At 41.4% G+C, this 72089-nt stretch overlaps 1 protein-coding gene across 1 annotated transcript; it reads right to left on the bottom strand.

Moving 5' to 3' along the window:
* Window positions 1-17045: 17045 nt before the first annotated feature.
* On the bottom strand, window positions 17046-65139 carry LOC126195727 (facilitated trehalose transporter Tret1-2 homolog). Its single transcript, XM_049934355.1, has 4 exons — window positions 64871-65139; window positions 46513-46792; window positions 26871-27164; window positions 17046-17549 (listed from the first exon to the last, which is right to left on the bottom strand). Exons 1-4 carry the CDS (start codon window positions 65137-65139, stop codon window positions 17046-17048), a joined length of 1347 nt encoding a protein of 448 aa, XP_049790312.1.
* Between the last annotated feature and the right edge of the window lie 6950 nt (window positions 65140-72089).

Here is a 72089-nt window from a genome sequence, read left to right as displayed (position 1 = left end):
CCGGCCGGGGTGGCCGAGCGGTTGTAGGCGCTACAGTCTGGAACCGCGCTTCCGCTACGGTCGCAGGTTCGAAGCCTGCCTCGGGCATGGATGTGTGTGATGTCCTTAGGTTAGTTAGGTTTAAGTAGTTCTAAATTCTAGGGGACTGATGACCGCAGATGTTAAGTCCCATAGTGCTCAGAGCCATTTGAACCATTTCTTCCGTTAACTTATTCCTCATGCAATCCAGTGACTCGTAACATAAAGCACTGTGTTATCCTGAACTGAATGATCCAGGTATTCCATCATTAAATGTTTTTCTATGTTAGCAACTGAAGTTAACTGTTGCTTTGGACGCGCATGGTGCCACGGTAAGCTCTGTAGACGAAAAGCGCAGCATGGTGTAAATATGGTTGGCAGGTCAAAAAATAGAAAAGCCCAACATGGCTTTATATTTAGCCGGAATTTTGCCCTAAGCCCTGCCTACATAGTTTAAATAGAAGTAGTCAGTTGCTTATTTTCAATCGATTATTAATAGTTACGGTATTTTTTTGTGTAATCAAACTCAAACGTGCTTAAATAAAAAATTAATCAGTAAATAGACTTACAATTAGGCAATTATCACAGCATCTAAGTGCTCAGTCTTCTTAATTGTTCAGCCTTATTCTTAACACAGTTTAATCTCAAAACAAACTAAAATTTCTTCACTAAACAAACTAAACAATTATCAATTCTTCAGGGAAATAACATTAAAAGATGTTCAATAACGTTGGTTATTTCAGTTAGACGTATAAAAATGATAGTAATCCGTAGTTAAGTATTAATATTTTCCATCTGAACTCATTTTATAACTAACGTTGTTTTTCTTGGAAATCATTTCTTTGAATTGTTGACAGGATAATTTTAAATTACACAATACGAACAACACCATCATTTTTGTGTTTGTAATTTACTGCGCTCCTTTGTCTGTTGGGTGTTTATAAAAGAGAATACACTCGACGTTGTAATTGTGGCCTGGATCTACGAAATAACATCTTGCCAGTTTCAATAATTCTGAATAAAATTCTTCACGATGCTGCATTTTGAAATAAGCTGTCTAGTTTTCATGTGGACATCGCGGCTTGACATCGGATGATCGGCATATTCCACTTTGCCTAAGTAACTCTGCGCGTAGCGTGGTTGTAACATTGTGCGTTAGGCTCGTTTGGTATATGAAGAAAAGCATAAAACACAGATGTAACAGTAGCTGGGGTTGGTATACGTATATGTTTTTATTGTATGCAGGGTGTACATAAAGTCCGGGAACACTTTCAGTTATTTATTGCACAAGAACGAAACATTGTACAGGTACCATACAGATGTCATTTTGGAGAGAAACCCTGTAAGTTTTTTTCCATATATACCTCTACAGCGTAGTTTGGTAATTTGCCGATAGTCGGCGCTAGTTGCAAACATGGCGAGTTCAGGTGCGGAGCGAGCGAGCGAGCGTTCTGTGTGTTGGAGTTCGACAAAAACAAGTGTGCTACAGCTGTTCATCGGATATTTAGAACCAAGTACGATAAGAAGCCACCAACAAGGAAGGCACAACAAATTCGTTACGACGGGTTGCTTGTTCCCGGCAAAGATAAGCAGACGTCTCAGTGTGAGTGAAGTGAATGTGGAGCGCGTACGAGACATTCACAAGGACTCCAAAGAAATCGGTGCGTCGTGCATCCCGTGAACTCGAAATGGCTCCAGTGACAGTGTGGAAAGTCCTGCGACAGAAGCTGTCGATGAAACCATTCATATTGGTGTTAGTGCAGAAGCTCAATGACGACGACAAAGACAAGCGGTTGAGTTTTGTTCTCAGTTCCAACAACTGAATGTGAATGGGAATGGCATTGTTGATCGCTTAATTTTTAGAGACGAAGCAACTTTTCACACTAATGGGAAAGTGAACAAGCATAATTGTGGAATCTTGGGGTACAAAGCACCTACACGAATGGATTGAATTCGAGCGTGATTCCCCAAAGGTAAAGGTTTTTTGTGCCTAGTCACGTCGAAAACCTTCACTTGATATTCCTACTTGGAGATGTTGCAGCAATGGCTGGTGCCTCAAATGAAATTGGACTCTCCGTTCGTCTTTCAGCACGATGGGGCTCCACCCCATTTTCATCGTGAAATTCATGGGTACCTAAAATGGCCTCCCCGATCACCAGATCTCACTCCGTGTGACTTTTTTCTGTGGGGACACATTAAAGATCTGGTGTAGCAGAGCTCCGGGAGAGAAAACGCGGGAAGCGACTGCCACAGTCGACGATGCCATGCTGGGACTGGTATGGCAAGAATTAGACTACCGTGTTGACATCTGCCAGTTCACTCTCGGTTTGCATATCGAATGTTTGTAAGAAAAAAAACTTACAGAGTTTCTCTTCAAAATGCAGTATGTATGACATCCGTACAATGTTTAGTTCTTGTGCAATAAATAATTGAAAGTGTTCCCAGACCTTATGTACACCCTGTATTTTATTCCTTCTTATAAATGTTGGCAATGGCCTTGACAGTGGTTGTTATCAGATCAGTAATGTGAAGCACTCTCGGGCTTGGATAACACTTGGATGGATGACCATCCGGGTCTGTCGGCCGCTTTTGGTAAGTGGGATGCAATCAGCCCTTGTCAGGCCAACTGAGGAGATGACTGACTTACACGTAGCGCATCCGGACACGAAAACTGACAACGGCTGGGAAAGGGGTGTGCTGACCACAGGACCCTCCATATCTGCACCTAGTGGCGCCTATCGGTTGAGAAGACATGGCGATCGGTCGGTACCGTTGGGCCTTCCGAGGCCTGTTCGGAAGGACTTTTATAAATATTCCACCAGCTCAAAGATGGGAGGAAAGAAGATCAGGGTTAAACACCCCGTCGACGTCGATGTCATTAGCGACAGAGCTCAAGCTCAGAATGTTTCAAGGAACGTCCACACCTTTTCAAAAGAATATTCTGGGATACACCTGAAGGGATTTAGGGAAATCACGGAGATTTTAAATCCTGATGGCCAGACTCGGATTTGAACGGCCGTCCTCTCGACTGAGAGTCCAGTGAACTAATCACTGCGGCATGTGCCTCGCCCTCGCGCTTTACTTCATTAGCTGGGAACAGGCCTCAGTTGTGCGTTGTTTACTTCATCCCTAAGAAGCCTAACAAAATCTGGAACGACAATCTTATATATACAGTATTTGGCAGGGCACGACTCTAAAAACCAACTGTAGATGGAAAAGCTGACAAACACCGTGAATGCAGACAACAGGTGCGACAGTACCGTGACATCTGTGCTGCTCTGACAGTACCAGAGGCCTGCCCAGTTTGACTGCCTGCACTGCGCACCTGATGGTCCACGTTTATACACGGTTTAGTAGGAATATTGTTTGGTTGTTGCTAATAGTATTACTCTCATGCTACTGAGTTACGGCACTTACCTTCATGTGGGAGAAATGCGTACTGTTAAACACTGACCAGACCTGATGTTGCTGTGGTAACCAGCGGTCACCTTCCTTAACAACTGGAAAAGCTACCAAAGCAAAACATATTTAGTCACCACCAGGTGGTTAACCCTTATATTACTGGTAACCCTTATATTACTGTAGTTGTGATCTAGGGCGTTAATCACCATTCATATAACTTCATGTAGCACGATAACTATATGTCTGTGAGATGGCGAGTGCTTCTCCACGTCGGCTAACGGCAGCCGTCAGTACCGTATTTCTGAGATGAAGGTGAAGAAAAATTGTGGAATGACTATCGCGCACCATACGGCCTGGCATCCGGGAGTGATGGTCTGGGGTGTGTTGTGTCTAGACAAGACAGTCGAGACACAAGGCGAGGAAGCCGAAAGGGCACGCGTCAGCTCACGCAGGCTAGTTTAGGTCTGAAACAGGAGACGTAATGAATGCTATAAAGAAAAGTACGTAGCTGCTAGAATACTTAACTTTATTCCATCATTTGTATACAGCATTCTTGATGACACAAGTGAGACTCTATCTTGAAATGGTTAATGGCGCCTTGCTAGGTCGTAGCCATTGACTTAGCTGAAGGCTATTCTGTCTCTCGGCAAATGAGAGAAAGGCTTCGTCAGTGTAGTCGCTAGCAAAGTCGTACAACTGGGGCGAGTGCTAGTACGTCTCTCGAGATCTGCCGTGTGGTGGCGCTCGGTCTGCGATCCTGACAGTGGCGACACGCGGGTCCAACATGTACTAATGGACCGCGGCCGATTTAAAGCTACCACCTAGCAAGTGTGGTGTCTGGCGGTGACACCACAGGGTGCCATTTCTTTTCATAACAGGATCCCTCTGGTTGTCGTCCGCAACATCCTTACACGACGGCGGTAAGTCGACGATATTCTACGCTCCGTTTTTTTACCCTTGATTGCAAGCCATCATGGGATTACATTTCAGGAAGATAATGCGCGCCAACCGCAGCGAGGGTTTCTACTGTTTGTCTTCATTCTTACCAAACCCTCCCTTGACCAGCAATGTCGCCAGATACCTCCTCAATTGCAAACGTCTGGAGCAGTATGGGCAAAGCCCTCCAACCAGCTACTGAGATTGACGACCCAAGGCGCAACTTGGACAAAATGTGGCACCATATACCTCAGGAGGATATCCAGTAACTCTATCAATCAAAGCCAAGCCGAATAACTGTTTTCACAATGACCAAAGTTTTTTTTTCTGATATTGCAATCATTGTCTGTACATCTAATTTACACCTAGCGATTTCTGTTCAAAAATGGTTCAAATGGCTCTGAGCACTATGGGACTTAACTTCTGAGGTCATCAGTGCCCTAGAACCTACAACTACTTAAACCTAACTAACCTAAGGACAGCACACACATCCACCATGCCCGAGGCAGGATTCTAACCTGCGACCGTAGCAGCCACGCGGTTCCAGAATGAAGCGCCTAGAACCGCTCGTCCACAGCGGCCGGTGCGAATTTCTGTCCCATTCGAATAATTTCCACGTGGTGCGTCATGGAACGTCACACATGACTTTCTTCCTCCACCGCAGCGGCAGGTAACCATACTGGTACAGTATCATCTGCCACCCTCACGTAAAATATATGTCGTGCGAATACCATACCGACACCTGAATTTCTATCTCTCTTGGATGTATTCACTTTAATGATTTTCCAAGCTGAAGAGAATACGATACCGACAGCTGAATTTCTATCACTATGACGCTTATATGTGATCACTTTTATGATTTTCCAAGGAGATGCGAATGCCATACCGACAGCTGAATTTCTATCACTCTGACGGTTACATGTGTTCACTTTAATTATTCTGCAAGGAGAAAGATGTACACTGTCACCACAACCTATTAAAGCTTCCATAACTATTGATATTAACAGTTTGCTGTGACCGTCACCTTAATTTACGCCCCATCCCCTAAGGTCTCCGGCTTGCCTGCCAACACCATCAGCCCAGTGTATATTCCACAGTCGCACCATCTCCCCGACGCTTTACGACCACATCCGTCACCGCTGGCCATACCAAATGACCTTGGAGAATGGCAGTACATTCATACACGGCTTTCCCCCTCGCGTTTTATTTCAGGAGCATTGTCATCAGGAGACTAATATTGTAATGAATCCCTAACAGACAGGAGTGATGCTTTTTTAGAGCGGAGAACATGAGAGAACAGTGCTCTATTGCTAGAACACTTAGAATGTGCAGTCGCTCAGCACTTCCTTGATGCGACATTCAGTGTTGACAGAAAGCGTCGGTTCGTTTCCCTGTTACAAACAAAATGATTGTTAAGGTGAAGTTTTTCGTGTCTACTCGCTAGTGCAATCTCCAGGGGGTCGATATCGACCACTTTGGGAATCCCTGGTCTACATCCTATTTCGATCTGCTGCATTGCTGTTTTCAACGGATACTGGTATGTACATAGTGGGATTGTTCAGTGGAATATGTGGAGTTACACAACCTCTTGATTTTTAATATCATTCTGTTACAAAATATGATTGTTCAATGGCAGGAGCGTACTTAATGTGCTATACAGGATTCGTGAGTGGGCTTGTAAATGGAGTTACTGCACTTTTACGTTGGACGAATATCCATTGTGATGCTAGTTCAGCAGTAACGGTTTATGTTGCTGTTATGTAGACCGACTCCTACTTAGCTGCACAATATTTTATTTCACTTCTGATGGTCGTATTTCATGCTTGTTTTGGCTGGTACGCCATTGTAAAGAGTACGTATTAACGCTAAGATTAAATTAGCTTACTTATGTGCGTATGTTTCGTATAAAGTTGTTTTGACATTTTTCCTTGTTTCTAGGTTCAGTGACGTTCATTATACATCTTGGAGCTGATGTCTGTTGTATGAATCATGTGGTTTCGTCTATATAGAATACTACAGGGTTATTACAAATGATTGAAGCGATTTCACAGCTCTACAATAACTTTATTATTTGAGATATTTTCACAATGCTTTGCACACACATACAATAACTCAAAAAGTTTTTTTAGGCATTCACTAATGTTCGATATGTGCCCCTTTAGTGATTCAGCAGACATCAAGCCGATAATCAAGTTCCTCCCACACTCGGCGCAGCATGTCCCCATCAATGAGTTCGAAAGCTTCGTTGATGCGAGCTCGCAGTTCTGGCACGTTTCTTGGTAGAGGAGGTTTAAACACTGAACCTTTCACATAACCCCACAGAAAGAAATCGCATGGGGTTAAGTCGGGAGAGCGTGGAGGCCATGACATGAATTGCTGATCATGATCTCCACCACGACCGATCCATCGGTTTTCCAATCTCCTGTTTAAGAAATGTCGAACATCATGATGGAAGTGCGGTGGAGCATCATCCTGTTGAATGATGAAATCGGCGCTGTCGGTCTCCAGTTATGGCATGAGCCAATTTTCCAGCATGTCCAGATACACGTGTCCTGTAACGTTTTTTTCGCATAAGAAAAAGGGGCCGTAAACTTTAATCCGTGAGATTGCACAAAACACGTTAACTTATGGTGAATTGCGAATTTTCTGCACGAATGCGTGAGGATTCTCTACCGCCCAGATTCCCACATTGTGTCTGTTCACTTCACCATTAAGAAAAAATGTTGCTTCATCACTGAAAACAAGTTTCGCACTGATCGCATCCTCTTCCATGAGCTGTTGCAACCGCGCCGAAAATTCAAAGCGTTTGACTTTGTCATCGGGTGTCAGGGCTTGTAGCAATTGTAAACGGTAAGGCTTCTGCTTTAGCCTTTTCCGTAAGATTTTCCAAACCGTCGGCTGTGGTATGTTTAGCTCCCTGCTTGCTTTATTCGTCGACTTCCGCGGGCTACGCGTGAAACTTGCACGCACGCGTTCAACCGTTTCTTCGCTCACTGCAGGCCGACCCGTTGATTTCCCCTTACAGAGGCATCCAGAAGCTTTAAACTGCGCATACCATAGCCAATGCAGTTAGCAGTTGGTGAATCTTTGTTGAACTTCGTCCTGAAGTGTCGTTGCACTGTTATGACTGACTGATGTGAGTGCATTTGAAGCACGACATACGCTTTCTCGGCTCCTGTCGCCAATTTGTCTCACTGCGCTCTCGAGCGCACTGGCGGCAGAAACCTGAAGTGCGGCTTCAGCCGAACAAAACTTTATGAGTTTTTCTACGTATCTGTAGTTTGTCGTGACCATATGTCAATGAATGGAGCTACAGTGAATTTATGAAATCGCTTCAATCATTTGTAATAGCCCTGTATTTTTGACAGATCAAATGACCTTGCTCCTACGATGGTTCAGGTTACCAGAGTGAAAGGTATCTCTGATGCTGAGAGATATTGGTTGTACCTCACAGATTTTAGAATCTTGTTGGTAACTGAAGTGGAAGCGTCACCAACTTGAAGCCGACGTCTGCCACTTTACATCGCCCAAAACCTTGGCTTCACCCCATTTACACCTCTATGGTTCACCTTGGTACTAGTGCCCCGTAACGCCGCTCTGACGTGCTCGTTCCAAGTTTCGACAGTTGGAGATATCTATAGACTTCATGACCTTGCTCCTACGATGGTTCAGGTTACCAGAGTGAAAGGTATCTCTGATGCTGAGAGATATTGGTTGTACCTCACAGATTTTAGAATCTTGTTGGTAACTGAAGTGGAAGCGTCACCAACTTGAAGCCGACGTCTGCCACTTTTTCATAGCCCAAAACGTTCGGTTCACCCCATTTACACCTCTATGGTTCACCTTGGTACTAGTGCCCCGTAACGTCGCTCTGACGTGCTCGTTCCAAGTTTCGACAGTTGGAGATGTCTGTAGACTTTTGTGGTAGCATCCCAAATAACATATGGTGCTTTGGTTGTGTGTAGATGCTGTTGTTTCATCAAAAACGTCTGCTTGCGACGTTTTTGAGAGTACTAATCGATCCAATTGTAATCTAAAGTCCAAAAGAATTACATTTCATTCGCAAGTGCAGCCGCTCAAGCGATAGTTTCTTTTGTTTACATGAATTATGGTTGCTCTGTTTAATTTTATTCTTTACTGTGTTTTTCACTGACTTCCAAACCGCAAACGCTCCGACATCCGAGCCACACTCTACCAAAGGTCGCGTCCCCGCACAACACACGGCTACGTGAACGCGTTGCTTGTTGGTGTGCATCTCATGCCCTATATTTCTTTCTCCGATAATTTTTCATTGTTCCTGCTTCATCCCTCATTAAAAATGATTCTGGCTAGAACAGACAGAGACAGCGGTGATGAGTGCCTGAGTTTTGTTTGTATGATTCTATGAACGTGTATATTCGTGTGCTTTGCTTCCTCTCTGAAGAAGCTTTGGCCGAAAACTTATGTGAACAGCCTGTCAGCTGCTAGACTGTGAGTAGCAGGCTATCTGTTTCACAGTGTAGTTGTTCCCATGACGCTTTTTGTAAATAATTCATTATACCTCAACGGGAACAATGACGTACAAAATTACATACCATAAGCAAAAAATGGCAGTCATTACTCAACATTAACGTTGTCTGTAGCACAAGCATGGTTCACAATGCTGCAACCAAAGCTTTTGATCACTTACCCAACGATAAATGCCTGACAGTCAGCAAAATAAAATTTGAAACTATGTTGAAAACATTTCTCTTTAAGAACTTCTCCTGTTCCGCATAAGTCCATCTATTATTGTAATGTGTAAATGGTGATGGGTAGGAATTACTGACTAACGTCTTTCTGTTTTTAATTGAAAAAGTAAGAAACACTAATAAATCGTCAGCATGGAGGCATATTTACAGTAAATGAATAAATTAAAGAAAAGAATGATGTCAATATAAAATGACTCGTTCCACACCATTATGATTTATCGTGCAGATGGTACAACGAACGTGAAACTAAGTATTGTTATGTCTCGAGGCACTTATACTCTTTGAAAACCTCAAAATGAAATTCAAATGATCAAAGTAGACGTTAATTACAATTGTGATATGATTGTTTTTTTCTGAAAAACTGGTAGTTACTAGTACGAAATATTACGAGAGAAGAAGCAAAGAGGCTGCTGTTGGAAAGGTAGGCCTGCATGTTGCACAGGAAAGGCTATCATCGTTAAGAATAACTAGCATACATGTTAAAGTAAAATGTCCATTTTGCAATGTCTAAGCGTTTGAGATCATTCCTCTTGCCACATTTGTAGTATTGCAAAATGCTGGAACATGTTTAAAAATTTTGACTTTGTTTTACCTTGTAAATTGCTATTGTTAGTCACACACTGAATGACGCATCATATGTAAGATTTCAAAGTGATAAACTACGAAACTAATCCACTGACAATAAAATAAGTATTCTTTCCGCGTGGAGGTATACCTCTTCGTAGTTCTCTTTCCTTTACATTTCAGTAATCGTTCACTTCGTTGACATGCACAAAATATGAGAGCATGCCTTGCTTCTTTCCTCATTGCACACGTTATGGGCTAGCAACGAACACTTAGGCAAGCTTTTTTTGCAAACTTCAACATCAGAACTGTTGTGCATATGAAATGAAAGCCGAACATGTTACGAACACGAAACAGTGCCAGTAAAGAAACAAGTATTGATTTCGGACTTCCAGCTTCGTTAGCTTTCGATACAAATACAGTAAAAATGGAATGAAACTGATTGCGAAAGCTCGCTTTTCACATCACTTCCTTCTCTACTTTGTTATTCGAAATATAGAGCTTTCTACACAACATTTTTTGTACGCTTACCTTTTCCTTACTGTGCACTGTCTCCTTCCAAATTCTCTATTCCACAATTGATACACAGCTCCCAACGCCGTTTCCACTTCCGGGAGCAGTCCTGATACGCCCATTGCCGGATCGCGCGAAGCGCCAGCTTCGAATTTTTTAAATCTCGTCTATCGTTGCAAATCTTCGTCCTTTCAACGGGGTTTTCAACAGTGTAAATAAGAAATGTCCGTAGGGGTAAGGTCTGGCGAGTACGGAGGATGAGACAGCACAGTGATTTGGTTTTTTGTGCAATAGACAAACACCAACAGGAATGAATGAGTGAGTGCGTTAGCGTGATGCAAGAACCATGAATTGTCTCACCACATTTTAGGCCGTTTAGTTCTCAAATTTTCTCGCCGGCATCGCAACACATCCTTATAGTACCATCGGTTAACAGTTTGTGCCTGTGGCACGAATTCATGATGAACTAATCCTTCAAAGTCAAAGAAAACTATCAGCTTGGCTTTGACATTTGACCCTACCTGACGAGCTATTTTTGGTCTCGGAGAACCTATTCCAGCCCACTGCGAAGACTGAACCCTGGTCTCAACACCAGTGACGTATCGTCACTCGTTATTATTCTCTTAAGGAACATCTCGTTCTCATTTGCACGATCCAAAAGCTCTCCAAAGATTGCGAGGCGAAGATCTTTCTGGTCTGGAGTCATAAGCCGTGGGACTAACTTGGCGGCAGCATGATGCATTCCAAGATTTCATACCGAGCGAGGTGGCGCAATGGTTAGCATACTGGACTCGCTATCGGGAGGACGACGATTCCGAGCCGCGTCCGGTCATCCTCATTTCGGTTTTCTGTGATTTCCCTAAATCGCTTCAGGCAAATGTCTGGATGGTTCCTTTGAAAGGTCACCGCCAACTTCCTTCCCCATCCTTCCCTAATCCGATGGGACAGATGACTTCGCTGTTTGGTCCCCTCACCCCACATCAGCCAACCAAGAAGTATTTTATGACATGGTCGAACTGAAATGTTACATTGTTCTGCAATTTCTCGGACAGTCAGTCTTCGATTGGAACCCACAGTTTCGGTAGACTTCGATGGTTGTCCTGAACGAGGATCACTTTAACTTCCGTCCGGCCGTTTCTCAACCGTGTGAACCATTCGTAACACCAAATATGGTTTAAGTCCTCATCACCGTAGGCTTCCTGCATCGATTGGTGTGCCTCTGTAGATGTTTTCTTGAGTTTCATGCAAAATTTAATGCAGCAACATTGCTACTCTAACCCTGACATCTAGAAATTCGTAAATTGTGCAACAAAACTGTCTACTCAATACAGCACTGAAAATTAACTAATAATATAACAACAAAACTTCCAGCAGTTAACACATTAAACACAGGCGTGTGGAGGGATGCCAAATTCATTTACTCGAACACAACATTGATGTGAAATTACGAATGTCCCGAAAATTTTTGAACAGATGAAAAACAAGATACATTGACGAGATCAAATATGTCGTATTACTAGAGCAAATAGGCATTCAAGAACAGAAAAACGTTCGAAATTGCGTTGTGACACTATGTTATTCTTGTAAGCATTGTAATTTTTAGAGTTTGAAATTGTTGTTGCGGCACACGACAGAAATTATGAACAAGAAGCAATCGTAAACAGTAGCCTGCTAATGTTTTGAGTTGTTTAAGACAACGGCAGGCCCCGCCCACTCTGGCTTCAAAACATTGGACAGCGCCATCTCCCTTCTTTTTTTACCTCCATGAGTGAAAGGTTGTCTATTGTAGTTGTGTGTCGTGTGATTTTCATTCGCTTTCTTTTTATGACATTTGAATAAAGCATTCTAATTAATTTCTATGTTTCAAGTCGGTTTGCTCGTTGAGGAAGTCATTGGTAAATTTATTCGTATGTGTGTAAGTTTCCATTTCTTCCAAAATGTTCATACTAGGGCCTTTAGGTATTGTTCATTGAATTTTTAAACCATTTTTGATGTGCTTTGCAGTGTTATTTTGGCTCTTTCGGTATATGTAGAAACTTGACTGGTTGATTTTACAGTTTCTCGTATATTCTTTAACTCGAATTGTGAAGCTTCCTCTCAGTAGTTCAATACAAAACTTAGTGAAAACGTTACATGAAATTTTGCAGTCGTCTCGCTCACAAAAAAAGTAAAAACGCTGTGCACCACATTAACCTTCAAGACAGTCTTTTGATTGCTGTTATTCTAGAATTTAAGCTCGAGAAAGTTCCGATATTTGTTTTCAACACTCTTTCAGTCAAATTCTGAAGAATGACTGTTCATAAATCAAGTTAAAAATTTAATTACTAAAATGAGGCACGTCTTTCGAATTTTTCAATAGCCCTGAATGTCCTAAATCTGGTTATTGGCAACGAGAAGGCTTAATTAACTAGATAAAGTATATTATAAAGTACACATTATTATATACAACAGTTACAGATCATTGAAAAACTTTTTCACTCGTCCCCACCAACCCCCGCACCCCCCCCCCCCCCACCCCCCGACCTCTTCCCCAATGACGCCATCCTCGATCTCTCCCTCCATGTTTATATGTGTTTATATGGCCTAAGTGTATCACCCCTTCCCTTAGAAGATGTTGGTACAATTGGCCAACAGGAGTAGAGCTAATACACACGTAAACAGACGTTGATAACAGTGTAGGTAGTCACTCAGTTTATGGTGGCTATAAATTCAATTAAAATGCTGATACACGCGACTAGAATTCTGGGAAAAATTTGTTTATGGTGTTTGGTGGCCGCATCCTCAGTGACTTCAGATATTACTTCACATTCTTCTTAATGCACAGCTCATGACAATTGTTTATATACCAATGTGTATCTAAATTTTCTCCCAAACTTACTGCCTCTTTAATGTAGCTGGTTGATTATAAAAGTTCCATAAAGAAAAGGAACTGACCAGAAGAGTATTAAGCTTTTCTGACCACCGCATGAAAGCCTCATATTTTGTCGCTTTGTTGCTGCCAACACCTGCAGACTGTTCACGTAATTAACGCGTGTGACGTAGGTTGACGCTCCTGAGGGAAGTAACCCTATCTCAGTGTGGATCGGACAGTAACAGTGAATGTGTCCACAATGAATGATGTACATTGCTAAAATTAACATTTGGGATGGAACATCGAGGATGCAAGAAGACGCAATTACCACAAGTAAAATAATGAAACAGCTGTATTTGACTATCAGTCTGACATAATGAATCAATGTGGTGTAGCTGGTATTAGTTTTATGTATTAACCATAGGCGGCAAAAAAAGTGAAAAATTATAATTACGGCTCAAAACAAGATGCTGTGGGTTTCTTCCTCCCACAAAATGTCATCTCACAAGGAGTGACGCTCTCAACCAGAGTTCGCCTCCAACCTGGAGGTGAAGAAAGACAATATTATTGACATGAGCCGAAAAGTATCCTTTCCAGCTTAAAAAATAGTTTAAGACACGATTTTAACATAAGAATTATGGGAATCAGTCATCAACTGTAAATACCGTAGGTTACGGTCTCTTTCACTAACATTTTCTTTTGCAGCGGACATATCATAAATAGTGTAATTAATTAACGGAACTGTGAGTGCCAGTTGCCTGTGCACGAGATTCATGCAGTAACAGTATACATATCTCACTATGCTAACTACACCACAGTTTAATTACAGTGGACAGAGCATTTATCTATCTATATACTGTAAGCTTCCTATAAAAATTATCTAGAAACGATATATTGATTATTCTTTTTTCAAAGGGTTTCTCCTCCTGCACCGTGTGCTCTACGTAGATATCGTATTCAACTGCTGAACAATACCGGTTGTTTGTTGGCCCTCTGTTGTGCTTATGAACAGTGCCATGAAACAAAACTTTAAACTTTGTTACGTACTAAATTTGAAATAACGGAAATTAATATATTTAAATGCCAAAAGTAAGTAATTGTGTACTCAGTGAAAACTATTTAACTGAAACTCAGTAGTGAAGTATATTATGAAAGTTACATGACATGACGTGCAGTTTCTGACTTGAAATGCCCACAAAAATAAAATATGGCTCTACTCAGAAGAAAAACAACTGCTGAGATTACCCGCAGTGTTTACTGTAAGTTAATCTGCTAGCTTGGCATAATACTCGATAATTCTGATACAAACTGTTTCCTGATAAGAATGCAAAGTGAGATCTGCCCTTATGTAACTTACTTTGTGCTCACAAGAAAACCTCCCCATCGCACCCCCCTCTGATTTAGAAGTAAGAGGTCTCGGTGCACAGCCCATCAAAAACTAAATACAAAGTGGGTATGAAAACAGGAAGAAGCTGCACTGAAATGTGACAAACAAAAGCAAAATAGGAACTGTGAACGGTCCAAGCTTAAGAAGTGCAGAAGAGAAGCGACGGCGTCAAGGTAAAGTGGTCCCCGTGCTGGACTGCAACGCTGGCGAGCCGTTTTCAAAGCTGCCTTTTCTTTTTCTTTATTTAATTTCTTTTTCGCTGTTCGCTGTATTCAAATGTGTGTCAGTGTAGCGTTGTAACGTCCATTTGCGACAGCGAAGTGTAACGAAGAGACCGATAATGAAAGTTGACTCTGCACAACTACTCTATTAGCAGCCAAAAGGAAGTGGCTTTCGAATGGAAACCGCAAACCTTTGATGACAAGGCGACAAGTCAACCGAATCCTCCGCCGTAAAACACGTCTACTGTGTCACACACGTATGTTGTATGACAGGACCTAATTTGTACGCCTGGTGAGTGAGTGAGATATATCTCCTTGCCCGTTTTAGGTAATCGTGTGAATGTGAATGTGATCTCTCCCAAGGAAATGATGAAAACAAAATAGTTTGTCGCTTAAGCTGCAGCTAATGAACGCAACAGTTTCGCAATCACACAGTTTCTCTGTGCTCTGTCAAAACATATGTTTTTAATAGTTTTGAACTTGCATTCCGTTTTGGAAGTTTTGACTCTTGAATTCCTTTGTTGTGACATAGTTCTCGTCCGTTAATGTGTTGTGTTCATTTCTGTGAGACGTCTATGTGGTCTCTCGCTTGCTCCCACTGTTCATCAGATTTACTTGTGACGGTAATGCATTCTTACCATATGATTTATATTCTATAACCAATATATGGTACGAGAACTACCAAGACTAGAGAGAGAGAACAAACATTTCAGTGACTGAACGGACTGAAAAAAAAAATGGCAATGGGAATTGACAACCCGGCTCGCCCGCTTTGCCTGTGAACACCGTGACCATGACCACATAACTGTGACGTCGTGGCTCTTACACACTTCTCAATTTTTTACTTCTTAAGCTTGGATCACACACTGTTTCTTTTCTGCTTTTTTTTCAGAATTCAGTACAACCACTTCCTGTCTTCATGCTTGATCTGTGTTCAGTTTCTGACGGGCTATCCATTCAGCCATCTTACCGCTAAATCTGGGGGGGGGGGGGGGCGGCGGTTCCCTTGACAGCATATTGTTTTGTGTCTGGGGTACTGAAGTTCTTGAAAGCAGATAGAAATCACCAGATGCAGCAGGTAAAGAAAAATAATCAGCTCGCTGCAAAATTAGTTTATACCTGCCAGAAACAATCTGTGGCTGCGTTCGGCGTAAGGTTCAAATGGTTCAAATGGCTCTGAGCACTATGGGACTCAACATCTTAGGTCATAAGTCCCCTAGAACTTAGAACTACTTAAACCTAACTAACCTAAGGACATCACACACAACCATGCCCGAGGCAGGATTCGAACCTGCGACCGTAGCAGTCCCGCGGTTCCGGACTGCAGCGCCAGAACCGCTAGACCACCGCGGCCGGCTCGGCGTAAGGTGCAATGCACACAAAACAACATATTCGATACTTTAGTAAGAATGATGGAGTAGCTTTTTACTTTAAAGAAAGTCGTTCTTGAAAAATTAAACTCTAATTATTGCCAAAAATATTCTACAACATCAGGAAACGCTAAAAATTATAAAATTCTCTTATTATTAAAAAAATTACAGACATTTAAATTAATTGCACTACTTGTGACATAACGGTAACAAAGGGCTCAAACAATACTATTAGTTAGCTAAGGGACAAAGATTTCCTTCAATTAATAGTTCTGACAAACATTTCATTCTTGCAGACGCATTGCTTACTTGAAAAATTCCTTCGAGAAACCTTCTTTATCAGCAGAATCAATAACAAGTGATTACAAAGAAGTTTTAATCTCCGTAGTTAAGTATTCCAGATAACGTTTTTCAGATACAAAGTTATCAATTCTCCTTCTCTAAAACCTCAACTGCTCTTCACTGTGTCCCAGCTAAGAATGCCCCAGTGCTGCACAACTGAGAGGCGAGCAAGAGAACCACAGATAAACTTAAACACAGAGTCAAGGACCTAATTCATGACTTGTCCAGCGTGGTCATTTATGTTTGTCCCAGTACAGTAAAGGTGAATTATTTACAATGGCAGAAAACATAGGAAAATCTTGCGATACTAAAGCTTTTTCAGGTACAAAACATTCTGAATATGCATACTGGAGTTCTCTACTAACCATAAGTCTTAAGTATATTTTCAGATTTTCAGTGGTGGACAGTTAGATGCAGACTTTGAAGAGGTATCTGGGGAGCAGAACTTGGGACGATATTGTATGCTGAGACCATTTTGTGTTTATATCAGTAGCTATATGAACAGCTTTGTCAAACCGATGGGTAAAGAACACATCTCAGGACCATATGTCAAATCATTAGTCAAGAAGCATAATTTCAGTTCATGAGGCAATGTAATAGTATCCTAAAAACAATGTTCCCCTACATTTTAAAACTGCACACAAGGGATTAAACATTATGTAAATGGGGGGGTGACACATTCACAAATATTTGTGATGAATTTAGAGCACTTCATTGGGAGCTGCTAACAATGACGTCCTTTGAACCGTTGAGTTCCTTTAAGATGTCCTCTAGAGGTCGTCCCTTGGTTTCTGGCAGCAACCACCATCCAATGACAGAACAGGTCAGACAGACAGCTGCGAAGAACCAGAAGCTACCATAAGCTCCCATTGCCTCTGACATGGCTGGATAAAGTTTGGTCATGATGGCTGCAGCGCCGATGATCACTGTGTACGTGGCTATGGCAGCCAGACCTCTGATCCTCGGAGCCACAATCTCCGAGAGCACCACATATGGCAGTGAGTTCAGCCCAAACGCCAGCATCAGCACGTATATCGAGAGACATGTGGCGGGCAGCCAGCCGACGGAAGACAGGTCCGTCTGCGTCTCTTGCTTGAGGTACATGTAGACCCCCATGACTGTGACGGAAGTCCCGACAACCCCATTAGAGAGGAACAGCAGGGGTCGTCGACCTAGGCGGTCTATCGCCACCACGGAAGCTGCAGTGCCAACCACCTGTTCCAACAAAAGCAACAAGTAAAAAGTAAACATTTAAAACATTTGTACAATATTTGTTTCCGAAATACGTATTAGCGTACTGAGGGTGTGACTGTCTAGGTTATTCTAGAAATTGTGTATTAATTAACATACAGGGTGTTATTCTTCCTGAGATAAGTACACCAAACAAAATAGCTGTTAAAAATATTTTTTGTACACAATGTTGGATGTTTATGAATTTTAAAAACTATATTACCAATACATATCTGTACTAGCTATTTTGTTCTTGACTACAGATTTTCGTCTGTTTCAAACTGTACATGAGACATGTGCACAAAAGGCAAAAACTCTACATCAGGGCCGGCCAGAAATTCTGCACGCGTGCGGTGCTCCTGCACATGTGCAACTTCCGGGTCACAGCGTGCACGCCGCAGTCGTCAGCGTTCATGTAGTGCATGTTTCTACGCATAGATGTCTCTTTATCCACTTGCTGGGATACTCTGTACCGGCGAATTCTAGTGCTCTTTCCACAGCTTGCAAGCCAACCATGGGAAGGTACTTCGCGTATTAAACATTACTGTCACAGTCTGCTCATTGAGACGTCTACTTTTATGTTAACAGTTTAACCCAGTAAGAGAAGCAATACAGTTAACAACCGTGGGTTTTTATTAAGGCAGCTTGACTGACGGCACGTAAATACGCGTAATGTTGTTGACCTAGTATTTAAGAAAGAGAGCACTTAGCGACTTCCAACGAACCTTATTCATGATTTCAAATAACATTAAACTAATGCAAGGTTTCCTGTAACTAATTCTCGGTGCCCTCAGTTACACCCACATAATTTCTGTCTCACTGACTTCTGAACTGAATGATAACCGCAGACATCTCGATAAATACCTGTTATTTCAATACCATTATTGCTATATCTTTCATCAGTTCCGTCTGAAATCTCCATAATAACCGACAATTAGATGAATGTTGTGTTTTATCGACTTCAGCTGAGCGTAGCCCTTCTCACATTAATAAAAACCCCTAAATGTAAGTATACATTGGAACAATCGGTTTAATGACCAATTTTCCTGACAATAATGTAACATGGAGCAGAATGAGGCAATAATGCATACTTAGTAAAAAATAATTTTTAATTATGAAATGAATAAATCCAAAAACGTTTATCACTCGTCATGAGAAATGATATAGTTAAAATCGGGCGCAAAAGCACGGCTCATTGACAAACGCAAGCAGTTACGAAGATTTTCATCACTCATGCTTGAGCGAAACCTTGGTTTATTCACTTTCATCACCGAAAAAAATCTTTCACAAACAAGCTCTTGCGTGTACCACATAAACAGGGAGGTGGAGCCGCCGCCGTTCATTTAGGACACATGTCTAATAACAGATGTCGCTATCGCTCGCTGTCGCTCGCTGTCGCACACGTGCGCACATGTGCAGCACTTCCGCACGTCTGCACACTGTGCAGCGTCTGGCCGGCCCTGCTCTACATGAAATGTGTACAGTCACTGAAGCTCATAAAAAAATTATTCCTACCTAGATTAAATGTATGTATTATACTTACATTGTCACATAAATATAACAATATATAATCAAACCGATTCAACTGCCTACTTGATTATTGAATTCTTACTCATTATGAAATGTACTGTTACAGTATACATATACCCAATATGTCCTCTGTCTTAGATCTCCATTTTACAGTCACCCCGTTTTTTGTCTATTGCCTTCCATGATGTTCCCCCTTTTTTATATCTATGTTCACCTTATTCTCTCCTTTGCTGTTTTTAAATGTCTTCTATTGTTTTGTTCTATGTCTTTCGGCTGAAGAGCAGCGCCTATGCTGCTGCCAGCCCGCCCCGATGGGGAATTGAAATACAATAAAGGAAAAAAAAATCTGTCTTAGAAAATAAACATTAAAGTGTGTGAAAATGATAGTAAGTAGTCTATTGCTGCTGTTGTCGAAATGTCTTATCTTACAGGCACAAATATTATCAAACAGTTAATATTCAAAATCTGCTTACTCTCTGATTACAGTATTGAACTATATGCAATTACAAAAATATTATTATAAATTAAAATATGCATCCTATGCCTATATGCTTATATATAAATCGGGCAATTATTAATTTATGACAGTGGCTGTATAACCAGGTTAATCAACATGTCTTAACAAATAATGAATATGAGACAAGTATGTGATTTCTCACGTGTAAGCCATCACATCTGGTATTCTATTGAGGCACAATGATCAATTTAAGTATTGGCGTATTCTGTTGCATACACAGAATAAAACTTCATAGTCTTTTGGATACATTCATGTACTAATTGCTCTTTATAATTACAGAATTCCTAGATATAAATACAAAATTAGTCATTACCATGTTTAAATGAGTATCAAGTTCTATCTAGTACAAGTACATGGTCAATTGATTGTACTTCTATAGTTTAATTTTTAATTAAATGGGGGAACGTACATGGCCACACGTTCTAACTTTATGTCTGGGTGGTGGGTAGTGTACACTCGTATGGCACTTTCACTTCATTTTAAACTCCTTATACAGGGTGATTTTTTCCACCACGTACAAACTCTAGGGATCGATCGATGAGAGTTCTAATGAATTTATATCCGGAAAATCAAAGTATTCTAGCGGTTACGATAACACATCAATGAAGTTAATTAAAGAGTGTTCATATGAGTTGAGATATATCTGAAGCTGTTTGTGTAATCAATCTCTTATCAGACTGGCTAAAATGTGCTGAAATTAAACCTCTTTACAAGAAGGGGGAAGAACAGATACCGTCGAACTATCGACCAATTAAATTTTTGTCGCCACTTTCAAAATTATTCGAAAAGGTTGGGTTCAAGCATCTTCTTAAGCATCTGACTGCAAATACTATATTGTCCAAGTAACAGTTTTGGTTCCTTAAGGATTCCAATGTAATGAACCCTACTTGCTTGCACAGTGAGAATGTACTTAATTCATTAGATAATAATTTAGAGGCTACTGACTTTTTTTGTTAAGTATCAGAAGCCTTTGACTGTGTGAATCACAGCATTCTCTTAAGTAAATTGGTGTATTACAGTGTTACTGGCAGTGCTGTAGAATGTTTCAGTCTTACCTAAGTAACAAGTAACAAGAAACAAAAGGTGTCCTTCCAAAATACTTGTGGAGTGAGTGATAAATCTGCATCTGATTGTAAATTAATTACATAAGGTGTCCTCAAGCTTCCATCTTGATCCGCTACTTTTTCTTGTGCACATTAATGACCACTTGTCTGTTACATTGTGAGATGATAAGTTTGTTTTGTTTGCAGATGATACAAACATTACAATAAATAGCAAGTCATGTGCAGATTTAGAAATGGATGCTAATAAAATTTTCACTGACATTAATAAATGGGTTAAAGCTAATTCACTGTCATTAATCTTTGAAAAGAAGCACTATACGCAGTTCATAACCTGTAAGAGATATGCTTCCATCATGTGTACAATATACGAAAACATGCAGACAGATGAGGCTCACAGTGTTAAATTTCTGGAATTACAACTCAACAACAAATTCTATTGGAAAGGCATACCACAGAACTACTGAAGAGCCTTAACAAGTCTGTATCTGCAATGTGAATGATGTCACTTGTAGTAAATGTAGATATAAAAAAATCTAGAATACTTGGCTTACTTCCAATTTATTACATCGCATGGGACCGTGTTCTGGGGTAAATCGTCAAAGCAAGAAAAAATTTTTAGAGTGTAAAAGCGTGTAATAAGAATCATTTGAGGCGTAAATTCGGGAACATCATGTAGAAACCTATTCAAGGAATTGAGTATTCTAACCATTGCGTCATAGTATATTTATTCCTTTACGAAATTTGTTGCACATAACATGTCTCTATTTCCAGCGAATAACTCAATTCATAGCATTAATACTAGGAACAAGAACGGTCCACATAAATACGTTCAAAAAATGGGTCCAATATTCTGAAACACACATATTCAGTAATTTGCCAGAAATCATTAAAAACTTGGGTTCAGATAAAGTTCAGTTTCAACAAAGTTTGAAAGAAGTTTTGGTAATTAATTCTTTCCACTCTACAAATGAATATCTTAACAGAGACTAGTCAGTAGAAATATCTTTCAGATTTCAGTTTTGACGGCACTTAGTCACAACTGTCAGGATTAGGTATTTTGTGTATGATAAATTTATCAAAAGTGCGCAACTGTTTCGTTCTGAGAGTGTATTAATTCTATAAATATTACCAGTTCCATTTTACTGTAATGTAGTCACAATTTGGACAATCTCCTAACAAACGATCAGGGAAGTGAGTTGTTGTTGTTGTTGTGGTCTTCAGACCTGAAGACTAGTTTGATGCAGCTCTCCTGTGCAAGCTTCTTCATCTCCCAGTATCTACTGCAGCTTACATCCTTCTGAATCTGCTTAGGATATTCATCTCTTGGTCTCCCTCTACGATTTTTACCCTCCACGCTGCCCTCCAGTGCTAAATTGTTGATCCCATGATGCCTCAGAACATGTCCTACCAACTGATCCCTTCTTCTAGTCAAGTTGTGCCACAAACTCCTCTTCTTCCCAATTCTATTCAATACCTCCTCATTAGTTGTGTGATATACCCATCTAATCTTCAGCATTCTTCTGTAGCACCACATTTCGAAAGCTTCTATTCTCTTCTTGTCTAAACTATTTATCGTCCATGTTTCACTTCCATACATGGCTACACTCCATACAAATACTTTCAGAAACGACCTCCTGACACTTAAATCTATATTCGATGTTAACAAATTTCTCTTCTTCAGAAACGCTTTCCTTGCCATTGACAGTCTACATAATACATTCTCTCTACTTCGACCATCATCAGTTATTTTGCTCCCCAAGTAGCAAAACTCATTTACTACTTTAAGCCACTCATTTCCTAATTTAATTCCCGCAGCATCACCCGATTTAATTTGACTACATTCCATTATCCTCGTTTTGCTTCTGTTGTGGTTCATCTTATACCCTCCTTTCAAGACACTGTTCATGCCGTTCAACTGCTCTTCCAAGTCCTTTTCTGCCTCTGACAAAATTACAATGTCATCGGCGAACCTCAATATTTTTATTTCTTCTCCATGGATTTTAATGCCTACTCCGAACTTATCTTTTGTTTCCTTTACTGCTTGCTCAATATACAGATTGAATAGCATCGGGGAGAGGCTACAATCCTGTCTCACTCCCTTCCCAACCACTGATTCCCTTTCATGTCCCTCGACTCTTATAACTGCCATCTGATTTCTGTACAAATTGTAAATAGCCTTTCGCTCCCTGTGTTTTACCCCTGCCACCTTCAGAATTTAAAAGAGAGTATTCCAGTCAATACTGTCAAAAGCTCTCTCTAAGTCTGCAAATGCTAGAAACGTAGGTTTGCCTTTCCTTAAGGGGCTCCGGAACGCCCTATACTTGCAATGTTAAAATAACGCTTATAAATTACATCTTTCCTCACAAAGTATTTGAGGTAGGAAGTTGAACTTTTTACAGATTATTTATTGGAATATGGGCTACAACTTAACACAGGGATTTTACAAAATTTTAGTTCAGTTATTAAAGATGATTTTTTTTTCAATTGTAATGAAAATTCACAACATTTTTTGCACTTTTTTATTTATATATTCAAAAATATACAGTTTTTTGGAAAAAGGCTGTGTTAAATTATGCAGAAGGTACTGTGTAACATTTACTGAAAGTTTGAAACAAATATGTTTGGAAGATCCTTAGAAAACATGTAATTAGTATGAGAAAATAAAAGTTTTGGGAATCGAGCGACAAAGATTGGATTAACTTTTTAGTGCATTCCAGGTACATAGGATGGATTATCTTCATCCTCTGCAAACTCCTCCTCCAGCTTCCTCTTGATCCTCCTCCTGTTTACTCTTGCTTGTATTTCTAGACTCTTTACAGCCCTGTCTGCAGCCCGAAGGCGTTCCTTGTCTAAAGCAAGCATCGCTCGTACCACGTTAGAACCTATCTTCATTCCCATATTTCTAAATACCTTTGGCTTTCCAACATTTCTCCTTTTCTTATAAGCCTTCAGAGGATTTCTAATAACTTTACTTTTACTCATTATTATACTTCAACAAAACAGAGACTCAAGAAACAGAATTAATTACGAATATTTTCGAGATAACGACAGAGTAAATGAACATGAAACAATCGACAATCACACCAGCGATATATATTGAACCATCACAGGTTAGCCACAACACATGCTTTACCTCACATCACTAAAATGTACCTGATGAACACGGACGTTAATAATAGCACCATTTGACAGCAGTTTAACAGCGCCACATTGGGTCACGCCCATGTAGAACACATTTTTAAAAAACATTAAAAATGGTTGTAGTCTTCGGAATTGGATAAATTATATATCTATTAAAAGGTAATAGTCTGCAGATTCAGAAAACGCAAAAAAGTAAAAATTGAACTTTTCATGATTTTGAGCCTTTCCGGAGCCCCTTAATCTATTTTCTAACATAAGTCGTAGGTTCAGTATTACCTCACGTGTTCCAACATTTCTACGGAATCCTAACTGATCTTCCCCGAGGTTGGCTTCTACCAGTTTTTCCATTCGTCTGTAAAGAATTCGCGTTCGTATTTTGCAGCTGTGACTTATTACACTGATAGTTCAGTAATTATCTTATCTGTCAACACCTGCTTTCTTTGGGATTGGAATTATTACATTCTTCTTGAAGTCTGAGGGTATTTCGCCTGTTTCATACATCTCGCTCACCAGATGGTAGAGTTTTGTCAGGACTGGCTCTCCCAAGGCTGTCAGTAGTTCTAATGGAATGTTATCTACTCCCGGGGCCTTGTTTCGACTTAGGTCTTTCAGTGCTCTGTCGATCTCTTCACGCAGTATCATATCTACCTCCTCAAGAAAATCCCCCTGTATAGACCCTCTATATACTCCTTCCACCTTTCTGCTTTCCCTTCTTTGCTTAGAACTGGGTTTCCATCTGAGCTCTTGATATTCATGCAAGTGGTTCTCTTTTCTCCAAAGGTCTCTTTAATTTTCCTGTAGGCAGTATCTGTCTTACCCCTCGTGAGATAAGCATCTACATCCTTACATTTGTCCTCTAGCCATCCCTGCCTAGCCATTTTGCACTTCCTGTCGATGTCATTTCTGAGACGTTTGTATTCCTTTTTGCCTGCTTCACTTACTGCATTTTTGTGTTTTCTCCTTTCATCAATTAAATTCAGTATCTCTTTTGTTACCCAAGGATTTCAACTCGCCCTCGTCTTTTTACCTACTTGAATCTCTGCTGCCTTCACTATTTCATTCCTAAAAGCTACCCATTCTTCTTCTACTGCATTTCTTTCCCCCATTCCTGTCAATTGATCCCTTATGCTCTCCCTGAAACTCTGTACAAACTCTAGTTCTTTCAGTTTATCGAGGTCCCATCTGCCTAAACTCCCACTTTTTTTCAGTTTCTTCAGTTTTAATATACAGTTCATAACCAATAGTTTGTGGTCAGAGTCCACGTCTGCCCTGGAAATGTCTTACAATTTAAAATATGGTTCCTAAATCTATGTCTTACCATTACATAATACATCTTAAACCTTTTAGTATCTCCAGGGTTCTTCCATGTATAAAACCTTCTTTCATGATTCTTGAACCAAGTGTTAGCTATGGTTGAGTTATGCTCTGTGCAAAATTCTACCAGTCGGCTTCCTCTTTCATTTCTTAGCCCCAATTCATATTCACCTACTACGTTTCCTTCTCTTCCTTTTCCTATTGTCGAATTCCAGTCACCCATGACTATTAAATTTTCGTCTCCCTTCACTACCTAAATAATTTATTTTATCTCATCATACACTTCATCAATTTCTTCATCATCTGCAGAGCTAGTTGGCATATAAACTTGTAATACTGTAGTAGGTTTGGGCTTCGTGTCTATCTTGGCCACAATAGTGCGTTCACTATGCTGTTTGTAGTAGATTACCCGCACTCGTATTTTTTATTCATTATTAAACCTACTCCTGCATTACCCCTATTTGATTTTGTATTTATAAACCTGTATTCGCCTGACCAAAAGTCTTGTTCCCCCTGCCACTGAACTTCACTAATTCCCGATATATCTATCTTTAACCTATCCATTTCCCTTTTTAAATTTTCTAACCTACCTGCCCGATTAGGGGATCTGACATTCCACGCTCCGACCCGTAGAACACCAGTTTTCTTTCTCCTGGTAACAACATCCTCTTGAGTAGTCCCCGTCCGGAGATCCGAATAGGGGACTGTTTTACCTCCGGAATATTTTACCCAAGAGGACGCCATCATCATTTAATCATACAGTAAAGCTGCATGCCCTCGGGAAAAATTACGGCCGTAGTTTCCCCTTGGTTTCAGCCGTTCACCGTACCACAACAGCAAGGCCGTTATGGTTAGTGTTACAGGTCCAGGTCAGTCAATCATCCATACTGTTGCCCCTGCAACTATTGAAAAGGCTGCTGCCCCTCTTCAGGAACCACACGTTTATCTGGCCTCTCAACAGATACCCCTCCGTTGTGGTTGCACCTACGGTACGGCCATCTGTATCGTTGAGGCAAGCAAGCCTCCCCACCAACGGCAAGGTCCATGGTTCATGGGAAGTGAGTATTATATTAAAATGTTCTATGGTTTTTATGTTGTACATTGGTTCAAATGCCTCTGAGCACTATGGGACTTGACTTCTGAGGTCATCAGTCCCCTAGACCTTAAAACTACTTAAACCTAACTAACCTAAGGACATCAGAAACATCCATGCCCGAGGCGGGATTCGAACCTGCGACCGTAGCGGTCACGCGGTTTCAGACTGTAGCGCCTAGAACCGCTCGGCCACTCCGGCCGGCTGTTGTACTGTCTGACATTTACCCCACACATGAGAAGCACCTCATTTTTAGGTCTATGGAATGAAAACTGAATCTAATCTATTCTAATGTGAAAGTAGAGTGGAGTGATTAAGTATGAAATGGATATGGGTATCTGGTATCCCATCCAAGGAAAACGCTTGTACACTGTAGAAGGGAGAATAGTAGTGGCACTCCAGTAGCGCGCCTGGGATAATAGGCATATTTCATCCCCAGGGTCTAACTTCACTACCTTCTCTGGCCTTGACAATTGCAGTAGAATGGGGTGACATTATTGTGCAGATATTCATATACTTTAGTGGAAGTTTCACCAGCAATGTTCGAACCGTCATAAAGGAGGACGGTGGACAAACCCCATACTAGCCTTCATTAATGGGTGCCCAGATTCGTTTGATCAGTTATTGTATTGAGGAACGTAACGCACCTGCAGAGCGCCTAGAACGATTGTTGCCACCTCGGAAGGTACAGACCCTCCAGCCTCGTCGAACATCATGACGGCGTAGTTGAGTACAGCAAAGGAGCCGCAGAACTGCAAGTTGGCTGCAAGAACGGTGACGTTAGCGAAGCCCTTTAGTGAGGCCCTGGAGCAAATCTCCCTGAGTGAGACGCGTCCAGCGCTGCCCTCCTTCGTGCCGTCTGCAACCAGCGATGACCGTATGCGCTCCATCTCGCGCTCCACCTGCTCATCTGAGATCCCACGGCGCAGCCACCTCAGTGCCTGTGACAATGGACATACACCCATCTCACAGAAAGTCCTAACAAATTGTCCCACTGACAGTAGTGAGTGAGATGTTTTACCCTGTGCTTTTCACATACGATATCCTGAAATACATTGATCAAGGCCGTCAGGCACATCCAGATTTCCTTGACTTACGAAGAGTAGCTTGATCCGTACCACGTCAACGTTTATTAACACAAGTGTGATCATATGGCTTATCAAACAAAATTTGGATTGAAGATTTGAGATTGTGGGGCATTCTTGAATAAATGATTTGCAGATATCTTGCCGTATGGTATTCAGATTCATCACCTGTTTTTGATTATGTACACAGAACGCACTTTAATGTTAAGCTCACAACTGGGATGGAGAGAAAAGGAAAATTATCTTGTTTAAATGTTTTGTTTGGGGACTTCTAGGCCACACTGTTTACCAGAAGCCGACACATACTGATAAATATCTCGGTGTGCAAAAGTTTCAAATTCCATCTCCAAAGAAAGCATTTTTAAACACGCAAATACAAAGAACTAAAGCTATTTCTGACAAGTGCTTCCAGAAGTCCGTGACCAGATAACTAAGATATGTGTTTCTGGAAGAAAAAGATTTTTTCGTTCGTCATCAGTGTTCTGACTGATCTGATGCGCCCATCACGAATCCTCTTCCCGTCCCAACTTCTTCTCCAGAGAGCAGCACTTGCAACCAATGCCCTCAATTATTTGTTGGATACGCTCCAATCTGTATCTTCCCCTACAGATTTTAGCCTCTATAGACCCCTGATGTCTTGACACTTGCCCTATCATCCTATTCTCTCTTATTTTCAGTGTTTTATAAATGTTTCTTTCCTCGCCGATTCTGTAGAGACTCTCGTCATTTCTTATCATTTCACCAAATTTTCAAAATCATTCCATAATACATACTTCGATTCACATCTCTTGCAGTTTTCCCACATCTTACTAGATGCGTATAACCTTATTATTCTGTGAGAAATGACAAACCTGAGGTGCCACTCTCAGACAATGACACATATTTTACGAGCTACAACTCGAGAAACATTTCTGGAACAATGGAACAAGACTTTGATTTCAAAATAACATCCTGAACGTAGTTTAGTCAGATGGTATATCCATGAATTGACTCAATTTATGTATTCTTACTTATCAGGAGACCATATGCAGACTAAGTAATCAGAATCTTCTGAACTCTTGGAGAGAATAGTAAACGATTTGCCAAACACAACAACAGTTTAAAAACCACTTGATCTGCTGTTGACGACTCAGAAGTTAATGAAGAGTGTAAACCCGTTCCAGAACCAGTACGACATAATCAATGTTATGCTGATAATATCAAACACGCATTGGTAAACTTAGCCATGAGAGAAAATCAAAGTGAGTCCTATTTTTATAGAAAAGTTACTCATATCTGTGACTATAAGGGCGGTGACATAGTCCTGGTTTGCAATCATACTACATTTTCCCTAAGAGCCGAGAAAACGAATAAGTGGGAATTTCTATGGCCTGCCCCATGAAACCATACGTATCCAACATACAGGACAGTATTGTCACCGCTTTTCACGTTCAGGGGGAATAAAAGGTTTGTATCCACAACAGAAGATCCAGTCTTATAAAAAGAAGTGAAATATAAAAGACTTCAGTCATTTCATTGTAAATAAACATTTCCTATTGACGGGAATTTGTATGTTTAATTGTTTAGCACTGCTTTGCTTTTTATAATTATATTGACAGTTAAGGTGTTTTCTACGTGTTAACATAAGAGCGATTTCTGATAGTAGTTACGAAATTCATATGTTACTTATTTGGAAATACATTTTTGTAGGCAACCTGTGCTGTAATATTAAGATACAGAGGAGCAAGGTAGTCACATTCCTAGTCTTTGTTATGTGTGTGTAATGCCAGTGAACATCAGTTATGGTTTATCTGCCAGCGGTCCACTACCTTGTCCTGATCGGACGTGATTGGATCCTACTTTTCTTCTCGTAATTTCGGGGATATGCTAAATGCACGGTTTTTCCACGAAGGACTCCAACTTGCAACCTGTAACAAAATACTTAATCTTGATCTTCCTATACATTAATAAATCTTTTGAGAAAACGCTGTTTACAACAACAAATCTAGAAATTTCTAAGTTACAAACCAAATATGGAGAAATTAAGAGGGTACCATACTTTAAATATTTAGGAGAGATAATTTCTGAAAAATACTCACAACAAGAAAGAATATTAAAAGCTCGTAGGGGTCTAGGGCTGGTCCAAAACATTTACAATAAAAAATGTCTATCTATAAATACAAAAATTAAACATTATAAGTCGGTAATTAAACCAATAATGCTATATGCCAGCGAAACCTTGACACTTAAAAGGAAAACAGATATGGAAAACCTGAAGAAAGAGGAAAGGAAAATCATTAGGAAAATTCTGGGACCAAGATGGACCAAAGAGGGGTATAGGTTACAGAAAAATTCTAAAATTGAAGAATATTCTAACATAGAGATAGACATGAGGAAGAGGCGTCTAAAATTCTATGGCCACCTAATGAGACTTCCCGATCACAGACTTACAAAAAAAATAGTAAGGTACGTAGCATCCCTTGTTAATGGAGGAGAATGGATCAAAAATGTAAAGAAAGATCTGGAATTAGCCAACATTACTACTGAAGACATGAACAAAAGAAACAATTTCAAACTTAAAGTTGACAAATGGGAGGTCAAACCAGAGACAAAAGCGCCGAGAACTGGAACAAAATGGAGCGAAGAAAGAAAAGCTGAATTCTCGCAAAGAATGAAGACCTGGTGGGCAAACAAGAAGAATAAGAAGCCCCAGAAGTGAACCATCTTTACTTAGCGTCTTCCATGTTGGGAGCTTTACGACTAATAATAATAATAATAATAAGCTATGTGCAAAGAGGTGTGCCTGTAGGTTTATGGTTAGATTAGTGCATTCCAATTCCTGATTTCCTATGACACCATTTAGTCCTCCAATCGTGTATTTTGCTTTACTTTTCGTTATGGATGGAAAGTTCCTTGCGATAAACGTATGTGGTGGGCCGCGATTTTTACTTTATAAGTATTCTGACAAAACTCTGCCATCTGGTGAGCAAGATGTATGAGACAGGTGAAATACCCTCAGACTTCAATAAGAACATAATAATTCCAATCCCAAAGAAAGCAGGTGTTGGCAGATGTGAAAATTACCGAACTATCAGTTTAATAAGTCACAGCTGCAAAATACTAACGCGAATTCTTTACAGACGAATGGAAAAACTGGTAGAAGCGGACCTCGGGGAAGATCAGTTTGGATTCCGTAGAAAAGTTGGAGCATGTGAGGCAATACTGACCTTACGACTTATCTTAGAAGAAAAATTAAGGAAAGGCAAACCTACGTTTCTAGCATTTGTAGACTTAGAGAAAGCTTTTGACAATGTTGACTGGAATACTCTCTTTCACATTCTAAAGGTGGCAGGGGTAAAATACAGAGAGTGAAAGGCTATTTACAATTTGTACAGAAACCAGATGGCAGTTATAAGAGTCGAAGGGCATGAAAGGGAAGCAGTGGTTGGGAAAGGAGTGAGACAGGGTTGTAGCTTCTCCCCGATGTTATTCAATCTGTATATTGAGCAAGCAGTAAAGGAAACAAAAGAAAAATTCGGAGTAGGTATTAAAATTCATGGAGAAGAAGTAAAAACTGTGAGGTTCGCCGATGACATTGTAATTCTGTCAGAGACAGCAAAGGACTTGGAAGAGCAGTTGAACGGAATGGACAATGTCTTGAAAGGAGGATATAAGATGAACATCAACAAAAGCAAAACGAGGATAATGGAATGTAGTCAAATTAAATCGGGTGATGCTGAGGGAATTAGATTAGGAAAAGAGGCACTTAAAGTAGTACAGGAGTTTTGCTATTTGGGGAGCAAAATAACTGATGATGGTCGAAGTAGAGAGGATATAAAATGTAGACTGGCAATGGCAAGGAAATCGTTTCTGAAGAAGAGAAATTTGTTAACATCGAGTATAGATTTAAGTGTCAGGAAGTCGTTTCTGAAAGTATTTGTATGGAGTGTAGCCATCTATGGAAGTGAAACATGGACGATAACTAGTATGGACAAGAAGAGAATAGAAGCTTTCGAAATGTGGTGCTACAGAAGAATGCTGAAGATAAGGTGGGTAGATCACGTAACTAATGAGGAGTTATTGAATAGGATTGGGGAGAAGAGAAGTTTGTGGCACAACTTGACTAGAAGAAGGGACCGGTTGGTAGGACATGTTTTTAGGCATCAAGGGATCACAAATTTAGCATTGGAGGGCAGCGTGGAGGGTAAAAATCGTATAGGGAGACCAAGAGATGAATACACTAAGCAGATTCAGAAGGATGTAGGTTGCAGTAGGTACTGGGAGATGAAGAAGCTTGCACAGGATAGAGTAGCATGGAGAGCTGCATCAAACCAGTCTCAGGACTGAAGACCACAACAACAACAAGTATTCATTTCAAGTATGCTTATCATGCCATACAGGTTTGCATGTGTCAGTTATGCTGCCAGTATGAAGTGCTTGAAGCTTACCTTATATTGGACAATTTGGTTCGCCGTGTGGGTTTTGTGAAGTCAAGACTCACAGGAGGTACACAACTGGTGGTCTAGGCCATCAATGTGTCTATAAATACTGTGTGAGTTGGGTGCTTCGGTGGAGCGTTCGCACTGTGTTTAACCAGCCACATTCAACCTTTTAGCAGAAGAATGACTGCAAGAGGTGAGGTACTAATTCAAATTTTAACTTGTATGGAGTGACGTAGAAACATGCTGAACTCTCCGTGATTTCAGAAGCAGTCATGATGCTACATAAAATCAGTGATTAAAAAGTAGTGTGTAGACTAATCTGTTTGATAAAGAAACTAAGCGCCTTATGTAAACGTTTCCATCCTGTTCTAACATTTATCAGTAGAAATTACATCTTCAGATCATACTGATGGTGTTAATTGTTTTGTTTTCTACCATTTTGTACACAGGGCTGCCAGAAATAAAATAGTACATCGTTCATATTTAAGAATCTTCATCCCGTTTGTTACTAAAAAGAGATTACGAATTCGTGGGATTCACAGTGCATGAAAACTGTTCAAGCCGCTTGAACTGTTTTGTAGCCCTTCATTGGATAAATGCAATTTAGGACCGTTACAGATGAACCCTCAGGCGATGCAGTTTTTTAGAACATTATTTTATAAAAAAGGAAAAAAATAGGAAACTTTCTTAAAATATTTAACTGAATAACTTTTTTCTACACGATTAGCGCTCAAACAATCGAGAAGCTATGACGTCGTATAGTTCAGTTGTAAATCGAAACTCTCAGTCCATTATAGGTTCTTGTCGAAAGTAAAACTAACGTTAAGCGCCAGTAGGTGAATGTCAGACTGGACAAATGTCAACGAAGAACGCTAAATCCACAAGACCTCATTGCCTGCAACTATGGTTGGCCAGCGTGTCTTTTTAAGCAAGTTCACTCAGAGCCTTGCCTCAGATTCATTGAATTTAAAAACTTATCAGCATTACTACAAGAGACTGCAGTAAGTAAATTATATCGACGTAGCATGACACTACTAAACTTTAATACGTGTCTTTGGCTTATCTGAATGTACCAGCATTCGACAGTAATTGTTACTAACAAGAACATTACTGTCAATAAACATAACTCCCGCATCACAGAAGAATATATATAAATGTACACTGTCTTGTATTGTGTTTGTGCCGATACGTGCAACAAAGGCTTTCGTCATCAATAACATATTCTCCTTCACTTTTACAACAGTCTGCCAAAGCTGGCGTAACTTTTCGATTCCCGTCCTGTAGAAATCACGTACTTTTGAGGTGAAGAACTCGTCGAGCCACGTTCGGAGCGCATTTTCTTCCAAAACCGAAGTACCTTGAACGTTGTTCCATGGAGAGAGGAAAAGTAGAAAATCTGAGGGTGCAAACTAAGGTGAATAAGATGGTTGTCATTCTAATAGAATTCGGGCAGGCGTTTTCGTGAAGTAGCATCACTTCACGTAGGCTTCCCGGTCGTTGTTCTTGGATTGCGTCTGCAAAACGTCTCTGTTGTTGACAATAAATGCGAGCAGTTACGGTTACTCTCCGGGGAAGCAATTCGTAGTACCCCACACAGTCGATGTTCCACCACTGTATAACATTATCGTTTGTGGCTCAGCGCAGGACTTTGTACGGGGATTTGTTGCTTTGTTTGGCCTTCTTTCCTTTACGTTAGCATGAAGGTACTATTCCTCGTCACTAGTAGCGATACGTGATAGGAATGGTCGGTGATGATCAAGGGACAATTGCTGACGAGCAAGCAGAAATGCACAAGTGGCCACCCACTGATTTCTGTGACTTTGGCTTAGCGTGTGCTGTACCTACATACCCGAGTTTTGACTGTACCCACTGCACGCAAATGTCGTGCGATGGTGCTACCACGGTTCATCACATTTACAACTCGAGTACACTGACGTGGATCGCTGTAGATTAATGCGTTCAAACTACCTTAATCAAACTCTGAAGGTCTTCCTGAACGTGGAAAGTTACTAATATCAAAACGATCCTAGTTAAAACTAGAGAATTATTTTCTTGCCGTTCACTGTATTATCCTCATACACGACGCAAATGTTCCTGGCTGCCTACGCTGCTATCACCCCTCTACTGAACTCAAACCGAAGAATTTGTCGGAAAGGTTTCTATTTCTCCACTTAGAATTCAATTTTCTAGCGTCCACAGCTCTATTCACTATCCCCAAAAGACAAAATGGCAATATGTAAACTCACATAACAAGAGTGAACTACACATTAAAAGTAACAATCGATAAATAAACCCATAGCAATCGGAATGGCAACAGGCAAAACAAAAACGCTACGAACCTGTGCACCAACCTCATACAGGGTGATTTTTTACACCGTGTACAAACTCTATGAGTTGATCGATGAGAGGATACGGAACAAAAAAGATCGCCGGCCGGAGTGGCCGAGCGGTTAAAGGCGCTACAGTCTGGAACCGCACGACCGCTACGGTTGCAGGTTCGAATCCTGCCTCGGGCATGGATGTGTGTGATGTCCTTAGGTTAGTTAGGTTTAAGTAGTTCTAAGTTCTAGGGGACTTATGGCCACAGCAGTTGAGTCCCATAGTGCTCACAGCCATTTGAACCATTTTTGAACAAAAAAGATCTAATGAACTTGCGTCCGGAAATGGATGGTTTCCATGCCAGAGACCATTTATTCAGTCATACATTTTTTACAGAGAATGCAGTCTAATACGCGCTGTACCATGCAGCCATAGTTGCAGTTGTGTTGAAAATTTTTTTCCATGTGCTTCGACGCATGCATGTACTCGCTGTGGCATGTTCTTCTACCTCACACGTTCACATCGGACAGGCAACATGAATATTTAGCTCCAGTGTCTCCACATCTGGAATCAGCTCTGCATACACGATATTTTTGAGATTATCCCATAACCAGAAATCGCACGGGTTGAGATACGGTAAACGAGTAAGCCACGCAACTGGACCCCCTCGTCCGATGCATCAACCAGGGAAGACACGGTTGAGATGCGTTCGGGCGTTAACGACGAAGAGGACTGGAGCACCATCATGCAACAGCCACATAACCCTTGGAATCATCAGTGGCACTTCTTCCAGCAGGAGATGCAAAGTCATCCGCAAGAAACGTCGGTATTTCTGGCCTGATAGGCGACGTGGAAGGAAGACAGGTTCCAACATTCGGTCGCCAATTATCCCAGCCGACACATTCCGGCTGCACCGATGCTGATGATTCACCATCAACATACCATGGGGGTTCTGCATACTATCGCACTGTTGACTCTTATGAAACTTGAAGATCCCATTCTGCATAAAGGTGACCTCATTTGTGAATAGGATGGAAGACACAAATCCCGGAATCATGGTTGTCTGATGAAGAAACCAGTGAAAAAAACTGCTCCCGATGTGGTAAGTCAGTTGCTAGTTAGCCCTGCACACGCTCTAAGTGACAAGGGTAGTAACAATCGTCATGGAGAATATTCCACACGGTCGTCTGGCTTACCCTGTACTGGCGGTCGCCTTACACATTGTTAATCACAGTTTCCTCCAACTCTTGTGTCCGAACATTTCTGGTACGCCCTTCATGATTTCCTGCTTCCTGAAACGACCCAGTCTCAAACAAGAGGCAAAACGATGTTGCAAACATTGAATGCAATGCTTGCTGTCGACAAGGATAGATCTCCTGATACAACATTGCTGCCTGCCTCCTGTTGCCGTTTGACTTTCAGTAAGTAAACACCACGTCGGCAAGCTCTCGATTCGAATACGGAACCATTGGGTATAACGCTGCATCACATCCAGTGCGAAGGTTAGTTAGCAAGAGAAATTAATCGGACACAACATGAAACACGTATGTATTCATTAACAGCGATGGCGAGGCATGACAGAATCTCTGACCAGAGAGTTATTTATCGTTGCTAGTCTGCGCTTGACCGCGCGAGAGTTCTGTAGTGTGTGTGGAGTCGGCAGAGGGAGTAGTCAGTTGCGAGTTGCACTCTGTCTGCCGTAGTAGTCAGTTGGCAGTAGTTGTAGCGGGTGGACGGTTGTACTGAGCGGCAGTCGGCATGCGTCGGCGGCGTGCTCCTTTTGCATCTCTGGTCACGATTCAGGACGAGGTATATTGTTATCGAAGGTAATGAAGCAGCATTGCGCACAGCTAATAACATATGTTAATTGTAATTAATCTGTTCAAGAATTGCCCCAATAATAATTTTCTTATAAAGTAACTGTTTTTAAAGAAAAATATTCATTTCAACTTAAATAATACTTCCTATGCATTCCCTCCAAGAATCAAAATTAAATATGGGCCAGCATTGCACGGAGCTGTGCCGAAAAATAAGAGCAGATATAGATGCAGTTTTACTGAGGTAAGAATTTATCAGGTTTAATTGTTTCACAGGGCCGAAGGTCACCGTTGCTGCCCTTATAAGATTTATCAGGTTTAATTATTTGTGTTGAGATGTTACATTCAGGTCATAGTTCATTGTTTAATTAATATTGTGTGGTTGTACGATCAATCTTCATTCCTTAATTTTGTGGGGACTTTACATTTGGGCCATTATTATTCTTTAATTTTGCAAGGAGGTTACGCTTGGCTGATTTTTATTATGCAGTTTTGTGGGAAGACAACATTTCACTTAACATTGACTTTCACATTCTTCCTGGCAGGTTACAATTTCACTATTATTGACTTTTAAATTTTTTTTGGGGAGGTTACAAACATTACCAGTTACTGTGGCAGGAAAGGCATTACGGCATGACGTATGACGAACACTACCACTCTCTAGGAGGAATCCATTCATAGCGTAACTGTGGCAGCATGGGACAGCGCGTATTAGACCGCAGTATCTGTAACAAAGTACGATTGAATATATGGTCTCTAGCATAGAAACCATGCATTTCCGGACATGAGTTGATTAGACCTTTTCTGTTCCGTATCCTCTCATGGATCAATCCCTAGAGTTTGTACACGGTGGAAAAATCACCTTGTATATCTCAGTTATAAAGTGTAAGTACTGTAAATAAACTTATTAATACCACTTTCTGTAGATATCGGATTGTCTTAGACTGGCCACCTCAACTACCGACACATCAAGTTCAAGTTAGAAGTTTAATATCTCTGCCACAGTAATACAAAATAATGTTAACCAATGAAACTAACAAGTAAATGTAGACAGAAACGTTTCCGGTTAGAATAATTGTGGTGAAACTTACTATATCATTTTAATTTTGTGCCTCGAACGTAGCAAGATTCATATCGATACGTAATATTAAATACACTGTGTGATCAAAAGTATACGGACACCTGGCTGAAAATGACTTACAAGTTCGTGGCACCCTCCATCGGTAATGGTGTAATTCAATATGGTGTTGGCCCACACTTAGCCTTGATGACAGCTTCCACTCTCGCAGGCAGCCTACCGCAGGCTGGAAGGTTTCTTGGGGAATGGCAGCCCATTCTTTAGGGAGTGCTGTAGTGAGGAGAGCTATTGATGTCGGTCGGCGACCCCTGGCACGAAGTCGGAGTTCCAAAACATCCCAAAGGTGTCCTATAGGACTCTGTGCAGGCCAGTCTATTACAGGGATGTTGTTGTCGTGTAACCACCCCGTCACAGGCCTTGCATTATGAACAGGTGCTCGATCGTGCTGAAAGGTGCAATTGCCAGTAGATGGCAGCACAATGCACGTAATATGAAAACCGTATGTTTTTGGGGTGTTCGGATACTTTTGATCACATAGTGTAAATGCCATCACCTACGGCGAAGTAAGACTAAGATTTATATTACTATCACTGGAAAGAAACACGCGCTTTTTGCAACGAGTTTCGCTATTAAATCATATCAGTCTTTACATGCCCTATAATTATTTATTATATAAATTGGCTTAAATACTTATAATAATTTCATGAAGAAATGTATAAAGAGTACATACTCGAAGCAATAAGTAGAAGCTCGAATTTAAATAAGTACGAAAGGTGTATATCAAATTTTATTCTTGTGTCTTTTGCGTTATTAATCTGAACGTACTTTTATGTGCTCAGAATCTCGTCCAGAAGGGACCACAGTAAAATAAAGTTCTTATAACTTCATATCGTCCATAAATGGCGACGCAGTGAATTACTAGAAACTTCAGTATGGGACACAAGGTAAAAGGATAGTTTGCGTTTTACTACCGACGAGTAGAGAATTTTGTATAAAGTTATATAATAAAATTGTCCAAGTCTTAAATAAGCAGTCCTCTTATGAAAGTGGATAAACGCAAGGGGAATAAGAAGAAGAAGAAGAAGAATAAGAAGAAGAAGATGATGATGATATGTTGGGGATGAAATCAGTGAAGGAGCAATGATGTAAAATCATATGACTAAAGTAACCCCAGATATGTGGCTCCACCGTAGTGTGTAATGTCATGACTAGTTAAAATTTGTGTTCTGTGGGATCTGAGACCCGGTTTTAGTGCTTTTTTGCCAGTAGCCGCCTTAACTCTTGGGCTATCTGCAGTCCTGACTTGAACTTTCGTCGTCTCTGATTTTTTCACTTGTGATTTTCGAACCCTAGCGACAGGAGATAACCCATGAGGGATGTGGGGATGGAGTGGCACTACGCAACGGATTTGGTGGAAGACTGTACATAAAATGAATTAAATTCGTAGAAATTGTTTGAATGAAGTCATTGGAGATAAAATCAATGAAGAAGAAGTGAATAAGGGAAAACCACTAAGAAATGGCGAACCTGCAAAGTATAATGTAATCATTTCATCCCCAATTCAAGCCAAGTATTTAGAAAATTATTTCCTCTTCACATTATACATTAAACTGTTGAGTCTGCTGCTATTGTGACGTAGTTCAACACGGGGAAAGTAATGAAAAGTCCGTACGACTCCAGTTGGCTTTAAATTATTACACGACACCTGTGTGCAATATTCGATTGCTTACTTGCATCAGTCTGCCCTGTAATGACTTAGACTGGACGCGACAGTATAGACAAAGTGATTTTCACTTGCTCTGTCTACTTCACCGATTCGTTCGTCAATGTTGTGGTCAACATCTCTACTCATACATCGGACATCTATCAACAACATCAGACTGGACGTATCCAGCGTCTTGTCTGTACCTTTCTATTAAACTAAATCTTTCCCCAATGCCTTCTCGCCGGCCGGGGTGGCCGAGCGGTTCTAGGCGCTTCAGTCTGGAACCGCGCGACTGCTACGGTCGAAGGCTCGAATCCAGCCTCGGGCATGGATGTGTGTGATGTCCTAAGGTTAGTTAGGTTTCAGTAGTTTCTAAGTTCTAGGGGACTGATGACCTCAGACGTTAAGTACCATAGTGCTCAGAGCCATTTCAACTGGACCGGCCGACTTAACTGCCTCCCGCAGGTAAACACTACTTACTTCAGCGGGTCTGCCCACACCACGCTTCGCGTGCGCCCCACATTGCATTTGGCCTCACTGGCCCGCTGCGCTTCTTACTCCAGATCATCTGCATTCGTCGCGATGTCTTCTTGTGCGGATATACATCTACATCTACATGATTAATTTGTAGTTCACAATTAAGTGCCTGACGGAGGGTTCATCGAACCGCCTTTAAGCTACTTCTCTACAACGCGCAGGAGAAACGAACATTTAAGTCTTTCCGTGCGAGATCTGATTCTTGTTATTTGATTACGATGATCATTTCTCCCTGTGTAGGTGGGCGCAAAAAGAATATCTTTTCGCACTCTGAGGAGGAAGTTGGTGATTTAAATCTCATAAGAATTTCTTGCCGCAGCGAAAACGCCTTTCTTTTTAATGACTGCCACCCCAATTCGTGTATCACATCCGTGACACCGTCTCCTCTACTTCGCGATAATACAAACTGAGCTGCCCTCTTTTTTGAACTTTTCCAATGTCCTTCGTCAATCCTCTCTGATGTCGATCCCACTCCAGAAGTGGCCAGACAAGCGTAGTGTTGGCAGTCTCTTTAGTAAACCTGTGTTCTGCCAGTTAATGGCAGTCTTCGGTTTGCTTTCCTCACAACATTATATGATCGTTCCAATTTAAGTTATTCGTAATTGTAGTCCCTAAGTATTTAGCTGACTTTGCAGCCTTCAGATCAGGGTGATTTAATGTGTAATTGAATTTTAGTGGATTTTGTTCAATGATCATGTGGCTGACTTCACACTTTTCATGATTCTAATGCAACTTTTTTCACCATATCTTATCTAAAGCATTTTGCAATTCGTTTTGATGATTTGATAACACGACATGACGGTAAATGATAGCATCATCCGCAAAAAATCTTAGAGGACTGCTCAGATTGTCTGTTAAATTTATTTTATATCGCTTGTGCCTTTTCCCATGGTTAGGCAGTGTTGGCATGGTTAATCGAATTTGGCAATGTTAGTTTAAGGGGTGGCTGGATGCCCTTCCTGGCGCCACCCCGTACCCCTGAGATGGAATTAGAGTACCTCAAATGTCTGCAATAAGTGTAATCCATGGAATAGTGCGAAAGTGTTCAGATGTCTGCGAGCTGTGTAACTGAGGCGGGAGTGGGGACCAGCCCGGTATTCACCTAGGGATATGTGGAAAACCGCCAAAAAACCACATCCCGGCTGGCCGGCACACCAGCTGTCGTCGTTGATCCGCCGGGCGGATTCTATCCGGGGCCGACGCGCTTTTCCGAATCCAGGAAGCAGTGCATTAGCGCTGTCGGCTAACCTGGTGAGTAGATTGTCTGCTAAATCTTTTATGTAGATCGGAAACAACAGAGGGCCTATAACACTCCCTTGGCGAACGCCATATGTTACTTCTGTTTTATTCAATGACTTTCCGTCAGTTATTACGAACTGTGATCTTTCTGACTGGAAATCGCGAGTCCAGTCACACAACCGAGACGATACTCCATAGGCACGCAATTTAATTAGAAGTCGCTTGTGAAGAACGGTGTCATAAGCCTTCTGGAAGTTAAAAAGTATTAAATGAATTTGACGTCCCCTGTCGATAGCACTCATTACTTTGTAGGAATAACGAACTAGCTTCATTTCCCAAGAACGATATTTTCTGAATGTGATTGTCAATAAATCGTCTTCTTCGAGGTGATTCACAATGTTCGAACGCAAAATACGTTGCAAAATCCTACCGCAGATCGACTTTAGTGATGAGGTTCGTCATTCAGTGGATTACTCGTGCTCCCTTTTCTGCTAATTGGTGTGACTTCTGCAACTTTCCAGTCTCTGGGTACGGATCTTTTACGAGCGAGTAGTTGAATATGATTGCTAAGAATGGAGATATGGTATCAGCACACTGTGAAAGGAACGTGACTAGCATGAATCTGGATCGGAAACTAAATAAGTAAACAGCTCCATTCATCTCACTTAAATTCAGTCGTTATGTATACTCAAAGCTGTCGGCACACGCGCCTTGCAATCAAACGTCAAAGTCGAGCATGCCGAGAATCTAAAGCCATAGCGTGGAAGAAGCGTGTTGAGGAGACTTTGCGAACATGGGAAGCAAATACCTGGCGTGACACGTACTTTCAACGTTCGTTGAAACGAAGGCCAATAAGATGGAAGAACCCAACCTACGTCACAAGACGCCATCTCTCTCTGCTACCGAACCGGCAGACGCCATACGGGGTTTCATTTGAAGTTCATAGTTGATGGGTTTTATATGAATATTTGCCGTTTAAAACCACCAGCAAATTGAGAATCTCTCGAAAACTGGTCGTTAATTGTACGACTTATCGTACATTACTGGCCATAAAAGATTGCTGCACCACGAAGATAACGTGCTACAGACGTGAAATTTAACCGACAGGAAGAAGATGCTGTGATATGCAAATGATTAGCTTTTCAGAGCATTCACACAAGGTTAGCGCCGGTGGCGACACCTACAACCTGCTGACATGAGGAAAGTTTTTTCCAACCGATTTCTCATACACAAACAGAAGTTGACCGGTGTTGCCTGGTGAAACGTTGTTCTGATACCTCGTATAAGGAGAAGAAATGCGTACCATCACGTTTACGACTTTGATAAAGGTCGGATTGTAGCCTATCGCGATTGCGGTTTATCATATCGATATCGCGACGTTGCTGCTCGCGTTGGTCGAGATACAATGACTGTTAGCAGAATATGGAATCGGTGGGTTCAGGTGGGTAATACGGAACGCCGAGCTGGATCCTAACGGCTTCGTATCACTAGCAGTCGAGATGACAGGCATCTTATCCGCACGGCTGTAACGGATCGTGCAGCCACGTCTCGATCCCTGAGTCAACATATGGGGACGTTTGCAAGACAATAACCATCTGCAGGAACAGTTCGATGACGTTTACAGCGGCATGGACTATCAGCTCGGAGACCATGGCTTCGGTTACCCTTGACGCTGCATCACAGACAGGAGCGCCTGCGATGATGTACTCAACGACGAACCTGGGTGCACGAATGGCAAAACGTCAATTTCTCGAATGAATCCAGGTTCTGTTTACAGCATCATGATGGTCGCATCCGTGTTTGGCGACATCGCGGTGAACGCACATTGGAGGCGTGTATTCGTCATCGCCATACTGGCCTATCACCCAGCGTGATGGTATGGGGTGCATTGGGCACACGTCTCGGTCACCTCTTGTTCGCATTGACGGCACTTTGAACAGTGGACGTTACATTTCAGATGTGTTACGACCCGTGGCTGTAGCCTTCATTCGATCCCAGCGAAACCCTACATTTCAGCAGAATAATGAACGACTGCATGTTGCAGGTTCTGTACGGGCCATTCCGGATACAGAAAATGTTCGACTGCTGCCCTGGCCAGCAGATTCTACAGATCTCACACCAACTGAAAACGCCTGGTCAATGGTGGCCGAGCAACTGGCTCGTCACAATACGCCAGACACTAGTCTTGATGAACTGTGGTATCGTGTTGAAGCTGCATGGGCATCTCTACCTGTACACGCCATCCAATCTCTGTTTCTCTCAATGCCCAGGCGTTTCAAGGCCGTTGTTACGGACAGAGGTGGTTGTTCTGGGTACTGATTTCTCAGCATCTATGCACCCAAATTTCGTGAAAATGTAATTACAAGTCAGTTCTAGTATAATATATTTTTCCAATGAATACTCGTTTATCATCTGCATTTATTCTTGGTGTAGCAATTTTAATGGCCAGTAACGTAATATAATGAGAGGAAACGTCACATTGGTGGATAAAGAATTTTCGAATTTTAACTTGGATGTTATGAAATTATGGGGTTGTAAGGCACATTGAGGATCCATCAAAAACGCATTGTTTCTGGTACAATTTGTTGTAATTATTTTTCTATTAATAACTTACTTATGATTCAAGCTTTCAGGAGACAGTAAGATGTAAACTACGGTCGTTGCAGTGTAATGTATAGATATCTAGTAATGTAAGGAGTCACATGATGTGCTTTTTGGCTCGTGTCTCACAACTGTTTTTCACTCATCTTCGTTTTTTCTAATAGATTCTGATAAGTTATTACCAATTTACAGGAAGTATGTTCTATAACATTTGATGTGATACATATAAGTGCGCAGTGTCTGAGCAGTGAATTTGTTCTACTGGCTTTATCTACAAGACAACTTGCACTAATTGCAGTAATATTTTTTGGTTTTCTTGTTTCAAGTCTTGTATTACACGTTTTAAGTACTCTGCTACTGAACAGGAACAGTTATCAAGTAAGAATGATCTTAGTGAATTAGTAAAAAGGAGAACTGTTGTAAGTCTGTATCGAACTATTTGTGTTGGAACTTTTATAAGAACACGTCCTTTTTGACAGGACATCGTGCTTTCCTTTTTGCCTTATAACAAGTACAAGGGTATTGAAGTTTTTATTGATTTGTACTACAGACAGACAAACATGACTAGAATATGAACGTGAGGTGGAAATGTGCGTTTTAAAAGAGCAAATGTAGAACTTTTACGCCCTTATGTACGTAACCAACTGCGTGATTTGCGATCCGGATAGAGCTGACAAATGCCGCTGGAACGCGCTGCAGTCGCATATATCACGTTAAGACACACGAACCATCATATTCACAAGTCGCATTGTTTCTGCACATTCATCAGCACGGTGGACTCGGAACGCTTATCGTTGACGTTTGAATGACTGTGTACCGACGGCTTAAGAGAGAGTTAGCAACGGTCCGCCACCAAATCTGTTCCCTAATGCTGCTACTTCCTCACATCCAGTAGGAAAAGCTCTGGCTGTAATATTCGGAAACCACAGGTTGAAGCATCAGTGACAATTGAAGTTCGAGTCAGGTCTCACATGCCATCTGGTTAAACCGTCTGATTAAGACAGTAAATTCAATTTTAAGTCTCTGTTTCCCACAAATTTTCATGTGTGGAAAAAATTTCAAGAATTTTTTTTAAAGCATGCAAAAGTGTATTTAAAAAGCAATATTTTCTGAAATATTAACAGAACTTGTACCAGTAAATGTTTTTCTGGCATTGTTTTTTGTAAGAACACTACCAAACCTGCCAATGTTTCACAATTGATAAACGTGTAAAGGAATTGGCGATACGTCCTATTCTCCTTCTTCCACCTCTCTCTGTCCATCTCTTCCTCTCCCCTCTCATTGTTTATCTTCTCCTCGTCACCACTTCTCCGTCCAATACCTCCCCCACACTCTATCCATATTCTTCGTTCCCTCTCTAGGTCCATCTCCTCCCTCTGTTCATTTCCTCTCCCACCTATCGCTGACCTTGAGCTTTGTTTTTTGTTATAGGCAACGAAAACTTGATTGGAAATGGTATTCGCTTAAAATATATGGGCGAATTGGTTGGGAAGATTGGTATACGAGTTATGAGAGACTTGTCCTGCTGCTGAGTCTGTGAGGACAGTAGCTTCTATGAGAGTATTTCGCATAGTTTTAATCCACAAAGTTTCAGACAATTCAGACTCCATAGTAGTATTCTGATGATAAGTTCATAAGCCATAAATGCAACTTTCCTGTTCCCTGTCAAAACAGACAGAGAGAGGAAGAAAACAAACCAGCACACAGTCGAGTATACTAATTTTGTTTGACACTAGATTACTAAACCCGCGATTACAGTTAGTACAATTGCAATTATACCATCACAGTTCCTGCCAATTTGGTAGTCAGTATAGGGCGTAAAACAGGACATTTTGCACTTCTTTTGTATGTGACATTCTAGTGCATACATTTTAAATGTGATCTCTTTTGAGTAAAATATGAAATAGTAAAATTTACGATGGTTTAGTAACAAAGTAATATACACTCCCATTAGTGTTTTATGGTTACAATTGTATCCAAGGAGAAAAATTATATGGCGAAAACAATTTGTCTAATGGGTTAAGTGCCATGTCCATGTTTTCGTAGTTGAAATTGACTGTGAGAAAGAACGAAAGTGTACACTTTTACAGCACAGCGTAGCACATGATTTTCTTCCTCGCACTCAGTTTTAATAGAAAACATGCACATAGTTGTTTAAAAAATCCATAGCCTTTGTCCGTCTGAATATTTACTAGAGAATCGTGTAAAAATTTGAAGTAAGTCGGTCAAGAACTTACCGAGATTTTTGCTAATGCCTTGTGCCTTTATATAGGTTGTACTACGTATAAGAGCAGATATGAGTGTTTCTACTGGTGGTTGAGGATGGTGAACTGAACAAGATTATATAAGCATTTATGTCATTTGCAGACTAATAATTATAGCTACTACAAGTTGAATGTTTTTAGCTCGGGTAGTAGCTTCACATACATGTGGCAAGAGCAAGCAAATAATGCTGATACCCTGTGGACAGCAGTTCAGGCGTTGAACTGTGGGCACATGGATGCAAAACAGATCGTCTATACTCCCACGTGTAGTTCACTTGAAGTCCAGGTACGTCATGGAAAAAACATCAGGTCGTCAAGTTTGTCATGTGTTTGTGGGAAGACAGAGAAAAACCAATAAACATCTGATGTGTGCACATATTAAGATACAACATGTAAAAATGTCTGTAATTGCAGACATTTCACCCATTGCCCATGCCCATCCAAATGTTTATTAGAGTACCGTGTAAAAATACGAGGGTTGACCAGGAAGTAATTTCCGATCGGTCGTGATATGGACACCACAGTGAAAACCCGATGAAGCTTTGCACAGATGTGTTGGGTAGTGTCTCTAGTATGACCGGCGATCGCATCAAGATGCTCTTTTCAGCTGTGAGCGCACTGTGAGCGAGTAAAGGCGCCTAGAACAACGATGTCTCCCGCCAAGTAGGAGGGCCCGCTGAGAGACTTCGCCTTAATGAATGCAGCCCTCCTAAACACAAGTGCCACGCACTTCCGTCTTCATGGAATTTCTCACCCGCACTCTGCAGGGGCAGTAAAGACGCTCCTGCAGACTTTTCGATGGGAAGTGTTCGATCACCCACAACACAGCCCTAATTGGCTCGTCCTGAGTATCATCTCTCTTCACATGAAACGTTGGATACGAAGACAACACTTGGGTGCAGGCTACGCGCTATAGACCAGCGTAGAGAATTATCGGAAAGCACAGGCGGCTGCCTGACATGACGATGGTGTTGGAAATTCGGTATAACCCTCCGACAAATATCTAAGTCGGAGCGGCGACTATGTAGAGAAGTATTTGGAAATTGTAGCTAACTTCTTTTGCAAATAAAATGTTTCTGATTTCACTGTGGTTTCCTAGCGACTGATCGCAAATTACTTTCTGGACAAACCTCGTATGAAGTCAATTGGTCAAGCAATTTTCGAGATTTTTGGTGACAACGGTAAACAACGACTTGCTAAGGGAATCCTCAAGCACTTATTACCTTTCTCGCCTGCTCATACTGATGAACGGTTGCCAGCCTATATGGCGTCTCAGGCATGAAGGCGAAACTGATGATGAAGATGACTGCAGGAGCGACGTTCACGTACAGGACGACGTAGTAAGGCAGGAAGGCGCCGATCACGTACGCGAACAGGATGCCGCTGTTGCACAGCAGGGGCAGCATGCAGCCCAGGCTGCCCCGCACCTCGTCGCTGGCCGTCTCGCTGACGTACAGAGTGGTCAGCATCAGGGTGCCACCAGACTGCACAGCGGCCAGCACCCTGCAAGCCGAGGAGGTCAGGGAGATGCGAAGTACTTTCGATACGGCCTTAAAGCCAAAACTTTACAAGGATACCTGGGAAGCTGTGCCATAGACTTCGTGAAGCTATACCTGGCTCTGACTTAGGATCTTCTATCACTGTTACACTACTGGCCATTAAAATTGCTACACCAAGAAGAAATTAGAAGATGATAAACGGGTATTTATTGGACAAATATACTAGACCTGACATGTGATTACGTTTTCACGTAATTTGGGTGCATAGATCCTGAGAAATCAGTACCCAGAACAACCACGTCTGGGCGTAATAACGGCCTTGATAGGCCTGGGTATTGAGTCAAACAGAGCTTGGATGGCATGCACTGATACAGCTGCCCATGCAGCTTCAACACGATACCACAGTTCATCAACAGTAGTGATGGAGTATAGTGACGAGCCAGTTGCTCGGTCACCATTGACCAGACGTTTCCAATTGGTGAGAGGTCTGGAGAATGTGCAGGCCAGGGCGGCACTCGAACATTTTCTGTTTCCAGCAAGGCCCATACAGGACCTGCAACATGCGGTCGTGCATTATCCTGCTGAAATGGAGGGTTTGGCAGGGATCGAATTAAGGGTAGAGCCACGGGTCGTAACACATCTGAAAAGTAAAGTCCACTGTTCAAAGTGCCGCCAATGCGAACAAGAGGTGACCGAAACGTGTAACCAGTGGCACGCTACACCATCACACCGGGTGATACGCCAGTATGGCGATGACGAATACACGCTTCCAATGTGCGTTCACCGCGATGTCGCCAAACACGGATGCGACCATCATGATGCTGTAAACCGAACCTGGATTCATTCGAGAAAATGACGTTTTGCCATTCGTGCACCCAGTTTCGTCGTTGAGTACACCATCGCAGGCGCTCCTGTCTGTGATGCAGCGTCAAGGGTAACCGCAGCCACGGTCTCCGAGCTGATAGTCCATGCTGCTGCAAACGTCGTCAAACTGCTCGTGCAGACGGTTGTTCTCTTGCAAACGTTCCCATCTGTTGACTCAGGGTTTGATACATGGCTTGCAAGATTCGTTACAGCCATGCGGATAAGATGCCTGTCATCTCGACTGCTAGTGATACGAGGCCGTTGGGATCCATCACGGCGTCCCGTATTACCCTCCTGAACCCACCGATTCCATATTCTGCTAACACTCGTTGGATCTCGACCAACGCGGGCAGCAATGTCGCTATACGATAAACCGCAATCGCGATAGGCTACAATCCGACCTTTATCAAAGTCGGAATCGTGATGGTATGCATTTCTCCTCCTTACACGAGGCATCACAATAACGTTTCACGAGGCAATGCCGGTCAACTGCTGTTTGTGTATGAGAAACCGGTTGGAAACGTTCCTCATGTCAGCACGTTGTAGGTGTCGCCACCGGCGCCAACCTTTTGTGAATGCTCTGAAAAGCTAATCATAAGCATATCACAGCATCTTCTTTCTGTCGGTTAAATGTCGTGTCTGTAGTGCGTCATCTTCGTGATGTAGCAATGTTAATGGCCAGTAGTGTATTTCTATGGATACTTTACTTGGTGTCTATTGTAATCTGGCATGACTGTGGACAGCTTAATAAGCACAGAATGAGATCGAAGAAAAACCAAAGAAAGAAGAAATTAATGAGAAGTAGCCGGAACGAGATTTGCGGTAAACTTAACATAAAAACGAATTGAAGGAAGTTTGCTTCCTTGGAAGCAAAATGATGTATGCTGAGGTAAAAAAAAGTCATAAAATACCTCCCAGTATCGTGCCAGATCTACTTTTGCCCAGCGTAGTGCAGTAAATCGATGCGGCATGGGCTTAACAAGTTGTTGGAAGTCTCCTGCAGTAATAATGAGCCTCGCTGCCTGTATAGCCAACCGTAATTGCGAAAGCATTTATGTGGTGCAATCTGATTTGCCAAATTATGTCCTCGAATTGTCCAGAATATTCTTCAAATCATTTGTGAACAATTGTGACCCAGTGACATGGCACCTTATTATCCATTGGCTGTAAATTGTCTACAAGTAGCCGGCCATAGCTATTTCCAGTCACTTCCGTTGGACCAGAGGAGCCAGTCCATCCCACGTAAACACACGTCACTGCATTATGGAGCCACCACCACCTTGCACAGTCCCTTGTTGACAACTTTGGTCCATGGCCTCTAGGAGTGTACGCCACACACCCCTACCATCAGCTCTTACCAGCTGAAATTGGAACTCATCTGACCAAGCCACGGTTTTCCAGTCGTCTAGGGTCCAGCCGATATGGTCACGAGACCAGGAGAGTTGCTGCAGCTAGCAAAGTCACCAGCATGACTCATCTGCTGCCGTAACCCATTAACGCCAAATTTCGCCGCACTGTCCTGACGGATACATTCGTCGTACCTGCCACACTGATTTCTGCGGTTATTTCGCCTAGTATTGCGTTTCTATTAGCACTCATAATCCTACGCAGTCTCGGCCACTGAGTTGTCTGCGGTGAGAGGTAGTGATTGAAATTTGGTATTCTCGGCACACTCTTACTCTGTGGATCCCGGAATATTGAATACCCTAACGATTTACGAAGCGGAATGTAAACGGTACCACCACCATCTGTAAACGTGCATATCGCGATCCCATTACTTTTGCTACCTCAGTGTATAATGAACCAAGCAGGACTGGCTCACTTCGCTAAAAGCATCAAACATAAGTTTCAATGTGAGTATGAAATCTCTGTGAATTTAAAGAAGTGGACCATGGAATGTGAGAATTAGTTACTTGTTCTATAGATCAAATTCACTTTAAAAGTTGCTATGTGAAATCTGCCAACAGAACAAACATGGAGCCCACGCACAAAAAAAGCTGATGGAACGTATCTATAAGCCTACATCTCTGAGAGATTTTCGTCTGAAAAGACCGATATTTCTATTCAAGAATTCGGGTGTTATATACAAGGAGTTGCTAAATAGAAGCATCCTTAATATTTTTTTGAAGAAACTTCATCTGCCAGCCATTTTATTTCTCAGGGTAAATTATAAAGAAGTTATACAACTGTATATTTCACCATTTTCCGTAACAATGTTAGATCATTAAAGCGTAATGCAGATAATTTTTCCTTCCAGTACATTACTTGTGTATCCCTGTTACTGTCGGCAAATGGAGTGCAGATAAGACAATTTCATAAATGAGCGTTTGTACTAATTAATTAATATTAATATTAATTAATTATTAATATTAATATTAATGTGATTAATATTCACAACTGCTTAAAGAGAAGCCTCAGAGATGTACTTGAGAAAACCCTACATATAATTCTAATAATTCCAATTACTCTCTCTTGTACGATGAACATTTTTTTATGTAAGTGAGTAATTACCCAAAAATATTATCACATATGGCATCAGTGAATGAAAATCTACAAAACATTAACTTTTTGATTGCTGTATCTCCAGTTGACAGTAATTCTTATGCAAAAATATACGATTCTAAACGTCCTAGGAAATCCACTATATGGCGTTTTAAATTTACGCTCTACTCAATAAGCATACTAAAAAATTTAGAACTTCCTACCTAGCCCATTATTTATAGTTATGGTAGGTTCGTAAGAGGTGGGAGATTATTGACCGTACAAAACTCAACGAACTATTCCATTAAATTTCGGGTGTGCAGCCATCTAATATTTCGACCCTATACCGAAATAATAGAAGAAGTGGAATTTATAAGTCTGCAAACCCGAAATTTAGTGGAATAGTCACTGCAACGCGAAAACTAATGGGAAAGGACAGCATTGTGTTCGAGGCTTATTTTTACGTAAAGATGCTGAAAATTACGAGGACTGATAAGAAATGAGGTCCTCCACGGAAAAGGCGAGGAAAGGAGTATGAAGAAAACAATGACTGGAAGAATAGACACAGTATATTAAACAGAGCCATACAAGATAGCAACTGTTCTGGAACAAAGAGACTGGATTTTGTTTTTCGTCGTTCTTGATGAGTCCCCCACGAATTCCTCTCCAGTGCCAGAATTTTTATCTCAGAGTACCAATTACAGGCAACGTCCTCAATTACAATCGTGTCCAAAATTAAAGCAACAAACCGCTATTTCCCCTATTGTGTCTACCTCAAGGTGGTTGTTGTGGTCTTCAGTCCTGAGACTGGTTTGATGCGGCTTTCCACGCTACTCTATCCTGTGCAAGCTTCTTCATCTCCCAGTACGTACTGCACCCTACATCCTTCTGAATCTGGTTAGTGTATTCATCTCTTGGTCTCCCTCTACAATTTTTACCCTCCACGCTGCCCTCCAATGCTAAATTTGTGATCCCTTGATGGCGCAGAACATGTTCTACCAACCGATCCTTTCTTCTAGTCAAGTTGTGCCACAAACTCCTCCCCAATCCTATTCAGTACTTCCTCATTAGTTGTGTGATCTACCCATCTAATCTTCAGCATTCTTCTGTAGCACCACATTTCGAAAGTTTCTATTCTCTTCTTGTCCAAACTAGTTATCGTCCATGTTTCACTACCATACATGGCCACAATCCATACATATACTTTCAGAAACGACTTCCTGACACTTAAATCTATACTCGATGTAAACAAATTTATCTTCTTCAGAAACGATTTCCTTGCCATTGCCAGTCTACATTTTATATCCTCCCTACTTCGACCATCATCAGTTATTTTGCTCCCCAAATAGCAAAACACCTTTACTACTTTAAGTGTCTCATTTCCTAATCTAATTCCCTCAGCATCACCTGACATAATTTGACTACATTCCATTATCCTCGTTTTGCTTTTGTTGATGTTCATCTTATATCCTCCTTTCAAGACACTGTCCATTCCGTTCAACTGCTCTTCCAAGTCATTTTCTGTCTCTGAGAGAATTACAATGTCATCGGCAAACCTTAAGGTTTTTATTTCTTCTCCATGGATTTTAATACCTACTCCGAACTTTTCTTTTCTTTCCTTTACAACTTGCTCAATATACAGATTGAATAGCATCGGGGAGAGGCTACAACCCTGTCTCACTCCCTTCCCAACCACTCCTTCCTTTTTCATGTCCCTCGACTCTTATAACTGCCATCTGGTTTCTGTACAAATTGTAAATAGCCTTTCGCTCCCTGTATTTTACCCCTGCCACGTTCAGAATTTGAAAGAGAGTATTCCACTCAACATTATCAAAAGCTTTCTCTAAGTCTACCGATGCTAGAAACGTAGGTTTGCCTTTTCTTAATCTTCCTTCTAAAATAAGTCGTACGGCCAGTATTGCCTCACGTCTTCCAACATTTCTGCAGAATCCAAACTGATCTTCCCCAAGGTCGGCTTCTACCAGTTTTTCCATTCGTCTGTAAGGAATTCGTGTTAGTATTTTGCAGCTGTGACTTATTAAACTGATAGTTCGGTAATTTTCACGTCTGTCAACACCTGCTTTCTTTGGCATTGGAATTATTATATTTTTCTTGACGTCTGAGGGTATTCCGCCTGTTTCATACATCTTGCTTACCAGATGGTAGAGTTTTGTCAGGACTGGCTCTCCCAAGGCTGTCAGTAGTTCTAATGGATGTTGTCTACTCCAGGTGCCTTGTTTCGACTCAGGTCTTTCAGTGCTCTATCAAACTCTTCACGCAGTATCATACTTCCCATTTCATCTTCATCTATATCCTCTTCCATTTCTATAACATTGCCCTCAATACATCTCCCTTGTATAGACCCTCTATATACTCCTTCCACCTTTCTGCTTTCCCTTCTTTGCTTAGAACTGGGTTTCCATCTGCGCTCTTGATATTCATAGAAGTTGTTGTCTTTTTCTCCAAAGGTCTCTCTAATTTTCCTGTAGGCAGTATCTATCTTACCCCTAATGAGATAAACCTCTACATCCTTACGTTTGTCTCTTGCCATGCCTGCTTAGCCATTTTGCACTTCCTGTCATTTTTGAGACGTTTGTATTCCTTTTTGCCTGCTTCATTTACTGCATTTTTATATTTTCTCCTTTCATCAATTAAATTCAATATTTCTTCTGTCACCCAAGGATTTCTACTAGCCCTCGTCTTTTTACGAACTTGATCCTCTGCTGCCTTCTTTACTTCATCCCTCAAAGCTACCCATTCTTCTTCTACTGTATTTCTTTCCCCCATTCTTGTCAATCGTTCCCTAATGCTCTCCCTGAAGCTCTCTACAACCTCTGGTTCTTTCAGTTTATCCAGATACAATTTCCTCAAATTCCCACCTTTTTGCAGTTACTTCAGTTTTAATCTACAGTTCATAACCAATAGATTGTGGTCAGAGTCCACATCTGCCCCTGGAAATGTCTTACAATTTAAAACCTGGTTCCTAAATGTCTGTCTTACCGTTATACAGGGTGTTACAAAAAGGTACGGCCAAACTTTCAGGAAACATTCCTCACACACAAAAGAGGAAAAGATGTTATGTGGACATGTGTCCGGAAATGCTTAATTTCCATGTTAGAGGTCATTTTAGTTTCGTCAGTATGTACTGTACTTCCTCGATTCACCGCCAATTGGCCCAATTGAAGAAGGTAATGTTGACTTCGGTGCTTGTGATGACATGCGACTCATTACTCTACAGTACCAGCATCAAGCACATCAGTACGTAGCATCAACAGGTTAGTGTTCATCACGAACGTGGTTTTGCAGTTAGCGCAATGTTTACAAATGCGGAGTTCGCAGATGCCATTTGATGTATAGATTAGCACGGGCAAATAGCCGTGGCGCGGTACGTTCTTTTTTTTTTTTTTTTTGTCATCAGTCTACTGACTGGTTTGATGCGACCCGCCACGAATCCCTTTCCTGTGCTAACCTCTTCTTGCAACCTACATCCTCAATTTTTTGCTTGACGTATTCCAATCTCTGTCTTCCTCTACAGTTTTTGCTCTCTACAGCTCCCTCTAGTACCATGGAAGTCATTCCCTCATGTCTTAGCAGATGTCCTACCATCCTGCCCCTTCTCCTTATCAGTGTTTTCCACATATTCCTTTCCTCTCCGATTCTGCGTAGAACCTCCTCATTCCTTACCTTACCAGTCCACCTAATTTTCAACATTCGTCTATAGCACCACAGCTCAAATGCTTCAATTCTCTTCTGTTCCGGTTTTCCCACAGTCCATGTTTCATTACCATACAATGCTGTACTCCAGACGTACATCCTCAGAAATTTCTTCCTGAAATTAAGGCCGGTATGTGATATTAGTAGACTTCTCTTGGCCAGAAATGCCTTTTTTGCCATGGCGAGTCTGCTTTTGATGTCCTCATTGCTCCGTTCGTCATTGGTTATTTTACTGCCTACGTAGCAGAATTCCTTAACTTCATCGACTTCGTTACCAACAATCCTGATGTTAAGTTTCTCGCTGTTCTCATTTCTACTACTTCTCATTACCTTCGTCTTTCTCCGATTTACTCTCAAACCATACTGTGTACTCATTAGACTGTTCATTCCGTTCAGCAGATCGTTTAATTCTTCTTCACTTTCACTCAGGATAGCAATGTCATCAGCGAATCGTATCATTGATATCCTTTCACCTTGTATTTTAATTCCACTCCTGAACCTTTCTTTTATTTCCATCATTGCTTCCTCGATGTACAGATTGAAGAGTAGGGGCGAAAGGCTACAGCCTTGTCTTACACCCTTCTTAATACGAGCACTTCGTTCTTGATCGTCCACTCTTATTATTCCCTCTTGGTTGTTGTACATATTGTAAATGACCCGTCTCTCCCTATAACTTACCCTTACTATTTTCAGAATCTCGAACAGCTTGCACCATTTTATATTGTCGAACGCTTTTTCCAGGTCAACAAGTCCTATGAAAGTGTCTTGATTTTTCTTTAGCCTTGCTTTCATTATCAGCTGTAACGTCAGAATTGCCTCTCTCGTCCCTTTACTTTTCCTAAAGCCAAACTGATCGTCACCTAGCACATTCTCAATTTTCTTTTCCATTCTTCTGTATATTATTCTTGTAAGCAGCTTCGATGCATGAGCTGTTAAGCTGATTGTGCGATAATTCTCGCACTTGTCAGCTCTTGCCGTCTTCGGAATTGTGTGGATGATGCTTTACCGAAAGTCAGATGGTATGTCGCCAGACTCATATATTCTACACACCAACGTCAATAGTCGTTTTATTGCCACTTCCCCCAATGATTTTAGAAATTCTGATGGAATGTTATCTATCCCTTCTGCCTTATTTGACCGTAAGTCCTCCAAAGCTCTTTTAAATTCCGATTCTAATACTGGATCCCCTAGCTCTTCTAAATCGACTCCTGTTTCTTCTTCTATCACGTCAGACAAATCTTCACCCTCATAGAGGCTTTCAATGTATTCTTTCCACCTATCTGCTCTCTCCTCTGCATTTAACGTTGCTTTTAATGTCACCAAAGGTTGTTTTGACTTTCCTGTATGCTGAGTCTGTCCTTCCGACAATCATATCTTTTTCGATGTCTTCACATTTTTCCTGAAGCCATTTCGTCTTAGCTTCCCTGCACTTCCTATTTATTTCATTCCTCAGCGACTTGTATTTCTGTATTCCTGATTTTCCCGGAACATGTTTGTACTGGTAAAAGCGGACCTCGGGGAAGATCAGTTTGGATTCCGTAGAAATGTTGGAACACGTGAGGCAATACTAACCTTACGACTTATCTTAGAAGAAAGATTAAGAAAAGGCAAACCTACGTTTCTAGCATTTGTAGACTTAGAGAAAGCTTTTGACAACGTTAACTGGAATACTCTCTTTCAAATTCTGAAGGTGACAGGGGTAAAATACAGGGAGCGAAAGGCTATTTACAATTTGTACAGAAACCAGATGGCAGTTATAAGAGTCGAGGGGCATGAAAGGGAAGCAGTGGTTGGGAAAGGAGTGAGACAGGGTTGTAGCCTCTCCCCGATGTTATTCAATCTGTATATTCAGCAAGCAGTAAAGGAAACAAAAGAAAAATTCGGAGTAGGTATTAAAATTCATGGAGAAGAAGTAAAAACTTTGAGGTTCGCCGATGACATTGTAATTCTGTCAGAGACAGCAAAGGACTTGGAAGAGCAGTTGAACGGAATGGACAGTGTCTTGAAAGGAGGATATAAGATGAACATCAACAAAAGCAAAACGAGGATAATGGAATGTAGTCAAATTAAATCGGATGATGCTGAGGGGATTAGATTAGGAAATGAGACACTTAAAGTAGTAAAGGAGTTTTGCTATTTAGGGAGTAAAATAACTGACGATGGTCGAAGTAGAGAGGATATAAAATGTAGACTGGCAATGGCAAGGAAATCGTTTCTGAAGAAGAGAAATTTGTTAACATCGAGTATAGATTTAAGTGTCAGGAAGTCGTTTCTGAAAGTATTTGTATGGAGTGTAGCCATGTATGGAAGTGAAACATGGACGATAACCAGTTTGGACAAGAAGAGAATAGAAGCTTTCGAAATGTGGTGCTACAGAAGAATGCTGAAGATAAGGTGGGTAGATCACGTAACTAATGTGGAGGTATAGAATAGGATTGGGGAGAAGAGAAGTTTGTGGCACAGCTTGACTAGAAGAAGGGATCGGTTGGTAGGACATATTCTGAGGCATCAAGGGATCACAAATTTAGCATTGGAGGGCAGCGTGGAGGGTAAAAATCGTAGAGGGAGACCAAGAGATCAATACAGTAAGCAGATTCAGAAGGATGTAGGTTGCAGTAGGTACTGGGAGATGAAGAAGCTTGCACAGGATACAGTAGCATGGAGAGCTGCGTCAAACCACTCTCAGGACTGAAGAGCACGACAACAACAACATGTTTGTACGTCCTCCTTTCATCAATCAACTGAAGTATTTCTTATGTTACCCATGGTTTCTTCGCAGCTACCTATGTTTTTCTTCCCAACTTCTGTGATGGCCCTTTTTAGAGATGTCCATTCCTCTTCAACTGTACTGCCTACTGCGCTATTCCTTATGGCTGTATCTATAGCGTTAGAGAACTTCAAACGTATCTCCTCATTCCTTAGTACTTCAGTATCCCACTTCTTTGTGTATTGATTCTTCCTGACTAATGTCTTGTACTTCAGCCTATTCTTCATCACTACTATATTGTGATCTGAGTCTATATCTGATCTTGGGTACGCCTTACAATCCAGTATCTGATTTCGGAATCTCTGTCTGACCATGATGTAATCTAATTGAATACTTCCCGTATCTCCCGGCCTTTTCCAAGAATACCTCCTCCTCTTGTGATTCTTGAACAGGGTATTCGCTATTACTAGCTGAAACTTGTTGCAGAACTCAATTATTCTTTCTCCTCTTTCATTCCTTGTCCCAAGCCCATATTCTCCTGTAACCTTTTCTTCTACTCCTTCCCCTACAACTGCATTCCAGTCGCCCATGACTATTAGATTTTCGTCCACCTTTACATATTGCATTACCCTTTCAATATCCTCATACACTTTCTCTATCTGTTCATCTTCAACTTTGACGTCGGAATGTATACTTGAACTATCGTTGTCGGTGTTGGTCTGCTGTCGATTCTGATTAGAACAACTCGGTCACTGAACTGTTTACAGTAACACACCCTCTGCCCTACCTTCCTATTCATAACGAATCCTACTCCTGTTATACCATTTTCTGCTGCTGTTGATATTACCCGATACTCATCTGACCAGAAATCCTTGTCTTCTTTCCATTTCATTTCACTGACCCCTACTATATCTAGATTGAGCCTTTGCATTTCCCTTTTCAGATTTTCTAGTTTCCCTACCACGATCAAGCTTCTGACATTCCACGCCCCGACTCGTAGAACGTTATCCTTTCGTAGATTATTCAATCTTTTTCTCGTGGTTACCTCCCCCTTGGCAGTCCCCTCTCGGAGATCCGAATGGGGGACTATTCCGGAATCTTTTGCCAATGGAGAGATCATCATGACACTTCTTCAATTACAGGCCACATGTCCTGTGGATACACGTTACGTGTCTTTAATGCAGTGGTTTTCATTGCCTTCTGCATCCTCATGTCGTTGATCATTGCTGATTCTTCCGCCTTTATGGGCAATTTCGCACCCCTAGGACAAGAGAGTGCCCTGAACCTCTATCAGCTCCTCCGCCCTCTTTGACAAGGTCGTTGGCAGAATGAGGCTGACTTCTTATGCCAGAAGTCTTCGGCCGCCAATGCTGATTATTTGTCAAAATTTAGGCAGTGGCGGGGATCGAACCCGGGACCGAAGACGTTTTTGATTAAGAATGAAAGACGCTACCCCTAGACCACGTTTGTATCGAGACAGACGTCCAGAACGAAGGTGTCCCGACAGGAAGACGTTCGAAGCAATTGATCGGCGTCTTAGGAAGCACGGAACATTCCAGCCTATGACTCGCGACTGGGGAAGACCTAGAACGACGAGGACACCTGCAATGGACGAGGCAATTCTTCGTGCAGTTGACGATAACCCTAATGTTGCTGCCGTCCAAGGTAACGTTGACCACGTCACTGTATGGAGAGTGTTACGGGAGAACCAGTTGTTTCCGTACCATGTACAGCGTGTGCAGGAACTATCAGCAGCTGATTGGTCTCCATGGGTACACTTCTGCGAATGGTTCACCCAACAATGTGTCAATCCTCATTCCAGTGCAAATGTTCTTTTTACGGATGAGGCTTCATTCCAACGTGATCAAATTGTAAATTTTCACAATCAACATGTGTGGGCTGACGAGAATCCGCACGCAATTGGGCAATCACGCCATCAACACAGATTTTCTGTGAACGTTTGGGCGGGCATTGTTGGTGATGTCTTGATTGGGACCCATGTCATTCCACCTACGCTCAATGGAGCACGTTATCATGATTTCATACGGGATACTCTACCTGTGCTGCTAGAACATGTGCCTTTACAAGTACGACACAACATGTGGTTCACGCACGATGGAGCTCCTGCACATTTCAGTCGAAGTGTTCGTACGCTTCTCAACAACAGATTCGGTGACCAATGGATTGGTAGAGGCGGACCAATTCCATGGCCACCACGTTCTCCTGACCTCAACCCTCTTGAATTTCATTTATGGGGGCATTTGAAAGCTCTTGTGTACGCAACCCCGGTACCCAATGTAGAGACTCTTCGTGCTCGTATTGTGGACGGCTGCGCCCGCATCTCGTGGTCGTGCGGTAGCGTTATCGCTTCCCACGCCAGGGTTCCCGGGTTCGATTCCCGGCGGGGTCAGGGATTTTCTCTGCCTCGTGATGGCTGGGTGTTGTGTGATGACCTTAGGTTGGTTAGGTTTAAGTAGTTCTAAGTTCTAGGGGACTGATGACCATAGATGTTAAGTCCCATAGTGCTCAGAGCCATTTGAACCATTTTTTTGTGGATGGCTGTGATACAATACGCCATTCTCCAGGGCTGCATCAGCGCATCAGGGATTCCATGCGACGGAGGGTGGATGCATGTATCCTCGCTAACGGAGGATATTTTGAACATTTCCTGCAACAAAGTATTTGAAGTCACGCTGGTACGGTCTGTTGCTGTGTGTTTCCATTCCATGATTAATGTGATTTGAAGAGAAGTAATAAAATGAGCTCTAACTTGGAATGTAAGCGTTTCCGGACACATGTCCACATAGCATATTTTCTTTCTTTGTGTGTGAGGAATGTTTCCTGAAAGTTAGGCCGTACCTTTTTGCCACCCTGTATAATCTATCTGAAACCTGTCAGTATCTCCAGGCTTCTTCCATGTATACAGCCTTCTTTTATGATTCTTGAACCAAATGTTAGTTATGATTAAGTTGTGCTCTGTGCAAAATTCCACCAGGCGGCTTCCTCTTTCATTTCTTACCCCCAATCCATATTCACTTACTACGTTTCCTTCTCTCCCTTCTCCTACTACCGAATTCCAGTCACCGATGACTATTAAATTTTCGTTTCCCTTCACTATCTGAATAATTTCTTTTATTTAATCATACATTTCTTCAATTTGTTCGTCATCTGCAGAGCTAGTTGGCATATAGACTTGTACTACTGTCGTAGGCGTGTGCTTCATATCTATCTTGGCCACAACAATGCTTTCGCTGTGCTGTTTGTAGTAGCTTACCAGCATTCCTATTGTTTTATTCATTATTAAACCTACTCCTGCATTACCCCTACCTGATTTTGTATTTGTAACCCTGTATTCACCTGACCAAAAGTCTTGTTTCTCCTGCCACCGAACTTCACTAATTCCCACTATATCTATCTTTAACCTATCAATTTCCCTTTTTAAATTTTCTAACCTACCTTCCCGATTAAGGGATCTGACATTCCACGCTCCGATAAGTAGAACGCCAGTTTTCTTTCTCCTGATAACGACGTCCTCCAGAGTAGTTCCCGCCCGGAGATCCGAATGGGGGACTATTTTACCTCCGGAATATTTTACCCAAGAGGACGCCATCATCATTTATCCATACAGTAAAGCTGCATGCCCACGGGAAAAATTACGGCCGTAGTTTCCCCTTGCTTTCAGCCGTTCGCAGTTCGAGCACAGCAAGGCCGTTTTGGTTAGTGTTACAAGGCCAGATCAGTCAATCATCCAGAATGTTGCCCCTGCAACTACTGAAAAGGCTGCTGCCCCTCTTCAGGAACCATACGTTTGTCCGGCCTCTCAACAGATACCCTCCGTTGTGGTTGCACCTTCGGTACGTTGTGAATCGTTGAGGCACGCAAGCCTCCCCAACAACGGCAAGGTCTACGGTTCATGGGGGGGGGGGAGGGGGGGGGGAACTCAAGGTCATTCAACCTGTCAACAGATGTCCGTATAAGCGTGTCCTGCTCGGACAACCACTTCAACGATGATGTCAGGGCACCTATCAAACGGGTAGTTTGTGCCTGGGAGTCCGACATTCACAATCGCTGTATATACAGTCGCAGATTGTACTGTATGGCACAAAGTAGACGCCAAATAAGACGTTCCTTGCTGCCAGATATGGTAACAACCGCTGTTGAGCACATTAAAAAGTTACCGGATTGTGTGTGAAAATACGTTAATTTGGGAAGAACGAAGAACATTTTTGTCTATCTTTATGCATGTTGCAGTTGCTTATCTTCTGTGTTCTTTACATTGTTTCTATTTTACTATCACCCGTTTACACTGTTTTGTGGCAAAATAAATGCCATCTTGCTTAATTTCCTTTTGTTCCTTTAATTTTAAACGCCAGTGTATTTTCCAGATGTATTCCAGTATCTGTCTTCCTCTACAGTTTTTACTCTGTAGCAGTCTCTTGAAAGGAGGATATAAGATGAACCACAACAGAAGCAAAGCGAGGATAATGGAATGTAGTCGAATTAAATCGGGTGATGCTGCGGGAATTAAATTAGGAAATGAGAGGCTTAAAGTAGTAAATGAGTTTTGCTATTTGGGGTGCAAAATATCTGATGACGGTCGAAGTAGAGGGGATGTAAAATGTAGACTGTCAATGGCAAGGAAAGCGTTTCTGAAGAAGAGAAATTTGTTAACATCGAGTATAGATTTAAGTGTCAGTAAGTCGTTTCTGAAAAGTATTTGTATGGAGTGTAGCCATGTATGGAAGTGAAACGTGGACGATAAATAGTTTAGACAAGAAGAGAATAGAAACTTTCGAAATGTGGTGCTACAGAAGAATGCTGAAGATTAGATGGGTAGATCACATAACAAATGAGGAGGTATTGAATAGAATTGGGGAGAAGAGAAATTTGTGGCACAATTGATCGGTTAGTGGGGCATATTCTGAGGCACCAAGGGATTATCAATTCAGTATTGGAGTGCAGCGCGGAGGGTAAAAATCGTAGAGGGAGACCAAGAGATGAATACACTAAACAGATTCAGAAGGATGTAGGTTGCAGTAGGTACTGGGAGATGAAGAAACTTGCACAGGATAGAGTAGCGTGGAGAGCTGCGTCAAACCAGTCTCAGGACTGAAGACCACAACAACAACAGCACTCTCTAGTACCTTGGAAGTTATTCCCTGTATCGTAACGGATGTCTTATCATTATGTCCCTTCCTCTTGTCGGTGTTTCCCATATATTCATTTCTTGGCTATTCTGCGAAGAAGCACCTCGTTCCTTACCTTATCAGTCCACCTGATTTTAAACATTCTTCTGTAATACCACATCTCAAATGCTTCTATTTTCTTCTGTTTTGGTTTCCCAACAATCCATTTTTCACACACATACAATGTTATGTTCCAAGCGTACACTCTCAGAAATTTCTTTCTCAAATTAAGGCCTATGTTTGATATTAGTAGACTTGTCTTAGTCAGGAACGTCCCTCTGCCAATGCTAGTCTGCGTTTTACGTCCTCATTGCTCTGCTCTGTCCATCATGGGTTAATTTGTTGCCTAGATAACAGAATTCCTTAACGTGATCTACTTGGTAATCGCTAACCCTGATGTTAAGTTTCTACCTGTTCTCATTTCTGAGACTTTTCATTACTTTCGTTTTCTTCAATTTACTCTGTCTGTACACTGTAGTCATTAGAGTGTTTATTCCATTCAGCGGATCTTGTAATTCTTCTTCGCTTTCACTGAGGATAGCAATTTCATCCGCGAATCTGGCACGTTCTCTGTATTTCCCTCATTGCTTCTTTGGTATATAGATTGGCCACTAGGGGCGAAAGATTACATCCTTTTCTTACATTCTTTTTAATCGAGCACTTCGTTCTTCGTTCTGACTCTTATTGTTCCGTCTTGGTTCTTGTAAATATTGTGTTTTACCCGTCATTCCCTATAGCTTGCCATTATTTTTCTCAATATTTTGACTTTTCAAAAATGGTTCAAATGGCTCTGAGCACTATGGGACTCAACTGCTGATGTCATTAGTCCCCTAGAACTTAGAACTAGTTAAACCTAACCCAAGGACATCACAAACATCCATGCCCGAGGCAGGATTCGAACCTGCGACCGTAGCGGTCTTGCGGTTCCAGACTGCAGCGCCGTTAACCGCACGGCCACTTCGGCCGGCTATTTTGACTTTTATTGATGGTTAGTTTGTTCCTCTGACAGTCATTCCTCTGATATTTCTTTACATTTTCCATGCAACCATTTCGCAGTAGCTTTCCTGCACGTCCTGTCTATTTAATTCCTAACAGACTTGTATTGCTGAATTTCCATTTATATTTTTGTACTTCCTTCTTTCGTCGACCAACTGAAGTATTTCTTCTGTTACCCGTGGTTTCTTCGTAGTTACCTTCCTAGTACCTACGTATTTCTTTCCAACTTCTGTGATTGCCATTCCAGAGACGTTCATTACTCTTCAAGTGAACTGCCTATTACGCTTTTTGTTATCGCAGTGTCTACAGCCTGAGAGAAATTCAAGCGCATCTCTTCGTTCTTTAGCCGGCCGCGGTGGTCTCGCGGTTCTAGGCGCGCAGTCCGGAACCGTGCGACTGCTACGGTTGCAGGTTCGAATCCTGCCTCGGGCATGGATGTGTGTGATGTCCTTAGGTTAGTTAGGTTTAAGTAGTTCTAAGTTCTAGGGGACTTATGATCACAGCAGTTGAGTCCCATAGTGCTCAGAGCCATTTGAGCCATTTTTTTCTTCGTTCTTTAGTATTTCCGTACCCCACTTCTTTGCACATTGGTTCTTTATGACTAGTCTCTTAAACATTAACCTACTCTTTATTACCAGATTGCGATCTGAGCTATATCTGATCCTGGCTAAGCCTTACAATCCAATATCCGACTCTGGCTGATCATTACGAAATCTAACTGGAATCTTCCCGTATCCCCCGACCTTTTCCAAATTTCTTGTGATTCATGAACAGAGTATTCACTCTTATAAGCTGGAATTTATTGCAGAACTCAGTCTTTCTCCTTTCTCATTTATGCTACCAAGCCTATATTCTACCATCACATTCCAATCTCTATGACTATTAAATTTTCATTCCCATTTCTTCTTGGGATGTCAGCATACACACATGAACTATTATTGTTGCTGTTGGTTTTCTGTCGGTTCTGATGTGGACAACTTTATTCCTGAACTGTTCACAGTAACTCACTCTCTGTCCTCCCTTCCTATTCATATCGAATCCTACTTCCGTTATACCATTTTCTGCTGCTGTTTATATTACGCTATACCTGTCTGACCAGAATTCCTTACCGAGCGAGGTGGCGCAGTGGTTAGACACTGGACTCGCATTAGGGAGGACGACGGTTCAATCCCGCGTCCGGCCATCCTGATTTAGGTTTTCCGTGATTTCCATAAATTGGTCCAGGCAAATGCCAGGATGGTTCCTTTGAAAGGGCACGGCCGACTTCCTTCCCCATCCTTCCCTAATCCGATGAGACTGATGACCTCGCTGTCTGGTCTCCTTCCCCAAACAACCCAACCCAACCAGAATTCCGTGACTCATTTCCATTGCACTTCGCTGACCGCCACTATACCTAGTTTGAGCAATTGCGTTTCCCTATTCAAATTTTCTAGCTTCTCAGTCACGTTCAAGCTTTTCAAATTCCACGCCCCAGTTTGTAGAACCTTACCGTTTCGTTGGTTATTCACTGTTTTTCTGGTGATCACCTTCTTCTTGGCAATCCTCTGCAGGAAATCCGAATTATGGACTTCTCCGGAATATTTTGCTAATGGAAAAATCACCATAACGCTTTTGCTTTTTCAAGTACAGAGCACATGTTCTGTGGATACACATTACATTTTTTTTCTTTTTAATGCAGTGGTTTCCGTTGCCTTCTGCATTCTCATGGCGTTGATCATTGGATTTATAGGCAGTTTCCATCCTAAGGGCAAGAGAGTGTCCTGAACTTTTGCTCGCTCCTCCACCATCTTTGACAAGGCCTTTGGTAGTAAGAGGTTGTCTTCTTATGCCGGAAGTCTTCGGCCGTCATTACTGGTGGTTTTTATTCGATATATAAGCAGTAGCGAGGTTCGAAGCGAGGACCCAGAACGTTTAGATGATTAGTCAAAGACGCTACCCCTAGACCACGGGTGGAATATGCGCACCAGATTGTTGAGTGTGTACGTGCTGTTCTGAGACGAAGAGAGTGGCACAGAGAGAAAGTCGTGGCTGGCTGCAGCTGCATCTAAAGAAAACATTGACGATCTTCCCATTCCCAAAAGAAGTAGGTTGTTGTAATATAGTGACAGCAGTCTCGAAAGACTGTCACTCTTACCTTGCAATGTAGAGAGCTTCGATCGAAACAGAGAACATCTGGACGATCAGGCTAGCCAGCAGCGGAGTTATTGTGACGTATCCGAGCGTTTTACGACCCATGTGTGCGCTGGCAACCGCAAACAGGGGAATGACGACGAGCGAGCTGAGTAGCAGGAGAGACGCCACCCAGGACGCCTCGTCCGCCGTCAGAGGCCGGTCTCTGAGGCCGCTCTCTGCAGACACCAGCTGCGGCAGCGCCATCGCCGGCCACGCCATGGACGAGCCCATGGCGAACGTGTTCAGGTTCACTGCTCAGGCACATAGTACAGACAACAGACGCTTCGTTGAAATTGAAAGTAAAATCATCGACAATTAGAGTGCAAGAGGAATTCTAATGTTAGTAGCAGAGGAGAGGGCGGATAATTGAGAAGTGTACACTTAAGGCTCTACAAACACGAGAAACTGTCTGTTGACGTGACAGAAGAAGAAATGAGAACCGATGTGGCGGCCATGAGGGGTCCGGTATTAGGATGGCTTGGAGAAAATTAAAGCAGCATCTTAGGCTGTGGAGTGGAAGTGGCTGGAGGTTGTCAAGATGTAACTATGAGTTAGCTGTGACACCATTTATTCGCATCCCTGTTATTGAACAATCACACTTACTACCTATTATTAAAATTAAATGGCAGAGTTAAGATAGGAAGGAGAAGGCACTGTTGTTAGCAGCTGCGTCGGGACCAGTAAGACGAAAGCTCTAGTTCTGGCTCACTTGACTCAGTCCTGGCGTCCTTTCCTCCTACTGTAGTCCAAGTTTCAAGTCTAACTTATTTATTTTCATTTAAAAAACGCCTGTTTTATTATAAATTACTTATAAAAATTAAGAAAAATGAGTATCTTTTTATCACGTTCACTTATTTTAATTTTTTTCTCACAAAAGGTGAACTTAAGACAGAAATAAAATATTTCTTCCTTCTATAAAAGGTGAACGTAAGAAAAAATCTTTCGTTAGTTGGTTTATTTCCGAAAAGTTATTTACAGAATATTTCTTTTTGTTTCTAGCACACATTTTATTTTCAGCATCCGTATATAGCGGAAAAAAACATTAGATTTGATTAAAAGTAGCTAGAATATAAAAATGGATAAAAAATAGGAAAATTAAAAAGTAGTCAAAACTGGGTAGCTGAAAGTAGAGTGAAGTGATCATGTTACCTATATGAATGGGATGAACCAAATAATTTTGATTGTACAAAAATGAGTGTAATTTTGTATACTGCAAAAACTGGATGTATTTTCGAAGTAGATCTAAAATATCCAAAAGAATTACGTAATTTATATGAAGATTTACCATTCGCTCCTAAAAAGGTAATATTACCTAGAACTAAAGAAAATAAGTTATGGACTACTTTGAATGAGAAATGTAATTATGTAGTTCACTATAGAAATCTTAAACAGTATCTGTCTCTAGGAATGAAAATAACAAAAATACATAAACTCTTAAAATTCTCACAACCTGATTGGTTCAGGAAATATATAGATTTGAATACTCAAATGAGGATGCAATCGAAGTATTATTTTGAATAAGATTTCTACAAATTGGGTAATTCTGTTTTTGGGAACATAATAGAAAATATAAGCAACAGAGTGGATATAAAATTAGTGTCAGATGGACAAAAGTGCGATAAATTAATAGCTAAGCCAAACTGTACAGAAAGAACGATGTTTAATGAAGATCTTATTGCCAGTCATACCAATAAGAAAAAGCCCACATTTAATAAACCGATCTACTTTGGTATGAGTGTAATAGAATAATGATACCGGAATATGGAGAAAATAAAAAAAAACTTAAGATTTCTATGAAGACATGAAATCGACGATTGATTACTTTGATATAAGTGGTTATCCAACAGATAATATTTATGGTATTCCACAAGTAAACAAGAAAGTTTAAGGAAAAATGAAAGACGAATGCAATGGAAAGGTAATGGAAGAATTCTGTGGCTTCAGAGCAAAAACGTATGCTTATAAAGTTGATGATAAAACAATGAAATAATGTAAAGTTGTTAAGAAATCTGTTGTTAAAAATAAAATAAGCTTAGAAGATTATAAAGATTGCTTGTTTAACACTAGAGAACAATATGCAACTACGAATTTGATAATTTGATTTGAAGTGAAAAAGATGAAATTTAGTCAAATCAAATAAAAAGACTTAAGTAGACATGATGACAAGATATATGTTTTGGAAAATAAAATAGATACATTACCATACAGACATTACACATTTGAAAAAATCTAATAAATGTTTTTTATATAAATGGAGACTAATCAAAAAGCTCAACAATGCAAATGTCTCAAAACAGATTTAAAAAATAAGTGAGTAAGAGATAAATGTTTTGTGTCACATTAGTGGTTGTAAATATTTGCCAGTCTCTGTGGCAGAGCGGTTCTAGGCCCTTCATTCCAGAGTCATGCTACTGCTACGGTCGCAGGTTCGAATCCTGCCTCGGGCATGGATGTGTGAGATGTCGTTAGATTAGTTAGGTTTAAGTAGTTCTACGTCAAGGGGACTGATGACCTCAGATGTTATGTCCCATAGTGCTTAGAGCTATTTGAACCATTTGTGAATATGTTAATGCTAGATATGGAGAAAAAGTTGTGTGGAGATTAATAAAGAGTTTAAGATTATCTTACCAGATAGGTATTCTAAGTTAGTGAATGGGATTTTCAAATAGCTGAAGAAGGGCAGATGGAATAGAGATATAAAGGAATGAAGAAACTTAAAAATTAAATAATGGATTTCATGATCTATGATTCACTCTCTAAATCTGATAAAAGTTTTATATTTTCCTATTAAAATTTATAATCTTTAAATGGACAATACCAAACAGCTAAATGGGCGTAGTAATTTTATGGATAATTTTTATAACAAAATACAGTGAACTGATAGGCCAGTAAATTAAAAAAAATCATTCATTCTGCATTAACCATAATTCACTTACTTTTTTCCTTACACGCACATTTTATAAAAAAAGTTTACTTTTTCCTTACGTTTACTTTTTGTGAGAAAAGAAAACTTTTTTATCACAAGTGAGTATCACAAGAAAATTATTTATTTTTGTTAATCTTTCTAAGTAATTTATAATAAAATAGGCATTTTTAAAATGAAAATAAGTGAGTTAACGCTGAAATTTGTAGTATACGAGGAGGAAAGTACCATTTTTGGATAACTGACCCAAATGAGAGAACCAGCCCTTTCCTCCTACTGGGATTTTCATGTAGAATCAGCGGCGACAGCTGAAAAGTGTGGCAGACTGTGATCCGAACTCGGTATCTTCTGCTTACTAGGCAGTTCGGTTAACCACTGAACGTCTTAGACACAGTGTTTATCACAACTGCACGGATTATCTCCATACATCTCTCGTTCGTCCCACATTCCCACCTAACCCCACCTGTCCCCTGTCACTGTGCTTGTCCTTCATGCCCGCTACTTTGACATGCAGGAGGTCGAACGTAACTGTGCATGTATACTGAAGGTGGTGGATTCATTGCCCAGTCAACTGTACGAATAATGTGACCGAATGAACAGACACCACAGGGAATCTGCAGCTGTGATACATATTGTGTAAATTGAAGATTGGGGAGGGGTAAAAAGGAAAGGAAATGAAAGGGACTGTTGATGACTGAAAGAACAGACATCACAAATTCATATAATTGATCACCTCACTGGGCAATGATTCCATCACGTTCAATGTGTATGTACAACTACATTGGACCCCTCGAAGTAGCGAGCATCGAATACATGGACGCTTATACTGGATAAATGGGGCTAGGTGGGAGTGTGGGTTGACCGAGAGGTGTGCTGAGATGCTCTGCCCAATTGCGATGACCATTATATCTGCATGGTGTAGTGGTTGACAGTGGTTAATACAGCTGGCTAGTAAACAGGAGATACGAGGTTCAGATCCCAGTCAGGCACACATTTTCACTCCATGCTGCTGAATCCGTCTAAAGATCCCAATGCATGTGACATCAATGGTCCCTTCCCTTTACTTTCTCCCCCATCCACGTTCAGTTTACGTACTTTACACAATATGTATCACAGCTGCAGATTCCATGTAGTGTCTATTCTTTCTGACATGAAAGAAATATTAGAAAATCTCATAATCCAAAAGTAAGTTCTGGCTCAAAATACTACAAACCATGAATTACAGAATAAATTAACACGTGAACACTAAAAGCCAGATGTAAGGCACAATATAGACTATTGAAACTAAAATTTAAAATACACAGAATACATCAAGAAGCATGAACATATGGTAAACACACAATCCTGGGTTAAGAAAATATTCTTGCAAGACAGAAAATATTCTCATCTGCACTCTAGGTCTCATTTGACCAAACAGAATAGTATCAAATAGTAAGCTCATACAACAAACCAACACAGCTGAACACTAAACTGGAATTGTAGTGTGTTACTTGATCGAAGTTTGACACCTTCAGAAAGAATATTTTACCAAGCACTTGGTCAAAAAGGATTGCATAAATGGCATCAAGGAACTGTTAGTTGCACACTGCAAGACATAAGAGCTTCACATGGGAGTGTCCTTGAGCAGTCTTGTGTACAAGGCACACAGCACTAGATACTGTCTCATCCGTGCACTCCAGACATAGCCTTCTTGAGCATCAGAACAAAACTGGCCAGCCTGTTCTCCAAGGGCTTAACATCAGGGGAATGCATAATTGGCATCAAGGAACAGACAAACTTTCAGCATGCTGGATTAGTTTGACCCAGCAACTTCTGTTAATCAGTAGAACGAAAAACCAGTCCGAGTTGCAAATTTGTACTTTTTATTCATTTGGTGACTAGTTTTGGGCCCAGAACTGGTCATCAAATGAATAAAAGTAAAAATTTGCAACTTGGACTGGTTTTCCATTCTAATAATTACAGATTGCAAGACATGAGAGCTTCACATAAGAGCTTCCTTTAGCAGCCTTATGTAGGAGGCAGCCAGTACTAGGCACTTACACAACTGTGCATTCCAGGAGTAGCCTTACCAGGCATCACAACAGAACAATCTAGCCATTCAATAAAGATGTCCATTCACAGCACGCATGAGCCGCCCAACCTGCCCCCCCCCCCCACCTCCAGTTCCACTGAGCTGGTCCCAAACCCATCTGACTGTGAGCACAATGCGGCTGTTTTGTGGACCCTAACTGTGCCCAGTTGTGTGGCAGTTATCAACATGCCAAAATCAGAAGGGAAATGGGTGAAGTGTAGGATGGCAGGTAGCAGTTTGGGCTAGCAGGTAGCATTGTGCCAGTGGAGCCGATGCACCCAGATCATGCACCCTACCACTATAAAATCGTAAACACAAAGGCGAACCTGTTCGGGCAGACCTGCTCTGCAGGGTGGGTTGGCCAACTGGTAGACCTGTGAATGGTTGGCTTCAGTGCTTGGTGCCACACTCTCTCACATCATCAGCCATTAATCCTTAATCGACTCCAGAGGCACATGCTTCAAACTGAGGATATTCCATCGATCCCCAACAAAATGACTTCCGGACACAGTGCACACTAGCTAATTGATTCAGATTGGTGCTTGCGCATCTCTGCTCTAGGAACCACCCCTTTCTGGCAGGGTGAGGAAACTGCTGCAACCATTGTGCCAAAGATTTATGTGTACCATGAAATCACGACAGTATCTACTTTGCCCTACTTCATGCTTTGAAGAAGGAATGTCTGACTCCAAACCAAAGATGCATCGGAGTTCTGTTTCACCTCTTAGGGATACATGCATTTTATAAAGGTCCCAGAGGAAAGCGCAATAAATATAAAAACCAAAATTACGCATCAGCCATGCCATAACAAAGTTTAAGTGAGAAATATATCACTCCCTTGCTGTTGTGATCTCCTTTAAAAGAACATTTCCAGGAGCAACAAATTTAAGATTTTGGTAAGACCCAAAAACTGTGGTAAGAGCTTTCCAATCAGTTTCGCTCCCGCACTAACAATTCTGTCAAAATTTCCCAGGTGAATTTGTGCCACTATGCTAAGCTAGTCGATCATGTCCTTTATTACAGTGTTTAGCTTTCTGCCTATTGGCTGCTTGAATGTTTTTCCTGGCCTGACCCTACTTCTCATGAATGCGTTCAGGAGTTGTCCTGTTGGATAGTAATTCATCAGTGGACCGTAGGCTAGACAGGGGCGATTTTGGCTGAAAGACAAACATAAATTTTGCTGGAGTATCCTTACATGCCTCTTGTGTGCCATGTTTGAACTATTGAAGACATAGATAATATTCTTCTCGGGTATGCAGCCGGATCATGACGTCTTCCAGACACAATATTTCCGCGGTCCAACTGGCCGCCATCATCAGGTGAGTGCGCTGGTGCACCAGCGCACTCACCTGATGATGGCGGCCAGTTGGACCGCGGAAATATTGTGTCTGGAAGACGTCATGATCCGGCTGCATACCCGAGAAGAATACTATCAATTATTACGCCGGGAAAGCCTTCGTAGTCATATTGAAGACATACATCAACCACTCCAAGATCTCATCCCACCAGTTATGGTCGTCATGATGGTACACGATTGACGCAGCCAATAGTTTCTGATTAATGCTCTTAGCAGAAAAAGGTTTCAGATAATGCAGACAGCTCTCCATGCTTCCATCCCACATTCTGTTTCGAGTCATGCATTCATATCGCTTCAAGAACTTGTTGACAATGCGTTTTTTTTTCAGCAGAATGTGCCATATGTATATTTGCGTTTATAGTGAGACTAAACATTTTAGTATTCTGTAGCAGATTGTTAGCGTATGGCCTATTGGAAACGTAAAACAATATTTTGCCTACTCTGTTGAAAAATCCAATGTCAGCAAGTCCGTAAAAAAATTGCGAGCAGCAGGAATGCATTACTGGAAACAGATTGTTGGATAGAAGCTTGAAGAGCTGCGCTTTTTGCAGCGTTTCCAGTAGGTTCTATAATCACAATCTTGTGTCACATCATGGTGCGGTGTCCTGAAAAGCATATCGCAAAAAATACTATAGCTTGCTGGTGTATGGTTCAGATAGCTGGACAAGTGCTAGACGTTTAGAGACAATTCCAAAAACTCTCTCTGCTGCTAAAGTAGCTGAAACTGGCTACATCACAAAGATGTTTGACAATTCTGTGACTGTCGATTTACTTCCTCCAGTGACACAGAATTGTTGTTCTAAATTGAATTTATATTTTCTTGCCATTGT

This window comes from Schistocerca nitens, chromosome 7, assembly GCF_023898315.1.
Source record: "Schistocerca nitens isolate TAMUIC-IGC-003100 chromosome 7, iqSchNite1.1, whole genome shotgun sequence".
NCBI classification, from domain to species: domain Eukaryota; kingdom Metazoa; phylum Arthropoda; class Insecta; order Orthoptera; family Acrididae; genus Schistocerca; species Schistocerca nitens.
Note: the sequence above shows the minus strand (reverse complement) of the source record. Positions and strands in the feature narration are given on the sequence as shown.

What these genes read in the sequence shown, in the direction of transcription:
- LOC126195727 (XM_049934355.1), bottom strand. Translation starts at nt 65,139, where the DNA reads ATGGGCTCGTCCATGGCGTGGCCGGCGATGGCGCTGCCGCAGCTGGTG. An exon ending in AGTATGAGCAGGCGAGAAAG is followed by an intron (nt 27,165 to 46,512) that starts GTAATAAGTGCT and finishes CCATTGTCACAG; the next exon opens with GCACTGAGGTGGCTGCGCCG. An exon ending in TCGTTCTAGGCGCTCTGCAG is followed by an intron (nt 17,550 to 26,870) that starts GTGCGTTACGTT and finishes TTGTTGGAACAG; the next exon opens with GTGGTTGGCACTGCAGCTTC.